Raw genomic sequence first — 72,089 nt, 5'->3', positions numbered from 1 at the left:
TGTAAAAATTAAGCACCTTTTTATATTAAATTATTTTCACTGGAGTTCCTCTTTAAGTCTTGATGCCAGCTAATGCAGGAGATTGTGGGCAGGCGGTGCGCGCATCTCCTGCTCGGGGGGAGGAATTCCGTCCCGCCTTCAGTCTCTGAGCGGCGGGAGACTGTTAGTTTCAGTTAGTACAGCGCTGTGATCAGACCTTACCAACAGAGAGCTCTGTTGGTGGGGAGAAAAGAAGAGGGAGGGGTGAATCACTCGGGTGCTGTGTTGTGCGGCCCTGTAGCTTGGCCTCAAAGCTGCAGTGGACAATTTAGAGAAAATTGGCCTGGTCTTTAGAGGGTTTAACACTGCGGTCCACAAGAGGTTAAGTTACCGCCTCTGTAGTTATTTTTACACGCAGTTAATTAACAGCCTGTATTTAACTTCAGAATTCTGTAGTTATTTTAAGGATTGAAGAGATAACTTAAGGACAAAAAAGAGTTAACTTTAGGTTTGCCTGAGGTAAAATGTTTCTTGAATACTACATGCCTCGTCACCATGGTGATAACTGTATAAACGTTGTTAAAGACAGGAGATAGGCATAGTGAATTGTCTGTTGTGATGCAATGAACACAGTTTAAAAGGGCCCCTAATTATAAATGAGACAATGGCCTCAATTCACGGAGCATTATCAAACGTTTATCAAACACTTTATCAAACGTTTGATAATTTACCTCATGGGTAAAATCTCATTTTGAATTCAAAACATTCGATAAATATATAACACCTTAGTGAATTTAAAATGAGATTTTACCCATGAGGTAAATTATTTATTATTATAAACGTTTGATAATGCTCCGTGAATTGAGGCCAGTGTGAGTTAACTATTACACAATCGATCAGCTGTCTTCAATTATACATTGTGAAACAGCCCAGAGGAACGTTCTACTAGAGGGCAGAATGCAATGTTGTTTAGACCTCACACTGAAGCCATATTGTTCTATATTTTACCACTTACAAGCGGTTAATCATGTCAACTTAATCCATTAAATACCACAATCATTAAATCTTTGCTGCAAGGTGAGAGATTACAGCCTCAGGGTCGTCTATGTAAACTACACTCACTTTTCTTGTAAAATCAAATCATTATGCCAAGGGGATTGAAATATAGCTACCTGCTAATTTAATCATCAGGAGGGAGAATAGATCAAGGAAAAAGGAATGTATAACCATAGTACTATCACAGCTGCAGTGTTCGTGAATTCCTGAATAAACACATGTTGACATGTGATTTTATTGGTGGAGCTTAATTCCCTAAGGCCATGGTCACACTTAGCAGAGTGGCATGCTTTTCGCCCATAGCACATAGTGGAAAACACATGTGATTCTGCTAAGTGTGACCCTGGCCTAAGGATGGTGCAAAGTGCATCTCAGTACAGATTAAATCACAATCCTGCTTTAAAGTGTCTACTTGTATAAGAAGCAACAGCAGCTCCAGCTTTAAAACGGAGAAGGATTGGGGGGGGGGGGGGGGAATGATGGCTGGCTGGCATTTGGGTGATCAAAATCAATGTTTGCTAACTAGCTTCAGTAGTGATAGTAACTAAATGTAAACATCACAAACAGAACTCAGAGGCTTTTGAACAGAGCAGATTGTCCAAATGATAGTGCTATTATTGAAGAAAAGTTACCTACAGATGTACTTGGCTAGTCTGCTGGCATGCTTGAATCCTTACTTGCTAGTAATCATTCCAGCCCCCATCCCGTGTTTCAAGCAAGGGGGATAATTCCTTATCTTAATTGCTGTGCATTGCTGGAGACAAATACAGAAAGTTTTGAATCGGGAATTTTATCCTAATTCAAAACTTCCTGTCTGCAAAATACAAGCTCTAGTTTATTGACTAATTTAAAAGAAAAATGGTAAACTTTCAGCTAAGCCTTCTTTAAATTATATTCCTGTTGACTGACAATGTCAGAACATACAATCAGAAGGAGGCGGAGAGATTTTTTTTTTGCAAATATAAGTGACAGCCACATACATTCATTACAAGGGAACTTGCAAGGATTGTGAGGTATTTATGGTAAACAGAAAAGACCCTTGATTTACTTAACGTCAACATAGACTCATGCTGACATGGGGGGACTTAGGGGAGCACGGGGGGGGGGGGGGGGGGGGCCAGTGCAGTTTCCCATCATAAGCCTAACTAAACCCAAACTAATGAAAGCCAAATACTTGTGGCTAATAATCCCTGTGCCATACATCGAATCTGTAGATTGAACACCAGTTGTTGCCAATGGTTTGAATATCAGAAACTGATATTCTACTATTGGCTTCTGTTACATGTATCTCACACTAACCCTTACCTATATCTAACACTAACCTGTATAGCTGCACCCATACCATAGCCAATCTGGTGTTTGGCTTTCATATGATAGCCGAACTCCAGCGCCTGTTAATTGTGTGATTGCCAATTGCCAATCCCCTGGCAACGATTCTCCACCCCTGCTGCACATGACTGCCAATATCCGAAGTTCAGCTATGTAATAGCCGAACTCTGAGTGCCAATTACCCACTCTCGTCACATCAAAAAAAACTAATTTGCTTACACAGTCAGCATTGCCGCAAATTACATGATGGCACCTAATTTAATGATCAATCTATGCACCCAAATTAACTGCATCGCTTACTGTCAACTGTGTCTGTGCCTATTTCACATGTCAGCTATCTGAAGTCCATCTCTATGCTGCTGGACAAGAGAGACTGAGGCATAAGAACTTCAATACTTCAAACCTACAGTATACACAGCTAATGAAAGCAGCACCTATGGTAAACACTGACACTGCACCCTCCAAAAATGTTACGTTATAGCCCCAATTAAACTGGTTGTATCTAAAATGAAATGAAGCAAGGCCTGTGCAACTATGTACACACACTCAAAAAACCTCGGTTGTAATAAGCGATCGTCGATACAGCCGCTAAAAAACTTCTACTGATTGCACACAATAATCAACAATGGCTACCTACATGATCATTAAAGAGAGCCAGCAATGACATGGTCGTACAGGTGCATTGAAGTAAGCGCATCTGAACAAGTCATCATTCTAACGATTGTTCGGGAAGAAATCAAAGGCCCTATATATAAAAAAAAAAACAAAAACAAAAAAGGATTGGTTTAGCCCAGAAGAGCAATTTTTCACAGAAGCCTCAGAACCAAATTCCTGGTCTTGACAGGTGCAGTTTGTGGAAAGATCATTAAGCATCCAACAACCTCTATGACCACTAGCAATCAAGCATGATTATCGCCTAAAAATATCCGATAATTTGGATCGGACAGCATGACTGGGAATTGTTCTTTATTGGTATCTTTTGAAGTTGTTCAGTGCAAACTTTGCAACAATATTTGTACAATTTATCATTAGTTTCAAACAGTTTTTTTTTTCTTCATCTAAAGCGAAGTTCACACTGAAATCATTCCGATCTGCATGCAGCACATCACAACGGAGCGGTGCATTGCGGTATGGCATATCGGCCTATAATGTGGCTTGCCCCACTGCAATGCACCCACCTATGTGACCAGGGTCGGACTGGGACACTGGGGGCCCACCAAATAAATTTCAACCTAGGGGCCCACACATCCCATGATTGCGGTGAAAAAAAGGGCGTGACCATGCACCGGAAGGTGGGCGTGGTCATGATGTATTATGGACAGAGCCAAATGTACATGATCTTAGCAGCATTGTAATTCAGAGACACTGCTGCCCAGCAAAACTTTGCATAGAGTCCCCTCCTTCAATATAAAGTAATGTCCTACTTTGCAGAGGTTGCGACCGCAGAGGTTGCGACCGCATCGGGGCCCTTGGGCCAAAGGGGCTCCAAAGGGCCCTCCCTCAACTACAGTATCACCTCTCTATTGGTCCTTTGCTCATAATAATCACTCTATAGATACTTTGAACAGTGGTAATCATTAACAAGCTATTTCCCATCCCCTTCTTGCACCTGTGACACTGTAGTTGCCATTGGCAGGTTTTGGTGTGTCATATTAATTGTTATGTATAGAGTGCTTGGGGGGCCCCATTGTAAAATTTGCATCGAGGCCTACAGCTCTTAGCTACGCCACTGCTCTCAGCATGAGTGATTACAGCACTGAGAAGAGAATTTTTGTGCTGCAGGCAGCAATTGGAGCTCTGTCAGACAAGGAGGGGGGGGGCCCACCAGAGACCTGGAGGGGGGGGCCCACCGAGGGAAAAAACTACTACTGTGGCCCAGTCCGACCCTGTATGTGACGCTCACAAAGGGGCGGGTGCATTGCGGTATAACCACATGTGGCATCATAACATAATGCATGCAGTGTGTTACTGTAAAATGCGTGTGTGAACAGTGACAGATGCATACGTTTCAAGAGCACCTGATCATAATGCTTGTTTAGAGACTATGGCTAAAAGTATTACAGGCAGATGATTAGCAGGACAGCCAGGCAATGTGCATTGTTTAAAAGGAAATCAATATGTCAGTCTCCATATTCCTCTCACTCAATTGGTTAGTAAGATACCAATAGTGCCAGTTTGCATTCAAATTTAATTCAAATTGTATGCAGCTGGGAACTGGGCTAATCACATGAACATCCTCCAGTTTTGATTGGCCCAGATCCTAGTTTGATGATGCAGTATGAATTAAATTCGCATTGAAGCTGAAATGTTATAAAATTAAATGACTTATTTCTGCAGACAGCAGCGTCTCCCTTTCGGAGCAGATCAGTTGGCATGTCCTATTTTGCAGCCAGACAAGAATAACAGGAAGCTGAGCCAATGCTCTGACACAGCGTTTACTAGGGAAATGACTTCTCTATAGATAAGGGGGGAAAACCGCCGGTCACGCTTCTTGACAAAGATTTGATCTCTGCCTGTTAATGACAGTTGCTGCTATTACAGCGATATGTATCAAATTCTGCTGTTTGTTGGGGCAAGCTTGAGAAACATGCGGAACAAGAGTAAGGGCTCGTTCACACTAGGGGCGTTTTCGTCCTTTTTTCAAGCGCACGCGATTTTAAAATCGCCCACAAAACGCTTGCGGGAAGAAGGTCTATGATAAGGTTCATATCAGCGCGGTTCGTGCGCTGTGTGTTCAGCAATACCAATTTTTACTATAATGGAAGCTATAGGAAGAGCGCTCACAAAACCGCTTTATGCGGCTATTGCATTTGCGGTTATTAGAATAAATACATTTTTTGCGGGTCAGAGTTCACTTCCTGACTTGCGTCAGGGAGTAAATTACAAAACCGCTCTGGAAAAGCTCTTTGAAAAGTTTTTTTTACCAGAAACAGTTTCTGGTAAGAATTTTCGACTTTAGATGTGAATGAGGTCTTATTGCAGAGTTCCCTGACAGGGTGATCACTACCAAGGCCAGATTTGTACTCTTTACCACCCAAGGCCACTGTCACTAGCCACCCCCCCCCCCTTTACTATAGGTAGCGAGATGACCCCTCCCCAACTTCCCTCTAGTACAGGTAGCCTTATGACAACCCCCCGTATAGGTAGCCAGATGACCCCTCCCCTTTCCCTCCAGTATAGGTAGCCAGATGACCACTCCCCTTTCCCTCCAGTATTGGTAGCCAGATGACTCCCTTAATACCTCCTTCTTACCCCCCCCCCCCTTCCCCTTTCAGTATAGGTAGCCAGCTTGCCTTCACACTGCAGCAGCCATCAGTGTCACTTATTTCTCCATTCATCTCCAGTGCAGAAGCTTCCTCCTCCTTTCCGTCTCCAATGCTGACCAAGTCCATAGCCACTGGTCACAATGCAAACGTGCACAGAGAGCAAGATGGCTGCTGTACAGGTGGCTAGCAGCAGAGTACCGTGGTCAGGTGCTCACCTGATCTCCCAAGCTTGAAAATCCTGCACCAGTTTAGCCTGCTGCTTTGGTGCCCTTGCTCCTGTGGTGCCCTAGGCCATGGCCTAAATCTGACCCTGATCACAACAGCCTTCTGGATGCAGGGCTGAATGTGGGGGAAGGAGGACATAGCTCTACTGCCCACAATTTAATGCAGTCAAATAGCAGCATTTTGTAGCCCAACACGTCAGAATTTGACACACGGTGTGGTCAGGGCCGTAGCTAGAAATCACTTTGGATAAGGCCCCCCCTCTGCACAGGTAAACCGAGAATCAATGCTATTCAACTGGCTAGTGTACACTTGAATGTGTTTACCACATGCAGAGAAAAAAAAGACATTAGCTTCTGTGATAAAACATGCATGTTTTTACACATACAGAAAACCGAAAGACGAGTGTGCTCCCAGCCTCAGCTTATTACACTCACTCTGTCCATCTCTGATGGAGAAGGACTGGCTCTGCAGATTTCTCCAGCATCCCTACAGTACAGAGCACTTGGGGAGGGGTAGAGAGGTTGGGGACTGGGCGCTGTACAGAAGAGCTTGCTGCACACTGAATAGGGACTGTCTACAAATCTTTGGCTACAAAACTTTGTTTGATTTGTAAATCGGTGGCTGAGTAGATGCAGTCATAGGAATATTGGTGTGTACACACTTGAAGATTAAGATCTTAGACCAGTTTTACCACCTTCCATGTAGTATGAGAGTTTACTCTACACAGTCTATTCTATTGAGCTGAACTCCCCATCAGACAGAAATCTTTAAAAGATGCTGCACACAAAGATGCTGTACACATTCAAAAGATCAGTATCTGCAAAGATCTGTTCCTGCAAAAGATCCGTTCCTGCAAAATGCATTCATAGTCTATGATATCTTCAGATCCTCATACACACCTTGTTTAACAGACATCCATCTGCAGATCAGATCCACGAGGATGGATCTTCAGATGATTGTTAGCAGGGCCGGATTTGTACTTTCCAGTGCTCTAGGCCTGCCGTCACCAACCGCCCCCACACCACCACCAAAAAACATTTTGTCCAACATTCTGACTAGCGATCACTGGTTTGAATGGGCTCATTTTAGTTGTGCTGCTGTTTTCCCTCTGTCCTGTGCAAGAGTTCAGCTCCACTTTAAAGCATTTGAATGACATTTATTTATATTTGCTAAAAAAAAATGTATGTATCGCTTTTAAATGCTGACTGTACATATATGGTGGTGTGCTCTAAAATATTGACAGTATACAGGAACAAAGTCTGAAGAAGGCTTATAAGCAGAAAACTTACTCTTTCTTTTAAACCAATAAATGGCATCATCCTGATTCAAAACTCTCTGCTTTCGCTGATGGCTAAGATGGTAAAATGCTCTACTGCTACAGGAGAAGAAGAAGGATGCCAAATCATACACACTAGCATAGAGGTAGTAACAGCTCAGGTGTCCATTAAAGTGACAGTTTAGCAATGAAAGGGAAGCAAACAGCATTTTTATTCTTGCAGTTCTCATAGACGGTAGGAGCTGAAGGACAGAAAATGAGTCAGGAAAGAGTTAACTGAAGCAGACAAGAGATCACTGCTGTTTAGGAAGAAAAAAACAGAAGAGAAACAGTCAAATTAGGATCAGATAAGGGTGTAATTAACAGCTGCTGGGGTCAGTGTCAAAGCTGTAAAAGAGGTGAAGAAACTAGCAGAGCTCACTGATGTCTGCATTAAAACTCACTGGAACTTAGTTCTATCTGCTTTGCAATATAAATCCCTGGTATTTCTCACATCGACTCGTATGTCCATCATACAGAGGAATGGATCATCAGGTGACGACAGATGAGATGCTGATTGTCATAACACATCAGGAAGTGAGGGATGCAGGGATTGGGGAACTCTGGAATTCAGCTATTAGTGCAGAGCAGGGTGCTGGCTGGCTGCGCTGCGGGACCAGAATAGATGATTTACTTTGACATATGACCTCTTCTCTCTCCAAGTCATGCCGTACTTCTGATCTTATCTGATTTAACGCCCTAGGCCATGGCCTTTGTGGCCTTCCCAGAAATCCGGCCCTGATTGTCAGATATGCAGATGAATGTCTGTTAAACAAGGTGTGTTTTTTCTCTCCTTGCCCTTAGTTATCAGTCTCTCAGGACAGGGCCCCCTGTGGCTTCTCCCCCTGCAGTTGCATCCCTTGCTGGGTCTATTGTTACGCCTGGTGTGGTGAACTAACAATAAGAAACCGCTTTGGCTAAGTTCACAATGAGACGTTAAAGTCGCACACACTTAAGCCCGAAGGGTTGACATTTTTTTACATCCGAGCAACTTTCACCCCCCATTCATTTGCCAATAACTTTATCACTACTCATCACAATTAATTGATCTATATCTTGTTTTTTCCGCCACCAATTAGGCTTTCTGTGGGTGGTACATTTTGCTAAGAGCCACTTTACTGTAAATGCATTTTAACAGGAAGAATAAGAAAAAAATGGAAAAAATTCATTATTTCTCAGTTTTCAGCCATTATAGTTTTAAAATAATACATGCCTCCATAATTAAAACTCACGTATTGTATTTGCCCATATGCCCCGGGTATTTCACCGTTAAAATTATGTCCCTATCACAATGTATGGCGACAATATTTTATTTGGAAATAAAGGTGCATTTTTTCCGTTTTGCATCCATCACTGTTTAGAAGCCCATAATTTATTAAATCATATTGATATACTCCTTTGACATGCATATTTAAAAAGTTCAGACCCTTAGGTAACTATTTATGTTTTTTTTTTTTTTTTTGTTATTGTAATTTTTTTTATTTTTTTTATTTAAACTTGTATGTGGGTATTTTTTGGTGTGGGAGGTAAACAGGTTTTTTTTTTAATATATTTATATGTTTAATTTGAAATTTTTTTTTTACAGGTGTAATTTGCTATTTGGCCACAAGATGGCCAGAATCAAAAAGTCCTGGGAGCGATCGATCTCGCTCCCAGGCAGAAGAAAGGAGCCCAGAGCTCAGAAAAGCCGCAGCATCTGAAGAGACGCTGTCGGCTTTTCTCCGGGGGGGTCCGATCAGCGAAAGGGATTTATAATCCCTTTCACTGATCGGTAATCTAGCGGCCAGCAGCGGGGGCGCGCACGGGGGGGCCCGCGGGAGCGCGCGCGACCCGCGGGAGTGCGCGCAGCCCAACTGGACGAGAAATCTCGTCCAGTTGGGCTTAAGTGGTTAAAACAACATTTAACGCAGAATAATGCACTGCAATGAAAAAAATCAATGCCCCGTTCACAGTGCACACACTGCGTTGGTGTCTAACGCTGCACGTTAAGTGAAAGTACTGCATGCAGTGCGTTATACACGTTATTAGCTGTGTTAGACTGTTTGCACATGCTCAGTAATGACTTGAAAGCCTACTTTTCATTGCCTGTATTCTCTACTATATTTGATGTATGCGATGGTAACGCAGCGTTGTGACTTTTTTGGCACGTTGCATTGCGACTTTAACGTCGCATCAAACCGCAACGTCCCACTGTTAATCTAGCCTCAATGTCAGAGAGCCGAGCCTTTGAGAGGGAGGGAGAGGGTAGGAAGCAGGGAGGAGTCGCAGGGGACAGGAGACAAACAGCAGAGTGTGAGGTCACCTGGGGTCAGCAAGATATCACGCTTCGTCACTTCTAGTGGTACTAGACTAGCTCAACAAGGCTCATTAGTATGGAAATACTTCTATGTGTGTGCAGCTGACAGTTCAAAAGCCATCTGTATCCTGCGTCAATAGCGAATTAGTTGTGGGAAGACTAGCAACCATAAAGGAACAATTTATAATATATTAAATTATTTCAAATTTCAAAAATTTGCTTGGTGCATGCCAGTAATAGAAAAAGAATTGTAATGTACTAAAAATTGTTCAAAATTTTAAATTTGCCAGTTACAGCAGGCCTCATACCCGCCTTGGCCACAGGAACAGCTAACCTGCACCACCTGGCATGCACCATTTTCCTGGTGCATGCCAGAAAAAAAATTGTAATGTAATAAATTATTTAAAATAATGTAAAATGTGCATGTTATTGCAGGCTTTGTGCCCCCCTTGGCCACGGAGAGAGCTATCCTGCACAACCTTCAGCAATCGGTATGTCTTTTGTTCCTACTTACATTGGAATTTGCAAAATTTGCCTGGCACATGACAGTTTTATTTTTAAAAGTTAGTAAAAAAAATTTAAAACTTTCTACGATGCCCGATATTTCAGGCCTCTCATACAGTGGATGTGAAATGTTAGGCTGTCACGTGCCACCTTTTTCTATGGCTTATGTTATAGCGCCTGCAAGTAACTAACATACCATTTAAACAGATAGATTTAAATTAACCGCTTAAGGACCACAGGCTTAAACCCCCTAGTGACTGTTATAATTTAAGTAGGCCTCAGTTACTTGGCCTGAGTTTTATGTAAAAGGCTTGTCCGCAGTGTATGCCTTTAAAATAAATAGAGGTTTTGTGATGCAGGCAGAGGCATCTCAGGGTCTGCGTGTAGCAGAGGATACACGCAGATACTGAGAACATGTTCCTAAAAGAAGGCCATCGGACTACTCTGACCTCAACCACAGGAACAGAAAACATTGGCCATGTTTACTAAACATCCACGGTCCTGCATATAGGCCAAATGCCTCATTGATTATTAATCAAGTAGGTGTGTATGATGACACCACGAGTGGGTCCACCAATAATCTGGTCTAGGGGGTGGTGAAGATGATGTCATATTTAACTCTTTCCTAGTCCGTATTAAAGGCTGAGGGAGCTACGAGAGGTCACTTCTGCTTCTGCTTCTTCCTTCTGCACTAGCTAGCAAGGCTGACTGGGACGACTTCTAAGCATGTTCTTCCTTTCTGTAATCTGATATAATGTATGCTGTACATAGGTAGTTTAGTGTAACGTAGTTAGGAAGAAGGTACCTGATAGACTCCAGCAGGGAGTCTAATCACGAGCTTGTAATGCAACATGAAGATTGGCATGGCTAGGATATGATGTATGTATCTATCTGTATTCCTGTTTCCTGAATAAATAACGTAAACATTGAAGAAGCCTGAGAAAGTCTATATCCTGTTTGCGGTGTGGAGAGTCAAGTGATCTCACAGTCTGTGAGACGATGGTGTCGAAGTAAGGTGATTAGAATAGTTTATAACAGTGGTGCCGAAATCCTTCCCTGCCTAGCAATACAGGCAGACGGGGCCGGGGCCGAAGAAAGTGGTTTCAAGATATTCCACAGCAAAACAAGCGGAATAGACGGACACGGACTGTAAAGCTTATCAAGCTGATACTGATAAGCTGGGGTGAGTGTGTGGGAGCCGAGCACACACGGGCTGCAATTCGAGGGAACCAGCGGCGACACTCGTGGATGTTAAACTTTGACTGTAAGTGCACATCAGTCATAGCCTAAACCGGATCGCAGGTGACTGGAACGCTCCGAGGCCGGCTGGCAGCTGCCGCTGGATATCGATCCGCTGAGCCAGTGTGGGTACACAGAGATGACGCTCAGGAGTTCCAGAGATCCACTCAGTGTCGTGAAAAAGTTGCCATAAGCTGGTCGAATTCGCAGGCTTACGAAGTCCTCTGCTCAGGCAAGTATGTTTTACGTTGTTATGTTGCATTATCTTTATTGTATGAGAGGAGGATAATGTGTTCTGTGTTTTGTGTTAATTGCAGCGTGGAGGCTGCGGGTTTCGCATCTTGTAAATACAGAATGTGTTTTCAGAGTTTATGCGCTTTGATTGTTTCTTAGGATTCGATGTTCCTGTGTGGCAGATGTTTTGTTTTCTCTCTCTCTAGGTTTTGTTTTGGTTTTCTCTCCCTGTCCAGAGACTGGGCAGGATGATAGATAAAGGGGGGGGGGGGGGTCCCCCGCGGCAGAGGGAAACCAACAGTGTTAGTGGTGGACAGGGGAGAGAGGTAGCCGAGTAGACAGGAGAGGGAAGGAGAGAACAGTTGTAAAACTTAGAAGTAAGTTTTTTCTCGGTGAGCTGTTTTTTTTCTTTTTTTTCGGGGAGCTGGGTGGACAGCCCTTGTCTCTGGGTAGCTGTGTAAGTTCGCATAGTGACAGCTGAGATAATGGGTGAGGTTTTTGTTTGTCTTTCCTCCGTGCGTTTCCAGTCAGAGTTGCTAACATGCTTGTACATATCCGCATCTGTTATGTTGTTCAGCCAGCTCGTCTGTTGTTCGTCTCAGCAGTACTAGCCGTTAATGTGGTTTAGAGTTATGCGGCGTGCTGTAGTAGTTCTGAGTTATGGCTGAGATAAGCTGCAGGTGATTTGTGGAGAGAGGGAGTTTTCCACGTCCCAAGGATTTCTCCTTAGGTTTTTACGGACATCCAGGAATGTATGATTTTTTTTTACTCTGCATTGTGGATAGATGCTTTGTAATTATAAAATGTTTGTTCTGTTTGTATTTTGTTTTATCTCCTAAGATATAGGAACGAGAGGCTGCTATGGGAGCAGCCATCTTAGCTGGCAGTCCAGGACTCAAAATGGCGGCAGTGGAGAGAGCCCGCCCCCGAGAGTCATGGCCCCCACACGTCATGGCAGGGGGGGAGGAGGGGCTGGGGGATCCACGTCACGTCAGGCTGTGCTCGCGGCTCCGGGCAGAGCAGCTGAAAGGGAGGGGGGTAGAAATACAGAGACATGCTACTGTGTGTCTCGGGTCTCAAAGTATTTCCCCAGAGGTTTTCCCTGAGTCCGTGGAAAGGAATGCCAGGATACGTGCAACAAGCTACTACTGTATGATTAGCAGGAGCACGGATAGGAAAAGTGTCCCAGCTAGGTGCAGGGACACACGTAGCAGTGCAGGTCAGGGAAGTGTCTGTACTGAGTTGCTTACGGGATTATTCCTGTAAGTGGGGCACCTTAATGGGTGGTGCAGCATGAGTTCCCAATAGAGTATAGGGGGGGACAGGGCATCAGGGGGGTGCCGGAGTTGGAAAAAAGGGAGTTGACCAATTCGGGTTTCCGTCGCCGCTTCTGCAGAGCGGTAACGTTTTTTTCCGTTTTTTGTCGTGGACAGGGCCAGAGCTTGACTGAGTGGTCTATGCTGGGCTGGGGCTGTTTTTTTTGTGCGTTTTTTTTCGTCCACTGATTGGTCAAATATGTTTTTTCCAGCTCCTATCAATTGTAACACAAAGAACAAAAACTGACCGCAGTTCTTGGGGCAATTATACAGATGATAGAATTGCCATGTACAGAGTGACAGTGTATCAGTACGCTGTTTGCCATGTGACTACCTACCATGTGGGTATTCAGGGATCTGCATACAGGCATGCGACGCTGGTATGCTTAGCCCTGCACCCTGTGTAGTTTAAGTGCAAAGTGCTCCTTCCTACAGGGAGGCAGCCGTTTTTTTTGGTAGTCTAGGTAGTGGCACGGCAAACATTGATCAGAGGGTACAACACACAGAACTTCTAGCAGAGCTGGTATCGCGAGGAAGTTCTAGATAAGTAGATGCGATAATGAGTAAGAGCATTGCAGGCTCACCTGCAAAGCAGCATCAGGTGTGGCATCCGTAATCTGTGCATGCGACGGCCGCGCATGGACAGATGAGGGGGGATGTGGAGTGAGCTGCAATGGGGTGAGAGCTTCCAAAGGTGAAGCGAGCTTCCAAAGGTGAAGTCCGCGGGAGCATATTTTAAACAGGTAAGTACTGAGGATAGTACTGAGGTAGGGGGGTGAAGTTTAACTCCAATCTACCAATAAGAGTAAACAGAGTTCATGAGAACCATAAAACAACGAGATCAATTACGGTATATATTGATCATTTTAAAGGGTAAAGAGTACAAGCCGCAGGGCGAATCCCAAATCATTAATAAGAATTGATTTGTTTGTATTTCGATTTCAGGTGTTTGGCAATATGGAATGGAGACAGCTGCAGTGCTGGCAGCAAGGATGGAGATATCAGTCGGATAAGCGAAAGGTTCCAGATGCCAATCTAAGCTTGGAGGAACACGAGATTCCTGAAATCGGAAAGAGACTAAAACACGAGATTCCTGAAATCGGAAAGAGACTAAAACGAGATTCCTGAAATTGGAAAGAGACTAAAACACGAGATTTCGGAGATCGGAAAGAGACTAACAAAACTGTCTGAGCAAAGCATAATGCAAAGTGCTAATGTTTTTCTTTCCCAAGGTGGTGCTTTTATAATGAAGAGTACCATGCTGATGGTGATCCTAGGTTGCCATTCCGTCCTAGGAGAACGAAGAGAGGACATTCTCATGTATAATAAGGGGTTAATGAGAATGCAACGCCCAAGCATGTTAATGTTGGGTGACAAAGGTACTGATCCTTTTACACCTCCCTCTGATTGGCACAGATGGACCAAGCAGGGATGGAGGGAAAGAGCACTTGTGCCAGGAGAAAACAAATTTCATGGCACAATGGGGGTGAAAGGTCTGAAGGGTCAGGTGTGCGGGCAGTGGGGATTGAATGGCAGTGTAAATCTGCTATTTAATACCACACTCCCAGAATCGACGCACCGATCCAAAGGTTTGTTAAAAGGTACATTGCAGTACAATGGGTACGTGCAAAAGGTGGAGTGTGTGATTCAGGGGTACCTTGTCTTGGTTATGCAGAGTGAGATGGTTCCAGATTAGAGAGGAACGAGTAGGAGGCGTCAATTCTCCTGCCGGAGAGACGCGGGGGACAACATCACACTCTGGAGCTACCAACAGAGAGTGCCTCTGAAACAACTTTACACACGTAAAGGCTGGAAAGCCAAGGGTGGGTGGTTCTCGAAACAAGAAGTAAAAATCGAGATCAAGCCACATTTCCAGGTGACAAAGAGGTTGGGGAGAGCGGTCCCGGGGGAGGGAAAGCCCACACAGGGAACCCCATTCACACCGCACGGGTCACAACAGGGGACGATATTACACAGTCCATATGCAACAGCTTATCCTCATGATAGTTGGGTAAGTGAAGAGGTACTCTTAATCGAACGATTGCAGAGAGTACAATCTTCCCGACCTCAGGTACATAGTGTGCCTCAGGACATAAGGGGGGAAGAGGTCCAATCAGGACAGCTGGGGACATATTTTGTCAGCGAGAGATTGGACAAGGGGAGGTATATTAATTTTTCTGGAGAAGGATCTTTTGCATGGCAGCTTCGAGATGTTTGGGTGAACAAATGGAAACGGTGCAACATTCCTTTAGGCACCGCCACTTCCTTAGTTCCCACCTCAACCCGGGTCTTACACCAGGACCTGAGAGGTCAACCTTTTTTGGTGCTAGACGGGGAGGTGAAGCAAGTAGAGTTGTCCTCATGCGGGCAATTCTTGCAGAAGTACCTGCGTTGGCCGGGGCAAGTCAAATTTAGTGAAGAAGCCTGCAGGCTCAATAACGCAGAATGAGAGGCTACCATTCAAAAGATCCACCCTGAAGCCCAACCGATAGTTCCGGTGGCGGAAGGAAAGGTTTGGTTTTTTAACATAAGTTCTAATGATACATTCAAGGTATATTCTCATAATTGTTCCGATAAGGGGGAGGTTCCAAGGGGAACATATTGTGGGAGCGGAGATCCCATATGGATCCAGTCATCCAGGTTGGATGACGTTGTTTCTCAAATTGTTAAGAGAACTCTAAAGTGCAAAGTTTCACGGGTAGTTCCCGTCCTGAAAGAGAACATGACATGGGACAAAGGGGAACAGGTTTTGATCCAAGACGACCACATTTTGTTACAAAGGTTAAACAAACAGTACACTAAGTTAGAGGTAAGATTTCACCATGATACAGGTGATCTTCACGAGGTAGAATACAAAAATGAGCAGGTGAGTTCCAGTCTGACCTGGTGGACAAAGGTTCCGGTGATGTTCCAGGGACACTCGGACTGGGCCTCTGCGATTCCAAAGTTCTTTCTACACCCACTGGTCGTCTGGATGGGGATGACAACTTTAGGCATCATTATCCAGGTGAGGTTGCGTGTTAAAATTACGTAAAACAAATTAACCTGGTCCAGAGATTGGTGCCTCATAAACAATCTCCTGAACCGATATTTTCAAATTAAGGGATATACAGGGTTACGGGTATAGGTTTAGTAGTACCTGTGATGGAGCTGATTGTATAAAGGCGTTCTTTTAGAAGGCACCTGCTCCCTTGAGTAACAACCAAACGAGTTTCACTTTTCTGTGGTCATGCAAGTTTGTGAGTGATACGGAAGTGACGCAAATGCTGAGCATGTGGTATAGAGGGACTTAGAAGTAGGGCCTCCCCAGAGAGCCTGGTTACAGGAAGACCAAGAGGTCTTGCTCTCTCTCTTCCAGGGGTAATCGCCGAGAGCAGAGAAGTTGTGTGAGCACGAACATCGAGAAGTGAAACATAAAAGAAAAGAAACCAGGTACTGGGAGGTTCAGACGCTGGGATCTGCGGGTCAAGCCGTTTTAGGGGGGATTGTTATAATTTAAGTAGGCCTCAGTTACTTGGCCTGAGTTTTATGTAAAAGGCTTGTCCGCGGTGTATGCCTTTAAAATAAATAGAGGTTTTGTGATGCAGGCAGAGGCATCTCAGGGTCTGCGTGTAGCAGAGGATACACGCAGATACTGAGAACATGTTCCTAAAAGAAGGCCATCGGACTACTCTGACCTCAACCACAGGAACAGAAAACATTGGCCATGTTTACTAAACATCCACGGTCCTGCATATAGGCCAAATGCCTCATTGATTATTAATCAAGTAGGTGTGTATGATGACACCACGAGTGGGTCCACCAATAATCTGGTCTAGGGGGTGGCGAAGATGATGTCATATTTAACTCTTTCCTAGTCAGTATTAAAGGCTGAGGGAGCTACGAGAGGTCACTTCTGCTTCTGCTTCTTCCTTCTGCACTAGCTAGCAAGGCTGACTGGGACGACTTCTAAGCATGTTCTTCCTTTCTGTAATCTGATATAATGTATGCTGTACATAGGTAGTTTAGTGTAACGTAGTTAGGAAGAAGGTACCTGATAGACTCCAGCAGGGAGTCTAATCACGAGCTTGTAATGCAACATGAAGATTGGCATGGCTAGGATATGATGTATGTATCTATCTGTATTCCTGTTTCCTGAATAAATAACGTAAACATTGAAGAAGCCTGAGAAAGTCTATATCCTGTTTGCGGTGTGGAGAGTCAAGTGATCTCACAGTCTGAGACGATGGTGTCGAAGCAAGGTGATTAGAACAGTTTATAACAGTGACCAGGCAATTTTTTTTTTTTTTTTTAATTTATTTTTACTAAATAGGCCACTACAGCTTTAAGGGCTCGCTGCAGGGCTGCGGGCGTACGTTTATCACTCCCCCCAATGTTTTGGGTTTTTTTTACAAATATTTGTTTGTTTAATTTTATAATAAATTTCCCTTTTAATTATTTTTGTAAATGACCCTCCCTCCCTCCGCCAGCCAATCAGCACGATCGCCTAGCCTATGACAGCGGATCGCTTCTCTGCCTCCCAGAGGGACAACCATGTCACACAGCTGTCCCCAGTACAGCACTGCCATAGATCGCAGTGCTGTACAAAGTAGATAGACAGTGGTTTTGCCATCTGACAGTCTCCTAGCAGCAATCGCCGCTGGGAGACAGATGACGGAGCGGAGAGCAAAGATGCGCGCGCGATCTGCTGTAAAACCCCGCCCCAGGACTTCAAGCTAATTGCCGTGGAGTGGTCCTGGGGGCTGCCGCCGCGTTCTCGCCAATCGGCATGGGGCGGTTGGCTAAAATTTAAAGATTTTACATACATTCAATTACATTACATTTTTCAGGCATCTCACACAGTGGCTGCACATAACAGTTTTTAGGCAGGCAAACAGCAGCCATTCTAAATACCTTAATTTAAAAAAAATTCAGAAACTATATGTGATTGTTGGTATTTACGCATAAAATAAAGCCTCTGGTTTTCACCTACAGAAAGATACAAACCTTGTTACTCATAAAAAAACAGAACCAACAATTAACACAGAACTCCTGGAATCAACATCCTATACAATAAAATGCAAGTGTCCCTGCGTCATCAACTTAATGGTTGTGTGTCCCTGGCTTTTTTGTACTGAGCATGTGCGCTGCCAAGGCAGTTAGTACACAGGGCCGGATCTGACAGTTTGCTGTGTGTGGTTCACAGAGGTTCTCAGTGCATAGTGGGAAATAACCGCTTTTTCCAACTGCCAAGCAAGCAGCTCCCTGTGTGCATATACTTCAGACAGTGGTAGGGAACGAGCAAGGGGAACGAGCAAGCGGGACGCGTATGTGCGCGCATTGCGGGGGTAGCGGCTGTGACCTAGCGCCCGTTTAACAGGCGGGCCCTTTTACTAGTTTTAACTATAAAGGAGTGTGTGTTTACACATTTCGGTAAACACGGAAATCTGTGTTCCATTATTATAGCATGTACCCCCTTATTAATGACTGCACTGGGTGAGTAGTCCCTGTTCAAGGTAACATCTCAAGTAACCCCTGATGTATCTACTGTATATTTTCTATGTGTACTCCATAATGTTGTATAAATACTTTAAAAACTATTCCTCAGATGTTGCTAACTGTAATTATCTATTAAGGTTTATTTATAATTGATTTAACATTTTAAAATCTGAAGGATTACTGTAATGTATTGTCTCTGACAAGATCAAACACCATTTGACCCCCTTAGGTACCCTTTGGGGGGGGGGGGGATTAAGGTACGTGTACCATGCATTGAGAACCTAGGCAATAATCAGCGCTGGGTCATGAGAACGCCAGTGGGGCTGCCGACAATTACTGTAAGTTCTAATACACATTGATGAGTCGTGTATCACAAGTACTGCACAGTGTATGAGTTCCACCAGGAGATGCGTAATTAAGCTGATTTTCAGACTGCGTCGTGCTCAGTGAGGAGAGCCACGCTGCATAATTTGTGTCAAACCTCCAGCCTCATAACTAGCTTTATATGGCAGAAGGGCTTGATTAGTTGGCGCTTACAGTAGGAAGTATTTCTAATTTCCAGTGCATTAGTGTTTTTTCCTAACCCCAGTAATGAGGGCCAGCACAGGCAACGCACGTTATCTGTATTTGCTTTTTTGCCGCAATTTAAAATTGGACAGCTCTTCTGCTCTTCTTTTTTTCCATGACGCACACGTTTCTGATTGAGGCCTCATTCACAGTGAGATGTGTTATGCGACGTTAAGGTCACAACCCCGCATTGCAACGCAAAAAAATGGTGGTAACACATTAATACTGCGTTACCATGGCATACGGTAGATACAGTAAAGCATGCAGACAATGAAAAGTATGCTTTCCTGTACCTGGTAACGTGTGCATTTAGAGGTAACGCACTCCAGCAGTGCATTACCATAATGCTACACGTTACAATGTGACGCTAACGTCGCACTGTGAACGTCCCATAGGCTCATCATTGCAGTGCGGAAAGCTGCGTTAAAAAAAAAGTTCATAAACGCTGCTCCGCAACGTCACAGCCTGAAAATTATTTTGACGTAATCTGGAAAATCACATGAGGAAACACCAAAAACATTTTGGGAAATTGCATCGGCATCAGCTCCCTGCCTAAACAGTCTATATCCATATCATCAAAGTTGCTTCAGGAGTTATGATCATAGTAATGTTAAAGCAACAAATTCAGGTTTGATACCGACCTTAGTAAAGAGAAGGCTCTGGATGCCATAGATGTCAAAGAGAATCTGTAATAAAAAAAGAAGTGCCCCTATGTGGTACTCACCTCGGGAGTGGGAAGCCTCTGGATCCTAATAAAGCTTCCCCTGTCCTGTGTAGGCTCAATCCAGCGCTGGCTCCCACCGAAAATTCACTGATGATGCATGCATTTGCAGTACCGCTTGCAGCACGCGGCGATATTTACCATTAGAATCCAGCACAGTTCATCTTACCCCTTGGGCTCCGGCAGAAATAGCCGAACCTAATAGGGTCCGTCCTGCTTTAAGGTAAATATTGCCGACTGCTGCTCTCCGGTGGTCCCAACACTGGATCTGTCTGCGTAGGAGGAAAAGGGGAGCCTCATTAGGATCTAGAGGCGTCCTCCTCCTGAGGTGACTGCTTCAGCTGACAATCATTTTCCTTCTTAATGTGTGTACAGTGAACAGTCTGTTGGATCTTTAACAACCACTGACACCCAAGCATGCCTTTTCATTCCTCTGACCACAGGAAGCTTATCTGTGGTTTGCCTATTGTTGTCCCTCTGCCCCCCACCACAGCAACAGAACACATAGCTAGCTGTACAGCATCGGTCATCGATTTGTCGCCAGAGGGTTTGTTTTCTGATACCCCGATGGACAAAAATAATCACAGCTGTAGAAGCTTAGAAAGAGCTTGTTGGTGTATCTCGAAAAGCTTAAAGAAATTAGGACATTGAATTCGGTTTTGTATATTTCACAGAAGCAAAAAATAAATTAATAAATCATGAAATGCATCAAAAAAGGATATGCTGATCTGAAAGAACAAGATGTTGGCCTTTCAAGCCAGCAATTGTAAAAAATTAGGTTATGTTCACCGTGGTGCACTGCGGCGTAAAGGCCGCATTTTAACATGGCTTTACGCACTGCAATGTGGCATTCACAATGCGACGGGTGCAGTGAGGCATCCCAACATGCTGCATGCAGTGGTGCACATTAACAGCAAAGCATACTTTCATTGACTTTATGCAGCTCAACGGTCGAAAACCGTGTGGCATGAGTTTCCTGTTCCGTAACGTTCCTGCTTTATAGGTAATGCAACACCCAGCTGTAAATCTAGCCTAACAGAGGCTTATAAAGTAATGAATAAAGAACCTGCAATAGAAATTGAAGCCCGTTCTACAATGGCAAAGTGTCCTGGACCTTTTGGAGCCAAAGTTTCACCGCAAGATATCTACAAGGCATGACCGGGTTTCTGGAAAGCCAACAATGGCCTGGGTCTTGGGCGGCTGCTGTCCCAGGGTGTGGGCTGACTTTCAAAGAGAGGCTGCTTCAAATAGATGATTGTTGTTTGGTTCTAAAGTCATTGCTATTAATATCTGTTGGGATTCATGCATATGTGAATTGCAGCTATAAGTCAAATTTTTTTACTAAGCAGGTTTCATATTATGCCTTCTTTATTTGCTTGTACAGTGATGCACTGGGAGACATCTCAAGCTCACTCCAACCTGAATTATCGCAAATTCTTTGTTTTAAGAAAGCAAACTTTTGTTTTTATTCGCTTGTAATATTTTTGAAAAATTGAATAAACATGATGATAGATATATAGATAGAGAGGCTGCTTCATATGAAAGAGGAAAAATAGTAAATCTGGCCTTGCTACTGTGGCTACATGGTACATGGAGGAGCATGAATACATTTATGAAACCCTATCATCTACATCTGGTGTCAACAAGATATCAAAAAACATTAGGAGGAAAGATAGATGTTAAGGGCCCTGTTCTCACTAGGGCGATTAGCGGGTGATTCCAGCTAATCGCCGAACTGCTAGCGCTTTTTAAAGCGCCAGCACAATAATAACTGAATGGCAGTGATCGTTCTGTGATTAACGGCAATCACGAAATGTGTTATCTGCAGCATTTTGCTGCGATTCTCATTTGATCACGATACAGTGCTTAAACAACCACTGATCGCGATAGTCAGGAATCACAGAAGTGTACAATGATTTTACAGTGCTAATCGCAGTAAAATCCCCCGCCTAAAACAGTTCTGCGCATTTAAGTGTTAATAGGCCCTTGTCTGTGTCTAAATTCCCCTGGAAATAAATGATCTTCTGACCTAAAGGCCAGTACTGATTGCTCTCAGGGAAGAATCTAGCATTTGCAAGCGTGTCCAGAGAAATCCACTGAGGTTGCTCAAAGAGAACCTAAAGTGAGGCTTGCATATTTATTTCATTTTAAGCAATAACTGTTGCCCGGCAGTCCTGCTGATCTCTTTGGCATCAGTAGTATTTGAATCACACACCTGAAACAAGCATGCAGCTAATCCAGTCAGAAACATCTGATCTGCATGCTTGTTCACAGTCTATAGCTAACAACAGAGGCAGAAGATCAGCAGGAGAGTCAGGTAATCTGCATTGTTTAAAAACAAATATGGCAACCTCTATATCCCTCGATTTGGGTTCCCTTTAATGAGTCCTTTGCTCCCCCTCCTTATCCCTGCCTGCATAAGCTGCTTCTTTGTACTTTGTACCTAGCCCCGTCGACCCTTCTCCCTTCTGCATAGACACTGTACAATTTGCTTGGCTGTTGCCTAGCAAAGCGTCTGTACAACCCTAGAGACAGGCAGTGTAACCCACATAATTAAGTTGAACCTGGCAGGCGCAACAATTTTGCCCAAGTTGTGCATTCGTACACACCTTTAGGCCTGGTGCACACCAAAACCCGCTAGCAGATCCGCAAAATGCTAGCAGATTTTGAAACGCTTTCTCTTATTTTTCTGTAGCGTTTCAGCTAGCATTTTGCTATTTTGTGAAGCGTTTTGGTGTAGTAGATTTCATGTATTGTTACAGTAAAGCTGTTACTGAACAGCTACTGTAACAAAAACCGCCTGGCAAACCACTCTGAAGTGCCGTTTTTCATAGCGGTTTGCGTTTTTCCTATACTTAACATTGAGGCAGAAACGCATCCGCAATCCAAAATCTGCAGCAGCGCGGGAGTATGCGTTTCTGCAAAACGCCACCCGCTCTGGTGTGCACCAGCCCATTGAAATACATTACCCTAGCGGATCCGCACCCGCAAGCGGATCGCAAACTGCAGCCGAACCGCTCTGGTGTGCACTAGGCCTTATACAGGAATTTACCTTCTCTTCTGAAATAAAAGATCTGCGAGTTTTTGCTAGATTACTTTAATAGATGTTGGTTGCACTGACTGGCAGTTAGGGCTCTTTTCCGCTATGTTGTGGTTTGTGATCCGATCACAAATGGATCACAAAATGCAGGATACAGTTATACTAATGGAAACTGCAGCGACTGTTTCCCTTTGTATGAGCCATTTGTGGCGCAATTTTCTACCAAGTGCAATAGTTGTCCTGCAGCATTTCCAGTGTGATTGAGCTCATATACTTTGCATAATAGCTCAACCACAGTAGTGGTAATTAGGAAGAAACAGGATTACAGCACGATTGCGTTTCCTAGTGACAAAGATCCCTAATGCAGCTCTAAGGCCTCTTTCAGATGAACGGCTGAACTGCATGCCTTTCGAGCAGTTCAGCATCCCGTGTGCCGCTCATAAGTGGCATTCAGGTGCAATTTAAATGCAGCCAAACGGCAGCTGTGTAACACCATACATGCTGGTGCTTGACACACGCTGCGTAATTCCATGGCAGAGTGTCTGAGCATGGCCACACTCAGATGTGACTATATAGGGGGGCACCTGTCCACCGTTGGCACCAAGCGATAAAAAGCGCCCGACTGGTGCACAACATGGCAAAATGTCGTAAAGCAGGGTAGTGTAGCAGTTCAACCATATAATGAAGCATCGCTGCCACAGTAAACACGCGCGTTTCTAGGTTAAAGCACAGCATTACTGCATCAGCATACCTATAAAATCGCCGCCGGGAGACTTGGGCTCAGGATATAGCCGCTATATCCTGCACAAGTCCCGGCGGCATTAATTACTATTCCCCCTCCAGGTCCACGTGGATGGTGGGGAACTATGTAATTCGGCTTCCAGCTATTGCTGGCGGCCGAATTACAGTGTTTTAAAAGTAACTTCAGCTCTGTCTTCTGACGGCGCAGAAGTTACTCACTGTGCACCACTATAGCCGTAATTCCTATTACAGTCTCTGGTGGCGCAGACTGCACCCAAATCTCCTGCGCTGTTATTACAGCACTCGACTGCATCGTACCCCGCCACACTCGATGTGAAAACCCCATAGGAACATCATTGCATTGTGATGCAATGAGATTATCCATTGCAACGCAACAGACTTGGTGTAAAAGAGACCTAAATGTTTCATATGAACCTATAAAATCTTTGAGTGGCTGCTGACTACTCAATTATTGCAGATATACACGCTTGCCAACTTTGTTTTACATGTAGTATTCAGCTTGTTGTTATTCTTACCAGCAGCACCTGGACCTAATTTTAGAGCCACCACTGGTCTCAGACAAGGACAACTATAGAACAGGAAAGAACCAAATACAAGCATTAAGTACCTATTACTATAAACCTGGCTTTAGCTATAAAATCATAGCATTACTGTTTCATTTGATATATGGGAATGGGACTTAAAACTGTAACTTCCTATAATCAGAGACTATGAAAAAAATGGCAACATTTAACTACCTAAGCGCAAATTAAGCAACAAGATACAACATCTTTTTATACCAGAAATTAAACCTAAATTTGCGGGGGTTTCTGCGCATGCTCAGCTTGGCCACGCCCCCCCCATTGCAGTCCAGTTGCCCGGAGCATTCTGCTCCTGCACGGTACGCTTCCTACTGGCTCGAATGGCTGAATTACCAGGCCTTACAGGTGGCACAGTAGGACGGCGAGGGACTGATGAGCCATAAAGGGGCTGGCGGAAGCCCCAGGTATGTATAATTTTTTTCCCTTTATCTCAGGTACACTTAAAAGCAAACCTGAACTGAAAAAAAAAATAAGTAAAAATAAACCATGCACACGTCATACTTATCTCCCACGTAGTCTGCTTATCAATAGCTCTCTCCTCTCCAGTTGGTCCACTGTGATCAATGGAATTCTCCTTTTAAAAATGGCAATGAACCCGTAACAGCTTCTGGGGCAGCATTCCATTAACCAGCAATATTGCTTGAGCCATACGGAAACATGGACATTTCCTTACACATCAGTTGTGCACCCCCAGAGTCTATCTCAAAACCTTTGGATATAGAGCCTTCTGTCATGCTACCCCCACACTTTGGAACTCCCTGCCACACCCAATCAGGATATCTCCATTCCTGGAAGCATTTAAGCCCAAAACTAAAAAGCCACCAGTTTAGTTTGGCATTTACGAAAACCTTATTATTTCTTCTGTAACACAGGCCATCGTGCAACCATGTATTGATCTGAGACATATCCATGACCTTTGAGTCCTCTGGGAGAAAAGCCTTTACAAATGTTATTGTATCGTCATGAAGTTTCTCCAACCCAAAAGTGAGGAGTGTGATGCTGCTCGTATGCCAAATATGGAATGCGGAAAGCTGGTTTAGATGAGTCACATGCTGGTATTAAAATAGCAAAATGAAGAAGATACTACCCTGATGGCAGAAAATAAGGAAGAAATAATGAGCCTAGTTGTGGATGTCAAACAAGAAAGTGCCAGAGCTGGTCTACTGTTCAACATGAAGAAAATGTATTTAGGTCATCTGCTCCAAAGAACCATCTGCAAATAGATGAGGAAAAAGTAGAAGTATTACCAGACTACATTTTCCTGGGATCATAGGTCTCTGCAGATGGTGACTGCAGCTGTGAGATCAAAGCTACTCTTAAGTGAAAAACAAATTGCCCAGTTACTTACCAGGGGCTTCTTCCAACCTTCTGGAGTCCTCCTGCTCCCTCGCCATGACTCCGCACTCTGCCATTTCTCCGCTATCACCCTACATAAGCTGAACGACTCACAAGTCACCTGTCCACTGCGCATGTGAGGCGTTGGCCATGTGCCTCCTATCGTGCTCCCACCTTCTGTGCATGTGTGGTAGCAATTTGCTTAATGCGCAAGTGCAGACTGCAGCCGACTGCAGGAACATGTTGGAGGAGGCGCGTGGCATTAGCCCATGCAGGACGCAAACACCAGAGGAATCCGTGAGAAGCCAGAAAGACTTCAGGTGGCTGGAAGAAGCCCCAGGTAATTAAGTGGGAAATTTCTTTTTCACTTAAAGAGAGACTGAAGCCAATAAAAATAGGGCTTTTTATTTACCATTCCTCTTCTGCCATATCAGCTAAGATGAATCACCGCATTCCCGCGGCAAAAATCCCCCGTCCCCGCCCGAAATCCCCACGTTACTTCCTGGAGGAGGCAGAGCTTTTTGCCGTAGCTCTGCCTCCAGTACCGTCCATCAGCGCTGATCGCCGCCTCAACTCACCTCTCTCAGTGAAAGAAGGCTGAGAGGGGCGGGGAGAGGCGGAGATCAGCGCTCATTGACTGTACTGGAGGCAGAGCTACAGTCCAAAGCTCTGCCAACCCGAGAAGCAAAATCCACGAATTTAAAAGTCGTGGATTTTTGTCCCAGGAGTTCTGGGGTTTACAGACCTTGTTTTGCTGCAGAAATGCGGCGATTCATCTTAGCTGATATGGCAGAAGAGCAATGGTAAATAAAGCTCTATTTTTATTAGCTTCAGAGTCTTTTAAGTTTCCTTTAAAGAGGAACTCCAGTGAAAATAATGTAATAAAAAAAGTGCTTCATTTTTACAATAATTATGTATAAATGATCTGGTCAGTGTTTGCCCATTGTAAAATATTTTAAATCCTTGATTTACATTCTAACATTTATCACATGGTGACATTTTTACTGTTGGCAGGTGATATAGCTGCTGCATGCTTTTTTACAGTTGGAAACAGGTATTTCCCACAATGCAAAAAGGTTCACAGACAGGAAACTGCCAGGAGTACCACGATACTCAGTTTCTTGTGGGAGGGGTTTCACCACAATATCTGGCATACAGCGCCCCCTGATGGTCTGTTTGTGAAAATGAATAGATTTCTCATGTAAAAGGGAGTATCAGCTACTGAGTGGGATAAAGTTCAATTCTTACATAGTTACATAGTTATTTGGGTTGAAAAAAAAAGACATACGTCTATCAATTCCTGGTCGGAGAATCTCTTTAAGAGATGCTTGTTGCTTTGGAGGAAAGCTATGGCAGGTTTTAACAAGATACTAAAGGATAGAGATGTCACTTTACCAAAACCGATCAGGATATTTAAAGCTATGGTCTTCCCAGTAGTAACATATGGCTGTGAAAGTTGGACAAGGTCATGCGTAGAAGTAATCCTTGGAAAAATGTAGGGTAAAAGAAGAAAAGGATGACAGAGGCTAAAATGGATAGACAACATATGCGAAGCTATGAAGATGCCTATGCAACAGGTGAAAGAAGAAGAAGTGATTGACAGAGATATCTGGCATGCAGATGTACATATGATCACGAAGAGTGTGGAGGAGGAAGAGGAGATGCTGCTGCTACAACAAAGGGATTAAAAGAAAAAAAAAAAAGTGTAAGAAATATATATATATTAAATGCTTAAAGGGACTCCGAGCAGTGCAGAAACTATGGAAAGATGCACAACATTTTAAAGCTCTCTTTCTCCTCTTTCCAATGATATATAAACCGCCACCCTACGCCTTTTAGTTTTCGCTATTTTCGCGATTGAAATTGCAGCGGCCGCGATTTCGATCGCGAAAATAGAGAAAACTAAAAGGCGTAGGGCAACGATTTAGGTGTCGTCAGAAAGAGGAGAAAGAGAGCTTTAAAATGATATCCATCAAGCCATAGTTATATTGTATTACACAGGGCGACTTTTTGTCAAAGTCAGCAGCTGCATTCAGCAGAATGGAGCTGCTGACACTGGGGAAAGTGTCGTCCTGTGTAATACAATATAACTATGGCTTGATGGATATCATTTTAAAGCTCTCTTTCTCCTCTTTCTGACGACACCTAAATCGTTGCCCTACACCTTTTAGTTTTCTCTATTTTCGCAATCGAAATCGCGATAGCGGCAATTTCAATCGCGAAAATAGCGAAAACTAAAAGACGTAGGGTGGTGGTTTATATATCATTGGAAAGAGGAGAAAGAGAGCTTTAAAATGATATGCATCTTTCCATAGTTTCTGCACTGCTCGGAGTCCCTTTAAATAAAGGAGGCAAATATGTGAAAAAGATAATTAGAAGATACGTATCGAAAATAAAAAAAGATTCCTTATTTAAAAAAAAAAAAAAAAAAAAAAAAAAAAGACTTACTTTCCAGGCGAACCTCATATATTCATATGAAACTGCTTTAAAAAGGAAATACAAACAAATCCAATGCAATAAACTAGTTTAATTAGCATTATGTAAACATTTCTCAAAACCAAACAACATATATCTTTGGCACACTCAAAAGGAAAAACAAACAAAAAAACCCAAACAAGAGTTGATCTGTCACTCGCATGTGAAAGGTGGCCAACTTGTGGCATAAACACATTTATGTTAACAGAACCGATTTGTTAATGCTTTGCATCACAGTGATGGCACCAAAGCCTTTTTATTTGCTGAAATGGGGGGAGACCCCACAGAGCTGCTATAACTATGTACTGGTGACAGGTCCATAAATCAAACACTTCAAGCCCAACTCCATGATTTTTTTTTTCTTCTTTACACACACCCCTGGCCTCCTGCAATGCATTCTGGGAGGGGGTGTGGCACAGGCACACTTCACCTCTGATGTGATGTGGAGGGCGTTGTAGTTACAGCTAATTACAACCCTTTCCTATAATGGAAGGCGTGGCTATGGGGTAATTGGGATGGGGCCTGGATACAGCCATATTGAATATACTGTGGCTGGTTGTGGTAGGAGGCAAAGATGACAGCCTGCCGCACAAGCTTCCTCTCACTTGGACCTAATAGAAGAAGAGTCAAGATGAGCGTTCCAATTCATCCGGAACAGTGTTCCAATATGGATCAGAACAAGAATATGAAGCGCATTGATCAGGGTGGGTGGGATAGAGGGGGTTAACTCATCCTTGACGCCACCTCCATCCACTGCCTTCGACGATGCGTTCCAGCTACTTCCTCCTTCTGGCAGTGAAGGAGGAAGTACTGAGAGCTGGAACAAACTGTGAGGAAATGGGGCGCACAGAGGTGGTGTCAAGGCAGTTATTCCCCCCTCCCCAAACGTTGCTATCCACTGTGCTTCACACCATTGTTCTGTTCAGATTCTTTTGGAACAGTGTTCTGATATGGAACTTGCATTACTGAGGAGTGTGGGTACAGGGAGAAGCAAAATGCTCTGCTTGAAGAGGGAGGGGTGCCTATTTGTGTTAGAGAAGCAGTGGGGGAAAGGAAATAATAAAAAATAATAATTCAGGAGCAGACACTAAAGAAAACATGAGCATTCAAATGAAAACTCGCTCTTTCGATGTAAGAGAAGTAGTCCGTCATCTGCTGTAGCCGCCATACTGGAACTACTCTCTAGAGGAAGGCACAGTTTTCATTTTAAAACAAAACAAGATCATATTAAAGATTAATCTAGATCAAACAGTAAGGCGTTGTCAAATCGAAAGGCACACTGTGTTTTGTGGTCATAGATGATGTCAGCACGGCCATCTCTATCTACTTCCTTCAAGATCGGGGCGGGATCAGAGTTTTGTAAGTCGGGGCTCTGTTCCTGCTGGACCACCTCAGGAATATCATCTCCATCCAATGGTCCAGGTGGGATTACAGTGAAACAGAGTCCCTGGTCTTCTGCACTGGTGTCTTCAGGCTGCACAGACTGGCTCTCTGAATCATCCTGGAGGCCTGGATCCGGCACACTATCCTCCCCTCTTCCTTCTATGTCAGACTGGCTGGTGTCATCTGACTGGTAACTTATCTGCTTCTTCACCTTGCTCAGATCTGCGTATCTCTCCCTCTGGGCCCGATAGCGTTCCTCTTCCAGCTCCGGTTTCTGCAGGGCAAACAATAAGACATAAAACATTAAACACAAAGTCAGTAAACATTGCTGCAGCCTGAATGCTGTGAGGAATTGCTTTACACCTGGCTGCACAGATCAAGTGGAAGCCATTTATGGCAGATAAAGACGCCGGGCGGCCTCCTGGGAGATCATCTGTAGTTATGTGATCTGCTTCATGTGTTACTGTTAATTTGTTGTGTTACACTTCAACAAAAAGGGTTCTTAACCTGTCTTGCATCTAAAACATGTACCGTACTTATTTTGTAAATACTCTGTGATAACGGTGCTACTCATAAAGAATTACAGTCATAGGATGGATGACAAAATAAAATGAGGGTTCCAATTGGTGGAAAATGCAAAACTTCATCCAGGGCTCTCTGGCCATTTTAGCGCCCCGGTCACGGCACCTTTTGTCTCCTTATCTAGTGAACAGAAAGGTCATAACCTACATAAAAAAAAATAGTTGTGTAGGCACCAGTAAGAAATTGATATAGATATAATATACATACATAAGAGATGGCTCACCCTAAGCCTGCTGAAAGTCTGTGGTGGTAATGCTATTCCCCCGAGTTGTCACAACTTGGGGGGAATCGTAATTCGGGGTCCGGCAATCTCTAGAGCCCAAATTAGTCAGTAAAGTAATTTTGAGGAGGAGGAGGATAAATACAATTGCTTATATCATCAGTTTATTTTTACCTCAGGTTCACTTTAAGGCCTCTTTCACAGTGCGACGTTAAAGTCGCCCGTTAGAAAATATTCCAACGCAGACTAACGCACAGCAATACAAAGTCTGCGCGACATTCACAGTGCACACGTTGGGTGTAACGTGTAGCAATATTTAGGACGTGCTGCATGCTGTGCGTTTAGCAATACATTTGCTGTGTTATCTGTGTTGCACATGCTTAGTAATTTTTTTTTTTTTTTTTTAAATGTATGCATGCGTCATTTTTGTTCCATCATTGTGCGACGAAAAGGCGCACCAAACGCAGGGCTAAAGAATGTACTATAACGTCCAAGTTAGTCTACAATGCATGGCATTAGAGGCACGTTATGCGACCTTAACGTCGCATCAAACGCAACGTCCCACTGTGAAAGAGGCCTAAAGGGTGTTTTAACATCCAAAAACAAAAAAATTGCCCCCCAAAAAATATTGCCACAAATATATTAACAACCTCTGCCTCCCTTTCTCTAAAAGAAGCCCCAATATGTCCCTAATTTTTTTCTCTTTTTACCTGGTCTAAGTGCCTTTGCCTAACTGCAGGAACCGTGCAGTGCCAGTAACAAGCTTATCTCAGCATGCAAATAACAGAAAGCTTCCTATTTTCATTTTGGATAAAGGATGGTGCACATGACACTATTGTTTGATAATTTCTAACATGTCCAATCTGCTTCCAATCGATATATAGGATTAATTTTGAGTTCAGTACTGCACAAACTATCACTTTAGCAAGAGCTTTTCAAATCACAAGTACTGAGAAAAGTGCTGCTTGTCTGTTCCAGGACACCTGAAGCGAGAGTGATATGGAGGCTGCCATATTTATTTCCTTTTAAACAATGCAAATTGCCTGGCTGTCCTACTGATCCTCTGCCTCTAATACTTGTAGCCATAGACCCTGAACAAGAATACAGATCAGATGTTTGACTGTATTTGCTGCATACTTGTTTCAGTTGTGTAGTACAAAACATTACTAATGCCAGAAAGATCAGCTGGATGCCAGGCAACTGGTGTTTAAATGAAATAAATATGGCAGCCTCCACATTAATCTTTACTTCATGGGTGCTTTAAAACCAACACAAGGTAATTTATATGCAAGACTTTGCCGGTGTTATGTCTGATTGTGCTGTCCGGAAACTCCCTTCCACACAGGGCTGTGGAGTCGGAGTTGGAGTCGAGGAGTCGGAGTAATTTTGGGCACCCGGAGTCGGAGTCATGGTTTCATAAACTGAGGAGTCGGAGTTGGGTGATTTTTGTACAAAATCCACAGCCCTGTTAAATATTAGACTAAGGAATTGGAGCCTATGTCATTTTGGTTACCCGTAGTCGGAGTCGTGGTTTCATAAACTGAGGAGTCGGAGTTGGAAGATTTTTGTACCGACTCCACAGCCCTTCCACACTGACTTTCATGCATGCTCAGTGGGAAGTTAATTATGTTGCCGGTGGTTAAAGATTAAATATTTCTGCTTCCACACCGCCTACACTCCCCAAATTTTCCTGGTGGAGAAAGAGGGTCTCCCCCCCCCCCCCCGATCTACCTATGTGTGAAATTGCAGCCCCCAAGCCCTGCTGGTTCCCGAAATAGATTACAGAAACTTAACTCGGGAACCAGCAGGGGGCTGCAATTCAGCATAGACTTAGTGTGGGGGCTCCCCTCCATACCCTGAAAATTTGGAGAGTGTAGGAGGAGGTGTGGAAGCGGAGATATTGAGTGTTTTACTGCTGGCAGCATAATTAAATAGGAAATGTAGCAGCACAGGCTCCTACTGCACATACGGGGTCAGCAGAAATTAACAGGCAGCGCAATCAGACATCACCGGTAGTAGAATATAGCTATTCTATTCTATCCTCATACAAACTTTCCTCTTATCTGTGCCCAACACTAACTTCCCCCTACCTACAACCAACCCCCCCTTCCCCACATACATCTAAAGCCCTGTACACATGCCTGACTAAAGTCAGCTGGGGTGGGTGCTAAGGACCCCCTCAGGCATTAGTCAGGCGTGTATACAGCGACCTCCAACCACCGCTCCACAAGCAATCCGCCCGGCAGATCAACTTGGTTGAGCGGTGGCCAACTCTTTGTGCATGCCGCATCCCTGCGTGATGTCACACACGTGCTGCTTCATCATCCCCCTGCCCCCACACAGTAACAGTTCGCGTTGTCAGCTAGAATCCAATGCACAACTGAACTACAGCAGCCAAACGTCTGTCCGAACTGCTGGAGCCAAACAGCGCTCAGCTATGCTACAGCTATGTGCCCAATCGCCACATTTGTCCACATGACCGGACTGTCCGCTGTCAGCAATACATTACCCGCCGCTAGCCAGAGTTTGGCTATATAATACTCCAACCAAATTGCCCTTTGTGTACCTGAGATGGTACCGAAGGAAAAATGCATACATACCTGGGGATTCCTCCAGCTCCCCTTCTGCCTGATCGGTTCCTCGCTGCCATCTTCCTCCTGGATCCTCCGCTACGGCTCCCAGTATTTTGGCCAGTCAACGTAGTCTGGCCGTGCGCGCTGCCCCATCGCCCGGGAGTATTCTGCACCTGCGGCAGGGTGCACACACACTACACCCCGACTGGCCAAATTACTGGGAGCTGTAGCAGAGGATCCAAGAGGAAGAGGATGGCGAGGGACCGACCAGGCAGGAGGGGGCTGGAGGGAGCCCAAGGTATGTATACATTTTTCCTTTGGTGCCATGTCACTAAGTAAATAGCGACTAGTTACATTAGAGCCTATGGAATGGTGTCCAATTTACCTGATCCATGCTGCCAACCATGAGTCTAAATCCACAAAACAGGAAGTGAGGAAATCTGAATCAGAGTTTGGGTTCAATTTAGGGAATTACAAGATCAAACAAAGAAGGGGCAATCATAACTGCTAAGGAGGAACAATGGCCCACATTCTCATGAAACTGTATGCCGTTATGACTCAACTATATCTGACGGGAGAATTGTGCTTGTTCTACGGCAAACAAGAAAAAAAAATAAAGTAATTTCTGTTGTGGATAACAAAACCCATTGTTCGCAATTCTACACATCCATTCTATAAATAAGTAATGCAAAAGTCTATTCATGCTTACTTGGCCCTGACACTAGGACATGCCACCACCTAGTGGTAATCATATACAATGCACTTTTGCCACTCTAGATTTGACTCAAACTGAAGTAAACCTGAAATGAAAAAGTAAAATTTAAGATGAATACAGTCTTTAGAACTAACCATAAACAGAGGTGGAAAATCCAGGTCTGCGAGTTAAACAGCAGCCATGCCAGCGTGACATTAAATCTGGTTTATTCAACCCCCACACAGAGAAATTACCTATTAGAGTGGACCTGAACTCTTGCACAGGACAGAAGGAAAACAAGAGAAATGCACCCCATATATATTTAGAGAGTTTAGCCTATCTAATCCCCCTCATCTGTGTATAATTCCAAGTTGTAATTTGATCTCTCCCGTGTCACATGACTGCCACGGCAGATAAGCTCATTTGAAAGCACAGGATGTTATTGACAATATGTCTGCTTCCATGAATCAGGAAGTAGAAACAGTGCAGATTTATTTTAGGATTTGTATGAGATGTAACAAAGAAATGTTTTATCTTTAAAGGTTATTATACTGTTGTTCTTTCACCTAGAGCGGTAAGAGAAAAACCTCTTTTTATGATTTTTTTATAGAAAAATACTATTTATTCTGGGCGCCTCCATCCCCACTAATTTCCAATCTGATCTGCATGCTTGTTCAGGGTCTATGGCTAAAAGAGTATTGAAGGCAGAGGATTAGCAGGACAGCCAGGGAATGTGCATTGTTCAACCACTTGAGGACTAGAGGTTTATACCCACCTAGTGTCCAGGTGATTTTTTTTTTTTTTTTTTTTTTTTTTTTTTTTTACACAATTCTGCACTTTACAACTTTAATGGTTTATTGCTTGGTCATACAACTTAGCACCCAAATGAATTGTACCTCCTTTTCTTCCCACAAATAGACCTTTCTTTTGGTGGTATTTAATTGCTGCTGCTGGTTTTATTTTTATTAAATAAAAAAGCCCTACATACAGATGAGTAAATTGGCTTCCTCCTTAAATGGGCGCTATGGCTAACAATTGTAAAATGTAATATATGTGCAAACCTATACAGAAGTTTTTTCCAGAGCGAAGTGAGCCAAAAATTACTTTTCTCCTATGTTGCTGTCACTTACAGTAGGTTGTAGAAATCTGACAGAAGTGACAGGGTTTGGACTAGTCCATCTCTTCATGGGGGGGGGGGGTTCTCAGGGATTCATTTATTTTCAAAAGCACTTCGTGAATGGCAGTTGCTCTATCCAACTGCCAAAAAAACTGAAGCAAGCAGGGAAGCTAGCCAGCATCATTGTTTAAATCCTTTTTAGGGAATATCTTTATAAAGAATGAAAGCCTTGCTGAGAATCCCCTATGAAGAGATGGACTAGTCCAAAACCTGTCAATTCTGTCAGATTTCTACTACCTATTGTAAGCAACATAGGAGAAAAAGTAATTTATGGCTCATTTTACTCTGGACAAAACACACTTCTTCCTTGTCTAGGTTTGCACATTTTTTTAATTTTTCGCCATAGTTCCCCTTTAATCGGCCCTAGACTAACACTAACAATACACACACATTACATATGGCTATGCCAGGGATTAGCTTGTGAGCCCATCAGAGGGACAGTTAGTGACCAGACAATATACTCTGTACAGTGCTGCGTAAGATGTCAGCGTTCTATAAATATTTGGTAAATTATTTACCTAAATAAACAGCTTGCCAACTCCGATCACTGGCTGGCAGGCTGATCGCTGGGGTCCGACGGGACGGGAGAGATCGCTGGTTCCCTGCAAATCTTGCCTTCGGCGAGATGACACCATATATGGCGGTGTGGAGGAACAACAGAGCTGCTCACCCACCGCCATATGGCGTTAGGTGGTCGGGAAGAAGGTAATAGGAAATAAATATGCCATCCTCCCACGTCTCTCACCTTGGGTTCCCTTTAAGCCCCATATGCAATTAACTTTTTCTCCTGAGTTTTCTCCTAGGAGTTACATCTTCTACTTAGAATAACTTTTCAGCACTTCCAAATTGAAAAAAAAAAATTACCAAAAAGTAGGTGAACAAGTACTATCAAAATTATGTTGAGTGTTTTCTTGCTTGCTGGTGGTTTAAAAGGCATTTTAATCGACAAGTTTGAAATTATCCCCCAGGAGAAAAAGTTAATTGCATATCGGCCAAAAAAGTCAAACTCCACAGCTCTGGCTGGAAACAGATCTGATCGGAACCATCATGCATGTGTTTTTGGAAAATCAAATCAGTACAATTACAGTACAATCTGGTTATAGTAAACCTCTGGATTTAGTAAACTCGGTCCTCAGGTCTCAGCAAATGCATCTGTATAAAATACAATGTATGACCAATTGATACAGTAAACTTCTGATATAGTAAACTACTTTTCCTGGTCCCTTGGAGTTTACTGTTAAGGGATTCTACTGTATACAAAAAGTTGCCTGCAGATCCCCTCATGTGTACCATACCTTAAAGATAGGATAAACAGCAACTGCAGCAGCCACAGGAAGCTCATATAGGCAGAAAGAATGTACCAGCGCAGCACAGAAGGTGGGAAACTGTCCCAAGCAAGGAATGGATGTACATCACAAACAAGCAGGTAATCACTTACATTCAATCGGATGTGGGTCCTCTCCGCGTTCATATCCAGCACATCAATCAGAGGCTGGTCTTCTAGTGTAGACCATGGGATGGTGGAGGGGCGTAAACCACTTTCCAGGAATTCTGCTACATTCTCTTCATCAATAAACCTTCTTTCCTGCAGAAAACAGAAAAGCACAATGAAAACCCCACAAAGCACAACACCAGAGATTTTCCTGGCTTGCAACGTGTACTGTTGCAATAGAGCATATATGTCAAACTCCGGCCCGCGGGCCGAATCTGGCCCTCCGAGCCATTAAATTTGGCCCTCAAGTGGTTTTCCCACTGTGCATTATATTTGGCCCACTCTAGACCACCAGGGAAGCTATATTGAAGGTGAAGCCCTAGAACACCATATGGGGGAGGTAGGGGGGAAAGCACTAAACACTAGGACACTCTATAGGGGAGCGTGGGGGCCTCTAGACACCAGGGAACTGTATAGAAGAAGGTAGGGGCTTCAGACACCAGGGAACTTTATAAGGGGGAAAAGGTGGCCAGTAGACCTTGAGGTTGGCCCGCGATTAGGTCCCAGTGTTCCATTTCGGCCCACTTTGTATTAGAGTTTGACACCCTTGCGATAGAGCATAAGGAGGAACGGCAGTGCAGTGTACGATGGTGCATCTTCCTGAAGGCGGGGTAAGGAGGGGAACAATGTGCTCAGCCAAGATGATCCAGCACTCATGATCTTTCAGCTATGCTTCAGGGAGGCTGTACATACAGCAGGGGTGACTTGTTCGGGCCCAGTTAAAACTAGCATGTGAAAGCACATATCCCAATATGCCTGTACATTGATATGCTGCCACTGTGACCTCTTAACTCTGTCCTACAAATAAGACAATCAATGTTGTCTAGTCCATACAAGTTATAATGTAATGGTGTGCAAACATTATACAACCACTTACTCCTCGACTCCGACTCCTTAGTCTAATACTTGCCAGGGCTGTGTATTTTGTACAAAAATCATCCGACTCCTCAGTTTATGAAATCACCAACTCCGACTCTGGTTACCCAAAATTGCTCTGACTCCGACTCCTCGACTCGGACTCCACAGCCATGGGTGGGAGCACCGTGGGCAGGAGTGATAGGAGCTCTGTACTCCTGTCTGCTGTACAAAGCTAGCAGCTATAGCAAGAGGGATATTAGGCTGTGTACAAACCACACAATGCTCACATCAGATGGACAGGAAAATTCTTGTTGTTTATTTCCTGCATGTCCCATCTGCTTCGGATTGAGAAAGGGATCAATTTTGTGATCAGTACTAATCTCAGAATCAATCTCTTTCTCAATCGGAAGCAGATCGGGCATGCAGGAAAATCAAACAAAGGGAAATTTCCCATCAATTTGACAGGAAAATTGCATGCTGTATACCAGGCATTATGGCTAGTATACACCATACAATTTCCCTTCAGATAAATGGGTCAAATAGATAATTTCCAACAGGTCCAATCTGATTTCCGATTTTTTATTCTGAACAATTTTGTATAAAAGTGATCGAAAAATCGAATGGAAATCAGATCGGACCTGTTGAAAATTATCTACTCGACCAATCTATCTGAAGGGAAATTGTATGGTGTGTATCAGGCTTTAGAATGGATCTCTGCTGGCAGACAATGACATTTGAGGGGTAGTTCAGCACAAAAACTGCCCTTCATTGTAAAAAATGATGTATCCAACTTAGATTGAACATATAAATTATAGGCCTGTAAAATGGAGTATAAAATGAAGAGTGTCCATGTCATTTGCAATTCGCTGCAATTGCTTGCTTGGGTCATACATATCTCCATATACCGTCATTTGTACATCCATTGATTTCAGCAGTGGTGGGGTGTTTTGACACCCTGGAGAAAAAGGCACTGGAGACAAAAGAGGCTCTCTTTGCTAACCAGCTGTCTATGCTCAGGCACTGTTACTGGCCTGAGGAAGCGGGCTTGGACCCGTGAAACGCGTTGCCTGAGCTAATAAAATTATAGTGTCTTAAACTAGATTGTCATCATTGAGGTACGTCACCTCACCCTTTTTCGATTTTATTGTGGCTTTTAACTTCAAACCTGGGCGCCTCTTTATCCCAATTATAAATCCATTGATTGCTTAAAAAAAAAAAAAAAAAAAAAAAAAATGTACAATAAAGAATAGAGTACCTGGTGCTTTGGCAAATTTATGTACAAACTACTGTTATATGGCAATACGTATGAAAGTTATTGGATGGGCCTTCTATATTTATAGTAGATTTAAAGCCATTTTTGTCTTTTTTCTAAATATAAGCTTACCTTATGACTCAATTAAAACAACATGGCATTGGTGCTGCATAGGGGTACAGTGGATCTCTGTCCCCATTTCTACAATACAATTGGTTTCCAGGATAATGAGCATTTTTCAGGGCAGGGCTAAGTTTTTAGATCGCCTACAAATCCCCAAAAAAATCATTTGCCAATAAAGTGAATGGTGGTGAACCCACTCTGAGATTTAATAGCAGGACATGTAGAATTTTGGGTGCATTTATGCTCAAATGCAAAGGATATAGGCGGTGCAAAATCGCTTCTAAAAGACAAATACTTATAATGCGTTTTTCTCCTGGCAGACTCAAGCGCCAGAGCTGCAGCCACTAGGACGCGCTCCATAGGCAGTTGAAGTGTTAAGGAGACTTGCCCAAGGTCTCCTACTGAATAGGTGCTGGCTTACTGAACAGGCAGAGCAGAGATTCGAACCCTGGTCTCCTGTGTCAGAGGCAGAGCCCTTAACCATTACACTACCCCGCCACTTTAGGGCTCAGACACACTATAAGCGCTTTTCTGAGTGCTTTTTGGCCTCTAGAGCTTTCTGAAAGCTTTTTTAAAAACACTTCCATTGACTTGCATAAAAATCGCGGTAAAATCATGGAATTTTATCATGAGCGCGATTTTACTGCAGGTCAATGGGAGTGTTTTTAAAAAGGTCTCGGAAAGCTCTGGAGGCCAAAAAGCGCTCAGAAAAGCGCTTATAGTGTGTCTGAACCCTTAAAATCACTTTTCAAGGTGATTTTGCAGCGAGTTGAACGCGTATAAATATACTCAACCGCCCCCTTGCAAATAAAGATAACAGACGCTTCTCTGATTGGAGCTACAAAAGCATCTAAGATCTGTTCTCCTAGGGGGCAGGGCTATGGGCAGAAGCCAGACATCGGGACACTAAATAGTATATTTAAACTTTATTTAAACAGGAAAAAAGGTAATAAAAAAAATGCCAGGAATTGCAACTGTTCTAGAAATCGCTGGACACAGCGCTTGCACGATTTAAAGCCAATGGGAACCGTAAAAAAAAAAAAAAAAAAAAAAAAAAAAAAAAAAAAAGGGGGGGGGGGGAGGGAAGGCTCTGAGTACATTTGAAATCAGCGCCGGTAGACTTGGGCTCAGGATACAGTGGTATATGGCTGATCCTGCTTCTTGCACAAGTCCGGGCCATTTTAATTACTATTCCCCCTCCAGGCCGCCATGGATAGTGGGGGAATGAAATAATTCAGCTTCCAGCGATTGCTGCGATCTTCTGACGGAGCCGACGTTACTCACTGAGCGCCGCTATAGACTGATTGCCATTATAGTCTATGGCGGCGCCCAAATCTAGCAGCGCTGAAAAGCACTGCTCCGGAAGGCTCTGGATCCTAGAGCCTTTCCTCTCCTGGACCCCATAGCAGAATTCAAACAATTTGGTCAAATAATGCTTTGTCCACGGCTGAAGGGAGGTTTCAGAAGTCTTCGAGAGTGCTCTTGAAGATTGTTGTTCAATACTGCCAGTGCAGTATGCAGCGGCCTGTCTTCGGGAGGACTCAACTCCAGCAAGACCCCTGCAGTGGGAGATTCGAACGAGGAGCTGCCGCTGCAATGAGGGCACTAGGAGAGGAGAGGCTCTATAAGAGCCAGAGGCCTCCCTCTCCTTAACCACCTTAGCGGTATGGACGAGCTCAGCTCGTCCATTACCGCCAGAGGGTGCCGCTCAGGCCCTGCTGGGCCGATTTTGATCAAATAAAGAGCAGCACACGCAGCCGGCACTTTGCCAGCCGCGTGTGCTGCCCGATCGCCACCGCTCTGCGGCGATCCGCCGCGAGCAGCGGTGAAAGAGGGTCCCCCCAGCCGCCTGAGCCCTGCGCAGCCGGAAAAAATAGTTCCGGCCAGCGCTAAGGGCTGGATCGGAGGCGGCTGACGTCAGGACGTATGACGTCACTCCGCTCGTCGCCATGGCGACAGGAGAAGCCAAATACGGAAGGCTGCTTATTGCGGCCTTCCGTGTTACTTTTGGCCGCCGGAGGCGATCAGAAGAACGCCTCCGGAGCGCCATCTATTTAAAAAAAAACCTCATGCAGCAGCCCTGGCGATCTTAATAGAACGCCAGGGTGGTTAAGTATCTGGTTTTTTTTTAACAATTCTCATTTACTTTAAAGGTCAACTAAAGCCAGAGTTATGGAGGCTGCCAGATTTACTCCTTTTAAGCAATACCAGTTGCCTGGCTCTCCTGCTGATCCTCTGCCTCTAATGCTTTTAGCCACAGTCCGTGAACAAGCATGCAGAAGATGAGGTGTTTCTGACATTATTAGGTCTGGCAAGATTAGCTGCATGCTTGTTTCTGGTGCAGTTCAGACACTACTGCAGCCAAATAGACCGGTAGGGATGTCAGGCAACTGGTATTGTTTAAAAGGATATAAATATGGCAACCTCCATATACCTCTCACTACTGTTGTCCTTTAACCACTTCAGGATTCTGCGTACGCTTAAGTACGCCCCTGAATCCTGAAGTGGATTCCATGGAAACGGCCGTTCTATGTCAGCTCACGGAGGGTGTCTCCGTGAACACCCTGCGAGCCGATCGGCGGCTCGCAGGGTAAATGTAAACACACGGGGAAGATCTTCCCCGGTGTTTACATGTATATGGCGCTGCTGCGCAGCAGCGCCGTAGAGGACATCGGCGATCCCCGGCCTCTGATTGGCCGGGGATCGCCGGCATCTGATAGGCTAAAGCCTATCCCATCAGGCGCAGGACGGAAATCCGTCCTGCGCCGCTCACAAAGGAAGGGAGAGGGAGGGAAGGGGAAGGAGGCCAGAAAGCGCTGCGGAGGGGGGCTTTGAAGAGCCCCCTCCCGCAAGCGCAAGCAGCCGGCGGCGATCAGACCCCCCCGGCAGGACATCCCCCTAGTGGGGAAAAAAGAGTGGCAGTCTGATCGCCCTGGCTGCCAGCTGATCGGTGCTGCGGGCTGGAGAGCCCACGCAGCACCGATCAGCAAAAAACCCTGTGGTACAGAAGTGGTTAATAGCTACACAGTGATTCCTAGTAGGTCCCTGCCCTTATTAAGTTCTCATAAAAAGTTTTCATTCTTTTCATTCAGTCCAATAATTTTTTTAACAGAAAATTGCATATTTGGACTGCTTGATTAATAAAATTAGTGCCTCAGAAGGTAATAAATAAAAAAAACTGCTATTTGTTTGAACACCCATAATCGTGGAGACACAGGAAGAACAAACCGTTGTAACACATACTCTAAAGGTACCATACACAGAGGATGTATGGGCAGATCTCTCTCTGATCGAAGAGAGACCTGTTGCCTGCCCACATACCACAGGCCGATTCCCGATGGATTTCACCATTAATTCTCTCGGGAATCGGCATAGTGACACCGCATCTACCGCACCCACGCTGTCCCCATAATGTAAAATGCTCCCGCCCAGTGTAGCATACTTTACCTGTTTGCCGCTGGCTCCGAGCTCTGTCCGCATACACACGCCCCAGGTGGTTGCCGGCGTATGTGTGACATCACACGTGCATCCATGCTACACTGGCAACCCCATGGGGTGCATGTATGCAGACTGAGTCCGGAGCCAGCAACTAACAGGTGAAGTACGCTGCACTGGGCTGGAGCATTTCACATTAGAGGGAAAGCACCAGGGGTTCCGCTGCACCTCCCAATATTGCATGCCACTATCGCCGCACATCTGATCGAGCAAGCTGTTCCTACATCTTGCAGCATGTTCAATCGATACTTCCAACCTATTTCGGCCTGAATTTGGTCACATGGTCAATCGGGCATGCTCTTGGCAGCACTGATTTTCATCTAATCCGATGATTAATAATAAAATCACAAGGTCGATCGGCTGCAAAATCGCCTAATGTATGGCCACCTTAAAGGGAATCTAAACTAAAAAGGATATGGTTTTTTCCTTTTAAAATAATATCAGTTGCCTAACTCTCTTGCTGATCCTGTGTCTCTAATACTAGGTACAAGTTACGTTTTCTCGTTCGATAGATGCGTTTGATTGATAATTTCTGTCATGTCCGATATTACTCTCGATCGTTTTACCGCTCGATTTTTCATAGAAGTGAATGGAAATTGATAAGAAAAGATAAGAGAATCAAGCGGAAAAACTAATTGAAAATCAGACGAACAGGAAATCGACTGAAAAAACAAAACAAAAGAAATAAAAAACGCATCATGTGTACCCAGCATCATACTTTTAGCCACAGCCCCTCAGCAAGCATGCAGATCAGGTGCTCTGACTGAAGTCAGACTGGATTAGCTGCATGCTTGTTTCAGGTGTGCGATTCAGCCACTACTGCAGCCAAAGAGATCAGCAGGACTGCCAAGCAACTGGTATTGTTTAAAAGGAAACAGCCATATCCTTCTCAGTTTAGGTTCCCTTTAAGTACATCAGTAACAAACAATATTGAAGTTAGAAACACACAAGTACTTTACCTGTAAAGAATTGCTATTCACACCAAAGTAGAGATTCTTCCAAAGTCCAAAGCATTCTGAGGTTTTTGTAAGCTCTATGACGGTGTTGTCCTCTGAAACATTCACAGCAATGTAATCTGTATTGAGGCTATATTGCGGTAAAAACTGTACAAATAGAACATAGGCCACATTTGTGTGTTTCACACAAAACCTAATTTCACATTGATAACTGCTGACCTCTGATGTGATGCTATTCTCATCAATATCTTTGACATGAATAACTAAAGTCAGTGAGGTAGCATTCTGTGAGCAGGTAAATATAGGGCACTCAGGGGAAACATGTGGTAAACAGTTCTGGGCACTTTCTGCTGTGACTGACTCCTGTCCTGAAGGAAGGATCTCCTGTGTCCCTGAAGCCTCTTGTGGGTTACAGATGGTTGAGTTGGATTCAGATTCTGACACTTTTGATACCGGATCCTGCATTAACATAGGGATATTTTGCTGAACCACCGGTAGAGTGATTACTAGCTGCTTTTTACTCTTATTAAACTGGGCAGTCCCTCTTTCCTCCTCCACCAAATAGGGAAGTTTCAGATCTAGTTTATAGGCTGGTTTCTGGGACTCCAGGCTCAAAGCTTTCCCTTCAATTTTTAGATCTGCTTCAGATGCTGAGTTCAGGAGTGGCAAATCTACAGTGATGACTAACTCCTTGGGCACTGGGCTGGGCGTGGAGTCCCGGGCATCTCTATAATCCTGGATATCCACATAAGAACGATGTCTTATGGTGTAATGGGGAATGGTGGGTTTCCAGCATGGCTTACATTCACCAGAAATGGATCCCACTTTAATTTCACTAGACACTGGACGGACCTTTTTGGGCTTTGTCTGGTTATGGCAACTCTCCTTTTGGTCCCCTGGCACTTTATAGGGATAGGGAAAAGTCAGTGGATCATTGGGGTCCTGCGGCTTTGGCTTAGCACCAGGATGTGGTTTTCGGATGACGCTGGCTTGTGGTACCCCCTTGTATTTCTCGCTGATGGTGGTAACGTTGGCAGTGTCTAGGACCACCTTGAAGCTCTTGGCCACAGTGTCCAGGGCAGTGAGGTCCACCATGGTCTTGAAGCGGTCACTCTTGGTGGCCAAGTGCAGGGTGTCTGGGTGGAAGATCACGTCGTAGATGACCTCCTTGTTGCCTTCAGGGCTTAGCTGCTCTCTGGCCGGGGTTAGGGAACACGGGAGGCTCCAGTGCTGGCCAGGCCTGCCCTCAGAGTCCTTTCCCGGCACCCACTGCGGCTGGCGGACCAGGGCATTGCTGCAGACGTTCAGATAGCAGGTCTGCTGGCCGCCCAGACTGGTCTGCAGCACGTGGTCTGGTTGCGGGTGGATGAACTGCACGTCCATGCCTCGTTCCCGCTCCATCTCGCTGATCTCCCGCTCGTACCGCCGCCGGTTCTCGGGGTCGCTGATCTCCTCCGCGTACTGAGCGAACAACTCCCGGAAGCGAGCGTCCTGGAAAGCGGTTCTGAATCGCTCCAGCTCCTCCGAGGTCACGTTCAGCTCTTCCATCCTGGCCGCCATTCTCCTCTAGCACTGATCTCCAAGGGAACCGGCGATTAATGATGAGGTCAGAGCGTACCGTGGAGTCAATTTTGATTGGCTAGTGGGAAAGCTGCGGTGTGGAAGCCGTCCAGTTGTCCAATAGGGTGATGGCGTCAGGTGGTTGCTATGGTGACCGTGTGGTTGTTGACATAGCATGTGCGGCTGGAGGGGGAAGGGTTGAGTGAGACGCAGTACAAGACGATGTATGCTTACATTGCATGCTGGGAGGGCAGTGGGGGTCATTCTGGGTCAGCTGTGCCACACTTACAGCTGCCTGCCTGTCCATACCTCCGGTCTAGGCTCTGCTGGAGCCCATATGCTGAACAGCTGCGGAGTTCTCAGCTGTCCCCCATTGCCAGGGAAATGAGATTTGTCCTGGGAAATAGTCCTGTTTTTAGAACACAACGGATTACGTTGCCTGTACTAAAAATGTCAGTTCTAAATATAGTTCATATTATACTAACCTAAGGCTGGCCATGCACATATCAATCTTCAGGGTTGCACTTCGAATCTACTTGGTGGTCCTTTGCCCCTATTGCTGGGTACACATGGTGTGTTCCCGCACTCGATGCACTGCTCGATTCACGTCGTTTCGTTTATTTCCGACATGTCCGATTCGCGTTTCGATGGATTGTTAGGTCGATTTGCCATACCTTACATGGCAATCGACCTAAAAATCATCGAAATGCGCTCGAAAATAGTAGAATCGCCGGGAATCAAGCGGCGCATCGAGTGCGGGAACAGTGTACCCAGCATAACATGGCCTTTTCGATCAACTTTTGATCAGTTTTGGATAGTTTGGTCAGTCAGTCAATAAGCTGATCAGGCATGTTTTAAAATCTATGAGTAGATAAGTGAATGATGGCCATAAAAGCCTTGCATACAAGTATGAGGCATGCTGCTTGGCAGGGGCTATATTATAGGTCCGAAGTGGAGCTTGTATGAAACTTCAGACCAACAGCTAATTCCTGCTTTTCTTCTCACTAATTTGGAAAGGTGCGTACACACCTTTGACGGATGTTGCCTGGTCACCTTGGGCAACATCTCTTCGCCAGGCTGGACTCACGCATGTCAGCTGTGGAACTGACGATGCGCTTTGTTGCTACGCGGGGGGGATGGGGTGATGGAGGTACGACGATTGGCTCACACGTTACAGGCTGGTGAGCAGCATACAGTAAATAAGGGGATCGGTGTTCCTGGGGGTGAGTAGATCCGACAGGCAGATCAGTCAGGGGCTGCCCAACACATGCCTGATTATTGGATGAGGCAGTCATTATCGGCCGCCTCATCCGATTTAAGTCAGGCGTGTGTACAGTCCTTAAACCCAGAAGAAACCACTGTTCACTGGATAAACTCTAAAACTGCATACCAGGACCCAAAGCCCATGGCCTTCGCCATTGAGCTTTGGGTACAACACTTGCTTTGGCTTTAGCCTCTGCTCACGCTACTTTTCTTAACCTATTTGGTTGGTGACGTGGATGGTGTTTCCCACTGGGTCCCCTATTTCTTACAAATTAGTGGTCACAACCAAATTAGGGAGTTTGCTGCGAGCAGGAAGTGACTGTCTATGAGTTTTCCTACTGGGTCACCTCAACTAGATTTGCTCCCTGAGGTTGTAGAAAAGCACTGGCAGCCTGCACGCTAGCGCTGTGTTCTACTCCTATGCGGGGGGGGGGGGGGGGGGCAGAGCATTGCTAGATTGACGTCACATGGGCATGATAAATGGGGAGATTGATGCAGTCGGCCAAAGCGACGCGCAAAGAGGATCGCTGGCTGACAGGTTGGGGGATGCTGTACATATGCTGGATTCCCATCAGAGATGGTCGTAATCGGCTGAGTTTCATCTAGAGGGAGTACAGAGCTTTATGCAATTAAGGTAGCCATACATCTAGTGATTCTGATTCAAACGACTTTATTGGGTGAACAATTTCATTCAGTGTGGTAGATCCAAAGTTGATCAAGTAGTGGCCCACACACTACATGCATTATCCTACGCGATTCATCTTCACAAATCGATCTGACGTTGTGCATCCATACACTGAATGAAAATATTGATTCAGTGTCAATCAAATAATATGTAAACAGTAGCTGATTCTTGTGTGATCAACCAATATCTTGGATCATGTTTGATCGACTAAGTTGGTCAATTCAGCATGATATTGGCGACTTTTCATCAATCGGGCATAGTGGAAGACACTTGATTCTCTCTCGATTTGATGAAATGATCAAATTGAATGCTCAATTCTTCAGCCAAATCACTATCTGTATGACCAGCTTTATATTGCGCTAGGTGGGAAGAGGGATTAGGTGCAGAGTATGGGTGATGGCATATTATTTGACACAGCATATCTGTGTGCTGTTGTTTGCAAACTAGTTCAACTGATACAAAGTAAAACTGATACAAAGTAAAACAGATGCAGGCACTCTGGTCTCTGTGATAATCGGGTAATTTGCAATTGTAAGAGAGGATGTTTCTTTGGGTTGGGTACTGTAAACATCTATTGTATTTGCAGTGTGCTCTGGATGAGTAATGTGGCAAAGATATGCAAAGTTCATTCAAGGTGGAGATCAATCCAACACTGTTGCCTCAATACAAAATAGATTTATTTTCCAGCTCTTCATACAGCATGACAAACACTAGTATGGCCAAAAGATAACTTTAAAGATGTACCCAAACACAATGGTGAGGCTGTGGGCAGTCAGTTTCAAAAAGAACAATTATAACCAAGTGGATTTCCTCAAACTGGCTGATAACCTAAATAAAGACCTAGCAGACCTCTTCTTGTTTACCATAAATACCCAAGCGGGGAATACAACTTTGCCACGGAGCCTTTAGAAGACAAGCAGAGCGCAAAACCATCATTAGATGAGTTACCTGTTCCCACTCTGACCCACAGCCTTACCATTGTGTTTGGGTACACCTTGAAAGCTATTATTTGACCATACAAGTGTTGTCTTGCTGTATGAAAAGCTGGAAAATAAAGCTATTTTGTATTGAAGCAGCAAAGTTGGATTGATCTCCACTTTGAATCAACTTTGCACATCTTTGCCACACTACTCATTCAGAGCACACTGCAAATACAATAGACATTTATAGTACCCAACCCAAACAAATATGCTCTCTGACAATTGCAAATTCCCCGAGTATCACAGAAACTGGAGTGCCTGCATCTGTTTTTATACCATTATGTTGTTTTTGCTGTACATTGCTAGTGGTTTGATCAGCTCTTGTTTTTGAAACCTAATCAAAACCAAGCGGTCAATATGCAAGAATCGATCACTTCTATACAGCTTATTTAGTTATTGGGGAGTAAAAGAGATCCCAGCACTCAGCAATAGCTGTGTGCTCAGGCCTGGAGAAGTAATTCACAAAAAATAGCAGCATAACTATATGGCCCATAAGCAGCACCACACAGAATTACAGTGGGTTGCAAAAGTATTCGGCCCCCTTGAAGTTTTCCACATTTTGTCATATTACATCATACATGATTCCAAACATTTTTTACAAATAAATAACTGCAAAGTGGTGTGTGCATAATTATTCAGCCCCCTTTGATCTGAGTGCAGTCAGTTGCCTATAGACATAGACTAAAGCTCAACACACACCATACAATCTTGGTTGTACAATCTTACCACTTTCATGTAGTATAAGAGTTTATCCAATCAATCATTCCAGGTATTTTCAATCTGTTGGTCCTTATACTACATAGATTTGGTAAATCTGTACAACCAAGATTGTATGGTGTGTGTTGAGCTTAACACTGCACATCACTCTGAACACACCATCCCCACTGTCAAATATGGTGGTGGCAGCATCATGCTCGGGGGGTGCATCTCTTCAGCAGGGACAGGGAAGCTGGTCAGAGTTGATGGGAAGATGGATGGAGCCAAATACAGGGCAAACTTGGAAGAAAACCTCTTGGAGTCTGCAAAAGACTTGAGACTGGGGCGGAGGTTCACCTTCCAGCAGGACAACGACCCTAAACATAAAGCCAGGGCAACAATGGAATGGTTTAAAACAAAACATATCTATGTGTTAGAATGGCCCAGTCAAAGTCCAGATCTAAATCCAATCGAGAATCTGTGGCAAGATCTGAAAACTGCTGTTCACAAGCGCTGTCCATCTAATCTGACTGAGCTGGAGCTGTTTTGCATGGGCAAGGAATGGGCAAGGATTTCAGTCTCTAGATGTGCAAAGCTGGTAGAGACATACCCTAAAAGACTGGCAGCTGCAATTGCAGCAAAAGGTGGTTCTACAAAGTATTGACTTTGGGGGCTGAATAATTACGCACACCCCACTTTGCAGTTATTTATTTGTAAAAAATGTTTGGAATGATGTATGATTTTCAATCCATTTCTCACATGTCCACCACTTTGTATTGGTCTTTCACGTGGAATTCCAATAAAATTGATGCATATTTGTGGCAGTAATGACAAAACTTCAAGGGGGCCGAATACTTTTGCAACCCACTGTATATGAATGAATATCACAATATTTATTAGTATATATTAAAAAAGACACTATTAATGTTAAAAAACATTTAAAATGATTCCACTCCACTGGATGATAAATAACCACCTATATCATATATAATCTGCATTAATATATAAATGATTTAATAGCAATTGAAATATATCACCCACAGGTGCTCACATAGAGCTAACCTCAGATGTAGAACCCAGGTTCTATAGTATTATGCCATAAAGTGCAACAGGGAAAGGGAAGGGGAACACACTGGGGTCATAAATGACCAAAAAACAAGAGAAGCATAAGTGCAACTAAATAAAATGACAATCATAAGAATGATATTGTGTATATAAGCAAATAACCTAGTGACAAAGTGCTGAGTGAAGAGGCGACTATGATCCTAGGCCTGTTAGTAATGAAAGTGCGCTATACTATACCCAGACCATATGGAGAGGCATCCAAATGGAAAGAAGAAGGGAGCCCTGCTGGGGCTATACAGGATCTTCTCAAAAAATTAGCATATTGTGATAAAGTTCATTATTTTCTGTAATGTACTGATAAACATTAGACTTTCATATATTTTAGATTCAAATACACACAACTGAAGTAGTTCAAGCCTTTTATTGTTTTAATATTGATGATTTTGGCATACAGCTCATGAAAACCCAAAATTCCTATCCCAAAAAATTAGCATATTTCATCCGACCAATAAAAGAAAAGTGTTTTTAAAACAAAAAAAGTCAGCCTTCAAATAATTATGTTCAGTTATGCACTCAATACTTGGTGGGGAATCCTTTTGCTGAAATGACTGCTTCAATGCGGCATGGCATGGAGGCAACCAGCCTGTAGCACTGCTCAGGTGTTATGGAGGCCCAGGATGCTTTGATAGCGGCCTTAAGCTCATCCAGAGTGTTGTGTCTTGTGTCTCTCAACTTTCTCTTCACAATATCCCACAGATTCTCTATGGGGTTCAGGTCAGGAGAGTTGGCAGGCCAATTGAGCACAGTAATACCATGGTCAGTAAACCATTTACCAGTGGTTTTGGCACTGTGAGCAGGTACCAGGTCGTGCTGAAAAATGAAATCTTCATCTCCATAAAGCTTTTCAGCAGATGGAAGCATGAACCCACTTTTGAACCAGAAACAGCGGCAGAAGCGCCTGACCTGGGCTACAGAGAAGCAGCACTGGACTGTTGCTCAGTGGTCCAAAGTACTTTTTTTGGATGAAAGCAACTTTTGCATGTCATTCGGAAATCAAGGTGCCAGAGTCTGGAGGAAGACTGGGGAGAGAGAAATGCCAAAATGCCTGAAGTCCAGTGTCAAGTACCCACAGTCAGTGATGGTCTGGGGTGCCATGTCAGCTACTGGTGTTGGCCCACTGTGTTTTATCAAGGGCAGGGTCAATGCAGCTAGCTATCAGGAGATTTTGGAGCACTTCATGATTCCATCTGCTGAAAGGCTTTATGGAGATGAAGATTTCATTTTTCAGCACGACCTGGCACCTGCTCACAGTGCCAAAACCACTGGTAAATGGGTTACTGACCATGGTATTACTGTGCTCAATTGGCCTGCCAACTCTCCTGACCTGAACCCCATAGAGAATCTGTGGGATATTGTGAAGAGAAAGTTGAGAGACGCAAGAACCAACACTCTGGATGAGCTTAAAGAGACACTGAAGCGAGTAAAAAACTCGCTTCTTCTCTTATATTCAGCAGGGGCATGTGTGCCCCTGCTAAACCGCCGCTATCCCGCCGCACAACGGGGGTCCCTTACCCCCCAATTCCCCCCCTGCAAAATCTACGACCAACTTGGTCGTAGATTTTGCTGCTCCTAGAGGCAGGGCTAAAAACTTGTCAACAGAAACAATGTCCTCACATGGGCACCAGCTGGTGTTAAACTGCCACATTTAATAGCCAGGTTTGCAATACAAAGGAAAATGTTGTACAGTAGAATGTATCCAATCGCAATACATCACCATTCCATCGGATAATACCACCCACAGAGACCTGTCCGGTCGACAATTGTTTCGCTAAAGTAGCTTCCTCGTGGACCGCTGCTCTCCGCGGCGGGGATAAGGCTCAAACGCCGCAGACAGAGTGAGCGCTTGAAGTACGCCATATTGCGCACGCCCACTATGTCCTCTCAAGCCAATGGCAAGCCCAAGTCCTCCAGCGTAGGCGCGCGTCATCACTGAGCGCAGCCTCCCGCTGGTGGCAACCTTGGTCACGTCACCACGCTCCGCGGCGCTATTCAAGCGTCGCAGTCATGGCAACCTGCTAGTTTCCTAGTTACGCTGCGTCCACCCGGAAGCCAGTCTAAGACCGCCCCCGTCGGACGCAGCAATGTGTACCATGCAGTGGGCTCAACACGGGCAAAGAAGGATGAATATCCAGACCGCACAGAGCAGGATGGCCAGGGGGAACCTTGAGGCAGGGAACACACTTGACTTTCAGTTTTCCGCGCGCGTTTTTCTGCATACTTTTTCTGCACACTAAGTGTGTTTCTATGCAGGAAAACGCGCGCGTTTTTTCACATCAGCTGATGTAATTGATACAGTAAACTGCCAAAATGTGCAGAATCAGGATGCAGAATGTCAGTTTTTTTTCTGCGCGCGAACAACACAGTAAGTGTGCACTAGCACATTGATTAACATGAGTTCTCAGTTTTTCTGTGCAGAAAACGCGCACGAAAACAGTCAAGTGTGTTCCCTGCCTGAATGTAGAGACATCAATGCGTCACCTAAAGGGAAAGATCTCATAGCCAAGGTAAAGGAATTTTCGCATATATTAGGGTTAATTGTACTTTTAAAGGACTAGAGAGAGATACACCAGAGAGTGACACCCCAAAACCAGATACAGGGCAAGGAGAATACAAGCTACAAACATCCTAATATTAGACCATACTAATATTTTTGCAGAAAAACACTAAGTTCATTTCTGTCATTGAACCCTAATGGGCCCATTGTGTCAGTCCTCAAGATCCAGGTCGATTCCTTTTGAGAAAGCAGTTTCTCTCTATCTCCCCCCCTTCTCGGGGTTACTACAGAGAACAGTCCCTAGAGGCAGGGCTAACGGCTGCAGCCCTGCCTCACAGCGCGTCTATCAGCGGCGCATCGGCGCCTCTCCCCCGCCCCTCTCAGTAAAGGAAGACTGAGAGGGGCGGGGGAGAGGCGGAGATACGCACTGACAGACGCGCGTGAGGCAGGGCTGCAGCGGTTAGCTCTGCCTCAATGCGGAAGAGATCCCCGGCAAAGACGGAGGGGATTTTGGGGGTAAGGGACCCCCGTTGTGCGGCGCGATAGCGGCGGTTTAGCAGGGGCACACATGCCCCTGCTGAATATAAGAGAAGAAGCGAGTTTTATACTCGCTTCAGATTCTCTTTAAGGCCGCTATCGAAGCATCCTGGGCCTCCATAACACCTGAGCAGTGCCACAGGCTGATTGCCTCCATGCCACGCCGCATTGAAGCAGTCATTTCAGCAAAAGGATTCCCGACCAAGTATTGAGTGCATAACTGAACATAATTATTTGAAGGCTGACTTTTTTTGTTTTAAAAACACTTTTCTTTTATTGGTCGGATGAAATATGCTAATTTTTTGAGATAGGAATTTTGGTTTTTTTTCATGAGCTGTATGCCAAAATCATCAATATTAAAACAATAAAAGGCTTGAACTACTTCAGTTGTGTGTATTTGAATCTAAAATATGTGAAAGTCTAATGTTTATCAGTACATTACAGAAAATAATGAACTTTATCACAATATGCTAAGATCCTGTATGGTCTGGGTATAGTATAGCGCATAGAGTAAAAGCATCGCCAGCATTCAAAAGTGACTGAAACATGAGCCAGAACCACTCCTTTACTGGGGATGTCTTGCTAATTGCCTATAATTTCCACCTGTTGTCTATTCCATTTGCACAACAGCATGTGAAATTGATTAGGTTCAATTACACTGCCGCGCTCTCCACTCCTGTAATCATAAAAAAAGACTCCGCATAGGGTAATATTGTTCAGTTCTGTTATTCACACTATTCCACCACCTACAGATCACTTGTGCTTTGTGCTCCCCGGGTGCTGAATCACATCTATCTCCCTCACCCCTTGTTAATATATGCTCACCAGATTCTCTCCACCTCAGTTGTCAGGTGGATCTTGCGCATAACTGAAAGACTTGTTCCAGATTTTCTCCACCTCAGCTATTAGGTGGGTTTTTACAGGTATCATACACACTTGTTCCTACAGAGAAAAAAATCTCTACATAGGGTAATATAGTTCAAGCAGCAGTACGGTTAAATCACTGACAAACGTGTCTCTGTATTTACACCTGTGACAAGTGCCAATCCACCACACTCCATGCCACACTGCTCACCAGATGTATCCCACCTCTTTATTAGGTGGAGACAGCGCTTTCTGTTATTCCAAACAACAACACGATCCTCAGTAGTATACAAGAAAAAGCCTCTTATCAGGACTTTGGTTTATTTTCTTCGCTAAAATCACTCATAAAACATAAAAAGAGAAAAAAACGCATATAGCGTAACACTGTTGACAATGCCTCTGTGCGCAATACAAAATCTCACTTACGCACTCAGAAGTACTCTGCGCATATCAGTTACAGTTGGCTGCCAATGCCCATCCGCCTTGCTTCCGGGTGTGTGTCAGCCTCACTCACGTTCTCCCGTTACCGCCGCCTCCTCCTTCAGTCGCAGGGGTCACTTGCGTGCGCCTCTTACTCGACCGGCCGGTCTGTGCGCTGTCCTCTCGACGTCAGACGCTTAGCTCCGCCCTACGCGCGTTTCGTCCTCACGCCAGACTCATCAGGGAGCCCCTGATGAGTCTGGCGTGAGGACGAAACGCGCGTAGGGCGGAGCTAAGCGTCTGACGTCGAGAGGACAGCGCACAGACCGGCCGGTCGAGTAAGAGGCGCACGCAAGTGACCCCTGCGACTGAAGGAGGAGGCGGCGGTAACGGGAGAACGTGAGTGAGGCTGACACACACCCGGAAGCAAGGCGGATGGGCATTGGCAGCCAACTGTAACTGATATGCGCAGAGTACTTCTGAGTGCGTAAGTGAGATTTTGTATTGCGCACAGAGGCATTGTCAACAGTGTTACGCTATATGCGTTTTTTTCTCTTTTTATGTTTTATGAGTGATTTTAGCGAAGAAAATAAACCAAAGTCCTGATAAGAGGCTTTTTCTTGTATACTACTGAGGATCGTGTTGTTGTTTGGAATAACAGAAAGCGCTGTCTCCACCTAATAAAGAGGTGGGATACATCTGGTGAGCAGTGTGGCATGGAGTGTGGTGGATTGGCACTTGTCACAGGTGTAAATACAGAGACACGTTTGTCAGTGATTTAACCGTACTGCTGCTTGAACTATATTACCCTATGTAGAGATTTTTTTCTCTGTAGGAACAAGTGTGTATGATACCTGTAAAAACCCACCTAATAGCTGAGGTGGAGAAAATCTGGAACAAGTCTTTCAGTTATGCGCAAGATCCACCTGACAACTGAGGTGGAGAGAATCTGGTGAGCATATATTAACAAGGGGTGAGGGAGATAGATGTGATTCAGCACCCGGGGAGCACAAAGCACAAGTGATCTGTAGGTGGTGGAATAGTGTGAATAACAGAACTGAACAATATTACCCTATGCGGAGTCTTTTTTTATGATTACAGGAGTGGAGAGCGCGGCAGTGTAATTGAACCTTGTTATCCAAGAATTGGACTTTTTCTGCAGCGAACCCATTTTACTGTTGATTGTATCAAGTGGTAATTAATGTATGAACTTTGGCGCAGTGTTTTTTGAACAGATGTGAAATTGATTGTCAATTAGTTTTGCTACCTTAGGCCGCTTTTACTCGGACTGTTGATAGGCAGTGAAATGCCTCTCAAACTCTCACAACTGCTAGCTGCTTCCTAATAACTGCTCACTGCTGCCTGATAACTACTCACTGCTGCCTGGTAACTGCTTGATGAGCACTCAATAGTACGTGGAAAAGAGCACTACGGCCTCTTTTCCACAAACTGTTGATAGGCAGTGAAATGCCTCTCAAACTCTCACAACTGCTCACTGCTGCCTGGTAACTGCTTGTTGCTGCCTGGTAACTGCTTCACTGCTGCCTGGTAACTGCTTGCTGAGCACACAGCTCAACAGTTCGTGGAAAGGAGGCCTAAGGCCTCTATTCATAAAGCATTCCCGCATGTGGTAATGCTCAAAACAGCTGACATTACCGACCATTTAGCAAAGTGTCCATCATAAAAGCTGTTTCCGCATGAAAAGCTACAATTCCTGAGCAGTTCGGAAAATTACCGCCTTGTGCGGTGATTATCACAACACATGTCACTAATATCAATTCATAAAGATTAGAGCAGGCGGAATCAGCACAAAGAATACCGGCTGTTTAGATAACACGATTAGCCAGCGGTAATAGCCAAGATAACAGCTAAGTGAATGAGACAGACCTCCCAGGCAGCAGCAGTGAGAGCAGAGCAAACAAGGCATCCCAGAATACCAAGGCTGTGTTTTTTAACCCCTTGGGTACCTGTTTTCAGATATATGTCACATCAGAAAGCCTGCATGCGTAACATTTCTTGAAGTTCTTCTAAGCTGCAGCAATTAAATAGATTGTTTAGAAAGACTATTAGACAGATTCAGAGAAGATTCAGGGCAAGGAGAGGCAGTTTTAAAAAGCATGCACATGTCGGGGCGTGGCTAGCGGCTGCTCGAGATGGACGTCTGTTAGCAGAGCTCCGCACACCCTGGCTGCATCGGCTTACTTCACGCAGCACTTTTCGCCCCAAAAGGTCTCACCCGAGGTCCCCGCAGCCTGCTGAATCCCCCAAACCTAGATGGGAGGCAAGAAAGCCCGGCGTGAGGGAGATCTCACTGTATCCTCCCGGCAAGAGCCGCGCTCACGGAGGTCCAAGATGGCGCCCGGGTCCAGCCAGCAAAGAGAACAGGAGCATGTGGAGAGCGAATCCGACGGAGAAAGCAGGTCCACCAGTCTCAGCAGACCTCTATCCATTGGCAGACAGTCTGGGTCGGGAAGCAGAGCCCCAAGCAACCTTTCAGCCCGTGATCAAGCGCTTATGGACATGTTTAAAGTGATCCTGCAGAGGGAGCTTGAGGAAACCTCCGGCAAGCTGGCTGCTCGCCTCTCAGAAGAGATCAAGGAAATGGGGTCCAGGATAAACGAACTTGAGCGTCGCATCGACATTGTAGATGTCGTATTGGATGAACATAACAAGGATCAGGAGGCGACCCAAGCAGACCTCCAAGATGTACAGCTGCGTATGGAGGATTTCGAAAACAGAGCTCGCAGAGGTAATTTACGGGTCAGGGGTCTGCCTGAGAGTATAACAGATCTGACTTCCACAGTAACTGCTCTCTTTCAAGAGCTTGTCCCTAGTCTGCCGATTGATAGACTCGAGTTCGATAGAATTCACAGAGCCCTTGGCCCAGTCAAGCCTAACGGTCTCCCCCGGGACATTGTCATTAAGTTTACCTTCTATAGATCTAAAGAAACTATTCTAAAAGCTGAAAGAGATAAAGAAGACCTTGAATTTCAGGGGCACCATTATCAAATCTTTGCTGACTTGGCGCCTGCTACAATCCAGAGGCGTAGAGAGATGAAGTCTTTCACTAAAATCCTTCAAGCTCACGACATAAAGTACAGTTGGGGTTTCCCCTTTAAGCTGGTGTTCTCTTACAACAACCGAGTCCATGTGATTCTAAACCCAGAAGAAGCCCGGAGAAAGCTGGAGAGGCTCAAGCTTACGCTTCCTGCCTCCTCTCCCCCCCGCAGCCAAGGCCCACCTCACTCCCAGCCTCCATGGGAAAAAGCAAAACAGCAGGGGTCTTCAAAGAAGCGCGAAAAGGAGATTCCGATGCCGGCAACGCAGTCCGATCCTGGCTGATCCAGTTTGCCCGGAATTGATTGGCTCTTCATCTTGATCTCACCAACCGGACTTGGTGAACTTACCTTATCGGTGGTATGTCGTATCCTTGGAACCTGGCTCTCAGACTAGAAGCTATCTCTGAGTTTTCTATAGTTAGCTACACGTAGTGTATGAAAACGCACTCTTGCTCCAGCAGTCAGCTGGACCCCTAGGCTAAATGTTTTATCTATTTGATTCTATGTTCCCTCTACAGTCAAATACTGCTGATTGCTGAAGTATATCCAAGATCTTGAATAGAGAATCATATAGTTATATATTTTCACTAGTCTTTTAGCAATCATGATCGGGCCATGGCGCATCACACTTTTGCCACCTGGGAAACCCAGGTATAGACTCTGGTGTTGGGCGCAGGAGTAGGCGTATATTTAGTATCCAGTATTTAGTATTCAGCTCTTCGCTTTATAGTATATCTGTTAGATTTTGGGGTTAATTAGGTGCTGGTAATTGTTATAACCTTTTGTTTGGTCGGCCATGCAGCCGGGGTGGGATTATCCCCCCCGCACAAGCGATTTTTTCACTCGCTTGTTTTTTGGCACTGAGCCTGGATGGCCCAAGCCAGTCTCAGGTTGCTCTAAATTTTTGTATCGCCGTTTACTCCTGTTTTCAGGAGATCCGGCGAGCTAACTTTGGGCCCTTTTCTATCCTCTCTTTCTCTTTCTGCTTCCCCCTTCCCCCCTCCCCCCCTGGTCCGCCCTAGCCTACCAAGAATACTCATCCCCTGATAACTTATGGTGCCTCGCGTTCTCACTGTCGTGGCACACAAGGACCTTCTCCTCTGCTAGTAATAATGGCTGACCCTACTTTAAAAATCATAACGCATAATGTCCAAGGCTTCAATTCTCCCCAAAAAAGGAGCAAAGCCTTTCATTATTATAAGTCCGCTCACACAGACATTGTATGTCTGCAGGAGACTAGGTTCTCTAGAACTAGTCACCCTTCTTGTTTTAGTAAACATTTCCCGATGGCTTTCCATGCTTGCGCAAGGGAGAAGGTCCGTGGCGTGTCTATTGCTTTCAGAAGAGGCCTCCCTTTCAAATGTGAGCACACTCTAGCTGATCCCACCGGGAGATATCTGATATTACGGGGTACCCTCTATGATTCCAAAATTACCTTGGCTTCCTATTATGCTCCTAATCAATTCCAGGACCGTTTCCTCTCTCATTTCTTACAGGTGGTAGCGCAGCATGGGGAAGGTATGATAATCCTATGTGGAGACACAAACGAGGTGCTAGATGTGGGAATGGAAAGGGCTTACAAACCTGGTTCTGCAAGAGCTCTCCAACCCATTTCTTCCGCTCAGTCGTTGGCTGTCTCCTGTCTATTCAGGGACGGGGGATTGCTAGATGTCTGGCGTGATTTTAATCCACAAACGCGCAATTATACTTTCTATTCAAACCCACATGGGAGCTTTTGCAGAATCGATCACTTCTTTATGCAGGCACCCTATTTAGATAATGTCACAGCCGCTAAAATCCTCGCAGTAACATGGTCAGACCACGACCCAGTGCAGATCCAATTGTCCTCCTTGGTACCTAGGGGCAGGAGTTTCACCTGGAGAATTAATGACTCTTTGCTTTCCAGGCAAGACAGTTTTGAGAGGATTCACTCCTTTCTCACCAAGTATTTGGAAACCAACGAAGGGTCGGTTGCCTCTGCGGTTTCTCTCTGGGAGGCTTTGAAGGTGACGGTGAGGGGACGGATAATTGGCTTTGCCTCCTACCTCAAAACGCAGAGGGCTCAAAATATAGTTAACCTGACAAAACAGTACGAAGAAGCAGATCAGGCCTGGAAAGCCTCCCCATCGGCCGCTCTGAAGCTGACCAGGGATGGATTGCGGTTGCAACTAGATTCTACCTTAAGCGAAGAGGTAGAAAAGCAACTTCGATGGCGTAGAAATGTTTACTACCGTTGGGCTGATAAACCCCATACTTTCCTAGCTCGCAAATTGAAAAATCAAAAATACAAGCCTCCCACTCTACGAGTGAAAGACTCTCAGTCACCACCCACCACGAATCCCTGTAAGATAGTCCAGTACTTTCAGAACTTCTTGCAGAAGTTGTATAGGGCGGAGGGAGAGATCGATAAGGCACAGCTTGAAGTCTATTTTGAATCAATTCACCTCCCTCCTCTCGATGCGACCAATGCTGAACTCATTAATGCAGAAATTACCTCGGACGAAGTTCTTGCAGCAATAAAATCGCTTAAAAGCGCTAAATCCCCGGGGCCAGATGGCTTTTCTCCTCTCTTTTATAAAAAATTTGCCCAAACGATAGCACCCCTCTTAGCTCAAATGTATAATGAATACAACAAAAATAAATTCCCAGGTCGAGATACGCTCCAAGCTAATATAGCTATGCTCCCCAAAACTGAAACAGAACCAACGGATGTTAGCAGTTTTCGCCCCATTTCCCTTCTCAATGTGGACATAAAAATCCTGAGTAAAATTCTAGCCTCACGAATCAATAGGTTTCTCCCCCAGATAATCCACAAGGACCAAGTGGGCTTTGTCCCTGGGCGTCAGGCATCTGATGCTGTGTATAGGGCTATCCAGGTTTTTGAAAGCTTACGCCATAGAAAGATACCTGGGCCCATATGCAATTGATTTTTTCACCTGAGTTATCTCCTAGGAGATACTTTTCATCTTCTCTTTAAACTACATTTTGAGCATTTTACAATTGAAAAAGTACCTAAAGGTTGGCGAAAAAGTACTATCAAATTCATTTTGAGTATTTTCTTGCTTGCTGGTGGCTTAAAAGGCATTTTATTACAAGTTGTGAAAATATCACCTAAGAGAAAACTCAGGTGAAAAAGTGAATTGCATATGGCCCCCGGTGTCTGTCTAAGCCTGGATATCTACAAAGCGTTCGATACACTTTCATGGGATTACTTATACTTTGTTATGCAGTGTAGGGGTTTTGGACCATCCTTTTTAGCTTGGCTTCAAGCCTTGTACTCCTCCCCATCAGCTAAAGTGCATTATGCTGGTTATTTATCTCCTAGCTTCGCAATAGAGAGAGGTACTCGTCAGGGGTGCCCCCTTTCTCCAATTTTATTTATAATAGCGATGGAACCATTAGCGCAGACGATTAGAAATTCTGAAGAAATTCCTGGTTTCCAAATAGCCGGTACTCAGCATAAATTAAACCTTTTTGCTGATGATATGTTGCTGTTCTTGTCTAATCCGAAAACTTCTATCCCTGCATTAATGGAGGCAATGGAACAATTTGCACAGGTCTCGGGTCTGACCATTAACCCCAGCAAATCAAACCTCATGATTCTCACGATGGAACAGGCAGACTGGCAAGAATTGATCAGAGAAGTACCCTTTAAAATAGTAGAGAAGCAAATTCCTTATCTAGGCATAAAATTAACTGCGCATTATAGCTCGCTTTTTCAAGCCAACTATTATGCACTGTCTAGGCTTATTACTCAATACATCTCAAATTGGTCTGCTATGCAGTTATCCTGGCTAGGCCGGGTACACTCTGTTAAAATGGTCTTGTTGCCAAAAATTCTTTATCATTTTAGGCTACTCCCCGTCTGGATTCCCCCGCACTTGTTACGACTCTTTCAGTACAAAATAAACAAATTTATCTGGGGAAATTCTAGGCCCAGAGTTGCCAAGGCCTCATTGTACCTCCCAAAACATTCTGGAGGCTTGGGACTTCCGGAAATACGTGCATATTATCAAGCAGCACAGATTGCACCAATGGTTGGCTTGTATAGAGGGTCAGATATGCCACAATGGTCCTTATTTGATATAGCCTCTGCTGCGCCCTTATCAGTACAATGCCCTATTTGGCTGCCTCCCAAGCTCCGGCCCCCATCACTCAGTTGTATGCTGTCTCATTGCCTTCGGGTCTGGGACTCTTTAAAATACTCACGAAAGCTATTATCCCCATTTCTGCCGCTCTTACCAATCACTGACAACCCCCTTTTCCCTCCAGCATGCGATGACCCTGCAGCATTCCGCTAGTGGACCTCTAAAAATCTGCTGATAGTATATCACATGATCAAAGATTCAAAAGTGGCTAGTTGGGATTATCTTAGGGACAAACACCAAATTCCCGGATCAGAGTATTTTAGATATCTACAGCTGCGACATAGGATAAACTCCCTGTTGAGGAATGTCCCAGATGCCAGCGTATCTCTATCACCTTTCGAGAATGCTTGCCTCCAGGACACAAGGGGTGCTGGGCTGGTGAGCAGGCTCTACTCGTCTCTAACCAGTTCTGTCCCCTCCTTTTCGCATGGGTATGTTAAGAGGTGGGAAATTGACTTAAAAGGTTCTCGCACTGTGGAAGAGTGGCAGCATGCTTGGCATAGTCTCTTTCACCTATCCATTAACTTGGGCCTTGTTGAAGCATCTTTGAAGGTGATGATGAGATGGTACTGGGTTCCCTCTAGATTAGCTCGCATGGGAGGAGACGGTAATTGCTTAAGGGGATGCCAAGCCAAGGGTGACCTACTCCACACTTTTTGGTCCTGCTCTCTATTATCTCGCTTCTGGTCAAAAACATATCGCTTGACACAGGCTGTCTTCCATACTCAACTGCGTAAAGACCCGTGGTCTGCCTTACTACACTTCAAAACTGGCAGCCTCAGTAAGGCTCAGGAAATTCTCCTCCAATTTATATTCGTGGCGGCTAAGCTAACTATTGCTAAAGCCTGGAAAAAACAGATTGTGTCATTTGAGGAGGTCAAAAACAGAGTTACAGGGTTTATGATCCAGGAGCAAATGGCGGGAATCCTCATGGACAGGCAGTCCAAGACGGATAAAATATGGGACCCCTGGAAATCATATCTGACCATCACCGGTCACAGATAGTCATATTATTCTGCTGTCACTGCCATGACAACGATCTCAGGGCTATGAATCTTGGCCCGGGTTAGGACCAGTTCCCTCCCTCCCCCCCCCCCCCCCCTTTCTCTCTCCTTGCCTACCTTCTTTCTATTCTCTCTCTCTCTTTCTGTTCTCCACAATCTGCAGCTATCTTCGCCCACTCCCACTGTTGGGGGAGGCCAGAGACCTTCAGGATGAAGCTCTCGAAGCGGGAACGGTGTTCATTCTGGAATACTAGTTCCCCCTATTTACGTATAGTTGGAGCCACTCGACTCCCCCTTTTTTTTTTTTCTGACAACTCATCATGCCTCCAATACTGATTTGTTTTATGCATTTGCACCTGTTTACTTGCTGTCAGTCATGATGTCTTGTTCAAATGAGTGCATTGTCCTGCGATGTAAGCTGTTATCTTTACTGAAAACTTAATAAAATTGTTTGAAATAGAAAAAGCATGCACATGTAAAGGAATGCTGGGGCTGCCTCCTTTACCTTTATAGTAACTGTCTATGCACAGAGAAAATGGCCTCAATTCTGGTAGCTATGTAAGGTAATTTTTTTTTTTTTTGGTAGGTAAAATACCTCATGAGGTATTTTCCTCTTTTTCTTAGTAATTCTGAAATATTTTTCTCCATTTTCAAACCTGAGGTAAATGCATAAAGTGAGGTAAAACATGAGGTATTTCAGTGGTAAGCACGCAGTAAATACAGTAAATGATAGTAGTCTTTAATTGTCTTCCATAAGTTAAGCCCAGTTCACATTAGCGTTTGCCAACGGAACCGGCCGTACGGTTCCGTGGTCCGTTCCGCTGAGCGGATGAAAATATGCTGCAGGACCCAATTTTCCAAACCATTTTGCTAAGCGGAACGGACAAGGAAGGTTTTGCAGCTACATAGTAACAAATAGAAAACTGACAGTTTACAACACACTGGCTGTAAAAACTGACAGTTTAGGCCTTAGGCCTTAGGATATAGTCTTTGGAATTTTTTTTTTTTTATGAGGGGGGGGGGGGGGGGGGGGGGTATTTGATTATGTAGCTAACTATGAAAAGTATATTTATAGGCATCCTTTATTTTAAAAAAAATCCAGTAAATATTTGGAATTTTACTTCTACAGTTCTTTTCTATTACACAGCCTGAATATGACCGACACTAAAACAGCAATAGGAACTCCACTAAAAACTGCAAAATGCATACAAATTGACTTTACCTCCAGGTACAGGCAGGTCTTAAATTCTGTGCTAACATGCCCTCTAATTCCCATGCGAATAGCTATTTTCGGTAAAATTAACGCAAATTACCTCATGAATTCAGGCCCGGCCCTAGACTTTTTGCCGCCTGAGGCAAACTTTGAATAAATCGCCCCCCCCCCCCCTTCCTCCTGCCAGCTCCTTGCAGCCATCCTGTTCCGCGCCAGTCCTCAACGATGATCCGTTCCCCACTGTGCGCTAGTTTGTGTCCCCAACAGGCCACTGCACCTGCGCAGCTCTGGCCACGTGTATCTTTGCTCACGTTTCTGTCTGCAATAGTGTCCTGCAAAGGCGCAGGCTGCTATTGCGGACGGGTGAGCGAACAAGGCTACGTGTGGCAGGGCCGCGCAGGCGCAGTAGTCCATCAACTTACAAGTCGACTGGACCGAAACTAGCTGGCGGCAGGAGAACGGAGAATGGTGGACCGTGGAGGACCAGCACAGGACCGGATGGCTGTCCCCAGGTAAGTGAAACACTTTTTTTTAATTTTCAGGTCCGCTTTAATGGCTCATAATGGCTGACTGTACTGTCTGTAGGCAGAAGGCATGTAATTTGATGGCCAGGCCATGATGGTACAGCCATTATGAGCAATCATATCTGAGGAGACAACGCGTGTGCAGGAGCCGTTTCCTGCAAGCGTTGAATAGGCTGCGGCGTGTCGTCGGGAATCTGCGGTGCGACGCTGAGTAGCGGCGGTAGTAATTCATTAACCCGACGGGAAAACGCCAATTTCCGGCGATACAATGCTCCCGGGTGCTTTGTACCGCAACGCATCAAAACGCAGCGCCAGGTGTGAAAGGTAAAATGAAAGTCTATAGACTTTCATTTTATCTTCGTCAACGCAAAGTCTCCATGCTTAAAGAGACACTGAAGCGAAAAAAAATTATGATATTATGATTTGTATGTGTAGTACAGCTAAGAAATAAACCATTAAGATCAGATACATCAGTCTAATTGTTTCCAGTACAGGAAGAGCTAAGAAACTCCAGTTGTTATCTCTATGCAAAGAATCCATTAATCTCTACGACTAAGTTAGTCGTGAAGAGGGCGGTTATCTGACTTTTATTATCTCAACTGTAAGTGAACTGTTTTCTTTTTATCTGCTAGAGGAGAAGTCATTACTTCACAGACTGATCTGAAAGACTCATTTTGAAAGCTTAGTGTTGTGTAATCTGCACATATTAGAGAATGACGCAATGTTAGAAAAAACACTATATACCTGAAAATAAAAGTATGAGAATATTTTCTTTGCTGCTAATCTTCTAGTAATTATTCATAGTACACAACCAATTCATTATATCATATTTTTTTTTTCGCTTCAGTGTCTCTTTAAAGCTAATGTGAACCGATTTTTTTTTTTAAAAGTCAGATACTCACCTAAGGATAGGGATTCCCTCTCCTCTCCGGGTGCCCTCGGTGCTGCGCTGGCTCCCCCGTTCACATCCGCCGCTGCGGGGACTTCGAGAGTCTTCGGGAGCAGAGTCCTCCCGAAGACAGGCGGCTCCATACTGCGCACACGCAAGTGTGTCATAGAGGGCGCTCGCGCATGCGCAGTGTTGAGTGGCCCATCTTCGGGAGCACCCGGGCTACCGAAGCATTTCCGAAGCCTCCCTTCGGCCCGGGAGACAGCGGTATTTGACCGAAATGGTCGAATACCACTACGGGGGAGCCAGCGCAAAGCGGGCACCAGGAGAGGAGAGGGAATGCTCTATAGCAGTGTTTCTCAACATTTTATTGATATGTACCCCTTTTAAAACCCTGTACACACCAAGTACCCCCTGGCATAGTAAACATTATCACAAGTACCCCTTGACAAATATATATTTAATCGTAGTACATTATAATTGGTTCTAAACAATTTCCAAGCATTTACTATTGCTTTTAATTAGCTAAAATACTGATTTGGTGTTGTTTAAATAAGATTTATCATTTTCTAAAACTCTAAGTTTGTTATTCTTGGTTAAGTATATCAAGCCCGAGTACCCCCTGGAACCATCAGAAGTACCCCCTGGGGTACGCGTACCGCATGTTGAGAACCTATGCTCTATAGGACCTAGAGCCTCCCTCTCCTTACGTATCTGACTTTTTTATTTAAAAATGGGTTCCCATTCACTTTAAAAAGGGCTCTACTGTGAAAGAGTCCTACCAATTATGACTAGAGATGTTGCGAACAGTTCCCGAACCGTTTGCCGGCGAACATCTCAGTCTCCCTGTGCCCTGTACTACTTCCGGGTCGCTATGACCCGGAGTAGTACGCCTGCGCTGGCGCGCGTCCTAGATCGCGCTCCTGTTCCCGGGCACTTTCTGCGCATGTGCGTGATGTCATAAGTGATGTCACGCTCATGCACAGAGAGTGCCTGGCAACAGGAGCGCGATCTAGGACGCGCACCACCGGGCCAGTGCAGGCGTACTACTCCGGGTCATAGCGACCCGGAAGTAGTACAGGGCACAGGGAGATTCGCCCGGCGAACGGTTCAGGCCATCTCTAATTATGACATGACATGCATGATGCATGCTAAAGAACAGTGTCACTTACTGTGGATTTCTGCCTCTCTCTGGTCTGTGTCATTGGCTGAGTGCCACAGCAAGTGCTATGAATAATTACTAGAAGATTAGCAGCAAAGAAAATATTCTCATACTTTTATTTTCAGGTATATAGTGTTTTTTATAACATTGCATCATTCTCTAATATGTGCAGATTACACAACACTAAGCTTTCAAAATGAGTCTTTCAGATCAGTCTGTGAAGTAATGACTTCTCCTTGCCACAGCAAGTTGGTCTCACTCTCAATTCCAGGGGACCACCAGGGGCCAGGGCACTGTGACACATAGACACTGGCGCTGTCTCTGTCTGTCACAGACACACGTGTGCAGACAGCTTCAAGATCCCCAACACTACACACACACGGGGGGCGGGGCGGGGCGGAGCTGTAACTATACAGACAGTGCAGCCAGCCAGGGCTATCTCCCGTGTCCTACTGTTGCCTCCGCCCCCTCCCCGCCTGTCACTTCAAAACACATCGGCTATCTTAATGGACAGCCAGGGGTCGGCGGGGCGGAGCTTCTTCCTACCTGGCTGGGCTGCACCAGGACAACTTGTCCTCCTCTCTGTCCCCCGATCACACAGGCAGGATAATTTCGGCGGATAAGTGCACCCGGGCGGCCGCCCACGTGGTCAGAGCCTCAGATCTCCAGCAGGCTGCAGAGACAATCGCTCCGCCCCCCGCCGCCTATGCACGCAGCAGCTGCTGTCAAGTTGCAGCGCTGCGTGCAGGCATGAATAAGGCGGCCGATGGGCGAGGAGAGCGGCATGTAAGGACTGTCTAACTTTTTAAAGCTGGAAGGGAGCGGAGGACGGGGGACCTAGGTGAGGGAGGGGGGGTCCGACCCCCCCTCCCCGCCACTAGGCCAATACCCCCTTCCTGCCCGCTATCCCCTCCAGCTCGGGCGGCCCCCCACACTCAAGAACGGGCGGGTGCCCCCCCCCCCCCCCCCCAGAAGTGCCGCCTGAGGCAAAAGTTTCACCCCGCCTCATGGGCGGGCCGGCCCTGCATGAATTACCTCATAATTTACCTCATGATGTAAAACATGACTAAAACCTACCAGAATTGCTAATTGTCATTACCTCATGAGATAAATTACCTCACGAGGTCATTTGTTTGATAACCCTACCAGAATTGAGGCCAATGTATCAACTCAGCCAGCAAATGTAACAACTCATCCAGCACCGCCAGTTTAGTGCGGGAATTCCCCGACCTTTCATCGCAAGTGTAAACTTTTTTATGAACTAGCACTCAAAAGTCTAAAATACCGATGCGGTGTTTTCCCTCCAAGATTTTTTTTACCGCAAATGTTTTATGAATAGAGCCCTAAGTAGACTGTTTGATTTCACATATGTGTGATTGACTTGAAGTTACATTGGGCTCTTTTCACATAACTTCTCATAAATGACTTATTTTTCACCTAATTGATAAAAATAACCTTTCAGCACATTTACAAGCAAAATAATCACTCAAAGTACGTTGTTCCCGATTAACTTCATTTCAATATTACTTTTCCCTGGTGCTTCCATGGCAGCATACTATGGGTTGTGGCCCCGCCCCTGAACCCTATTGGACACCATAACTATAAATTTGTTGATAGTATCACCCACCAGTATCCTTTTCTTTTTCCTTTGTCCTCCCCTTTGGACACTATTTCTATTTTCTTTCCTTCTCTTCATTTCTTTTTTTTTCAGTCCCCTTTCTACCCCAGGGTTTATCCCTTTCCCTGGGAAGTCTCTGCATAGGTACTAAATGTACCTCACATAGAGAGCCCGGTCTTCTGGTCCCGGAGATATACATGTGTGCTAAATGCATACGAAGGAGCAATGCCTGCATCAGTATCCTGTGCTAAATGCATACAGGTGAGCAATGCCTGCATCAGTATCCTGTGCTAAATGCATACAGGTGAGCAATGCCTGCATCAGTATCCTGTGCTAAATGCATACGAAGGAGCAATGCCTGCATCAGTATCCTGTGCTAAATGCATACAGGTGAGCAATGGCTGTATTACTTTCATGTGCTAGATGCATACTAATGAACTTTGGCTGCATTAGTTACCTTCATGTGCTACATGCAATTACCTTCACATGCAAAACGCTTACAAATGAACTATGGCTGCAGTACTTGCATGTACTAAATGCATACAAATGATCTATGGCTGCATTACTTTCATGTGCAAATTGCATACAAATGAACTATGGCTGTATTATTTTCATGTGCAAATTGCATACAAATGAACTATGGCTGCATTACTTTCATGTGCAAGATGCATACAAATGAACTATGGCTGCATTACTTTCATGTGCAAGATGCATACAAATGAATTATGGCTGCATTACTTTCATGTGCAAATTGCATACAAATGAACTATGGCTGCATTACTTTCATGTGCAAATTGCATACAAATGAACTATGGCTGCATTACTTTCATGTGCAAGATGCATATAAATGAACTATGGCTGCATTATTTTCATGTGCAAGATGCATACAAATGAACTATGGCTGCATTATTTTCATGTGCAAGATGCATACAAATGAACTATGGCTGCATTATTTTCATGTGCAAGATGCATACAAATGAACTATGGCTGCATTACTTTCATGTGCAAGATGCATACAAATGAACTATGGCTGCATTACTTTCATGTGCAAGATGCATACAAATGAACTATGGCTGCATTATTTTCATGTGCAAGATGCATACAAATGAACTATGGCTGCATTATTTTCATGTGCAAGATGCATACAAATGAACTATGGCTGCATTACTTTCATGTGCAAGATGCATACAAATAAACTATGGCTGCATTACTTGAACTATGGCTGCATTAGTTCCTGTGCTAAATGCATACAGGTGTGCAATGGCTGCATGAGTTACCTGCCTGTCTGTCCTTTTCCTCCCTGCTTTCTATCTGGTTCTATCTCCTTCCATCCTTTCTTCCTCATCTCCTGGCTGGAGTAGTCTCATGGTTTTGTAAATGCCAGTTCTCTGCTTTCTGCAGTGGCAGGACAGTGTGGATTGGTGGGGAGTGTTCACGAGCATGCAGGCGTGTATAGCGCGCGCGCGAGTGTGCACTTCCTTATATAGGCCAGTAGCTTTTTCCTCTTTGCCCATACTTGGGTGATGTTGCAACCATCTTGGTTGTGGGCAGCTTGCTTCTGAGCATGCTCACAGCCTCCTGGAGGTTTAAGGAGTATGTAGCCTAATGTTGCTATTTGAAAATTGCAGGGACACTGCTAATACTCCTGTGAGAAGTCATTTTCTCCCAAGGGATTAATTTACTTTTCTTAAAAGTATCTTACAATAATATCCTTAAAAAAAACAAAAAACTTTCTTACTATTTAACTCTTGCAGCCTATTCCTGCTGGAAATATGGCACGCAGCTCTAAAGACCAGACGGAAGCCCATAGAAAGGGGACTCTCGGGCAATGTTTAACCACTTTACCCCCGCGCGTACGTATTTCTCCGCCCCTTTTTCCATCCTTTAAAAACCAGGGACGGAGAAACACGTACTTTCCGCGTTCCCGACGCTGCCCGCGCTCCCGCTCGTAAACACGCCGCCCGCCGCTAGTAAACACGCCGCCGCCCGCATCGCCCAGAGATCAATGAACGGGAAAATCCATTCCCGTCCGTTGATCTAAGCCCCACAATGATCAGCTGCTCTCCTATGGGCAGCGCGATCATTGTGAGAAAAAACTCACGTGTCCAGCCTCCTTATTCTTCCTCCAAGCTTCCGGAAGGAAGCTTGGAGGTCGCATTAAAACAAAAAGTTACTGTGGCCATCTTGTGGCCAAATAGTAAACTACACCCTACACATTTTTCACATACAAATAAATGACTTTTACACATAAAATTAACTCATTACCTCCCACACTCCCCATTTTTTTTTTTTTTGTAATTAAAAAAAATTAAAAAATTTACAATAAAAAAAAATACATAAATAGTTACCTTAGGGACTGAACTTTTTAAATATTTATGTCAAGAGGGTATAACACTGTTACTTTATAAACTATGGGCTTGTAATTAGGGATGGACGCAAAACTGAAAAAAATGCACCTTTATTTCCAAATAAAATATTGGCGCCAAACATTGTGATAGGGACATAATTTAAATGGTTTTATAACCGGGACAAAAGGGCAAATACGTTTCATGGGTTTTAATTACAGTAGCATGCATTATTTAAAAACTATAATGGCCGAAAACTGAAAAATAATTATTTTTTTCCCCACATTTTTCCTATTTTCCCATTAAAACACATTTAGAAAAAAATAATTCTTGGCATAATGTCCCACCTAAAGAAAGCCTAATTGGTGGGGAAAAAAACAAGATATAGTTCATTTCATTGTGATAAGTAATAATAAAGTTATAGACGAATGAATGGAAGGAGCGCTGAAAGGTGAAAATTGCTCTGGTGCTCAGGGGGTAAAACCCCTCAGTGGTGAAGTGGTTAAAAAAAAAAAAAAAAAGGAGGGTCATTGGGTGTTGCAAATACGAAATTATATTCTATTTCAGCCCCTCTTGACCTAATAACACTGAAGATTGGCGTTCTCAAGAAAGTTCCTGACATCGTTGGCATTCACACTCTTCATGAAGATATTCTGATGACAGGAGTCATTGGGCTTGATTCGCAGGGGGGGTGCTGGCTGTTGGCGCGGTCATTTTTGTGTAGGTTTTCGCGTTTTGTGCACGCTCGCGGGTTTTCACGCGGGGCGGTGGCGTTTTCGCGCGCGGGCGCAAATTTTCACGTGAAATGGATGTCGGTTTCGCGTGGGGGTTTGCGCGCAGCGACATTGTCGTTTCGCGTGGGGATGGCCGTGCTGGCGGTTGGCGCTCTTTTGTGAGTCAGGCCCATTGTCTGAATAAAGGGCATTCTAGAAGATCTCCTTCCTCAAGATTGAATTGTCATTCTAGATCCAGGTCGACTCGGCACACTCCGCCTCCACTGATCTCCAACCACTCGACAGGAAAATCAGCTTACTGGAAGTGTGGAAAAATGACGATGTCGGATAAGACTTGTGTAAATTGTTATACTGAAAATTCTGAAGACAAATCTGAAGACTCCTTTTAGAATGTTACATCTTTATGAAGCAAGCAGTAAGAGGGGAAATGCGTTCCCAAGCGCCAGTTGCAGTTTTGTCAACTTCACAGAATGACAGATCTTTCCAAGTCAAATCTATTTAAGAGGTTGTTTCTGAAGCAGAAAGTAATGGTATTTTCCACTAAAGAACCTTTTACAGTGGAAAGAACCAGAAGATCCTTCCATAGAAGTAGGTAAATATTATCCACATCTTACCGAGGTTGGACTTGCCTTTCCTTTAATGAAAGAAATCATAAGAGTGATTCTTTAAGAAACGGGCAAAGACAAAGTCGATAATAAACAGGAGGAACATCTGGAGATATTCCTCAAGATAGAAGACTCAAGTTACAAAGATTTGTACAGAGAAATCCGTTCCAGCAAAGATTCAGGAATTTGTGTTCCTATAAACCAGATGACAATTAAAAAAAAAAAAAAAAAAATTTGCAAATTTCTCAGTCAGCCCTCTCTAATGCTGGGTACACACGATGAGATTTCCCGTTCGATTCCCGGATCGATTCGATTAAATCAAACATGTTCGATTGGATTTCGATCGATTTTTTCATGATAGGTATGCAAAATCGACGGAAAAAACGATCGAAATCCAATCGAACATGTTTGATTTAATCGAATCGATCCGGGAATCGAACGGGAAATCTCATCGTGTGTACCCAGCATAAGGCAATCAAGATTGCTCCAGCTAATCGACAAACCCAAGGAAAGTCCTTTTGGGTCCCCATCCGTCCACACTTCTGGGGGCGGGGTTTCAAGCAATCTCTGAGGGTTATCGGTGGAGATTTAAATCACTCTGCAAGATATGTTTATGCCTACCCGGAGAGAGAAGTCTGTCATCTTTAATATGCCAATTAATAGTGCAAGATGCGGTACTGGAGGTACCTTGCTCACAGAGAGGCAAAGGGATGTACTCTCCTCTGTTGTTTGGCAAGAAAACAGGAGTTTGGCAACCTGTCATAGATCTGGAATATTTTAAACAAGTACACACTGCTTCCAAAATACAGAATTGAATCTCTTCAATCCATTATCCTGACAGTCCAATAAAACTATTTTCTAGTTCCAATAAACTTAAAAGATATTTATGTATTCCCACACATCCTTAGTATCAACAGTTTGTTTAGTTTGCAATTAAAGACATTCATCTTTCAGCAAGAAAATGTCTTCAAGTCTTGGGAATGTTAGCAGCTACAATAATGATGAAGTGGCCACACTGGCACATGATGCATTTTTCAACTCCCTTTCTTATATTAGTGGGGCAGAGTGTCTCTACAACATAGAACGGTGATTTTACACATCAATGAAGAATTCTCTTATCTGGTGTTGCAATCAGGATTATTTACTCAATGGATTCTGATTCTGTCTCAATTGACTTATGTTTCAGGGATGCTGGTCTATTGGGAGGGGGTGCATGGTGCCAAGACCAGGTGGTTCAGTCCAGATGGCCATGTCACCCCTTAACAAACAATTCAAATCCTTTGGAATTAAGATTCGCCTGTTTAGCCTTTCAAGCTTTTGCACATCTTCTAGTAGGGAAAACCGAGTGCAACAGGACAGTCAATTATACCACAATTTTCTCCCAGATTTATTGTCAAGTAGCAGTGGGAATAGATGCTCTATCCCAGTCTTGGCCGCCTCCCTGCTTTGGTACGCTTTTTCTCCATTACCAATAGTCTTTCGGTTTCTGAAGAAATTTAAGAAGGAGAAATCAAAAGTTCTTTCAATAATTCTATACTGGCCGTACAGACTGTGGTTTCCACTTCTTCTTCTCCAATTATCTCAGACGGAGCCAATGTTTCTCTCGGCCTGTACGAAACTGTTGTCTGAGCCATGGTTATC

General features: G+C 44.5%; 1 protein-coding gene across 1 annotated transcript; it reads right to left on the bottom strand.

Annotated features, from left to right (window-relative positions):
* Positions 1–27,750: 27,750 nt before the first annotated feature.
* DNAAF2 (dynein axonemal assembly factor 2) lies at positions 27,751–44,127 on the bottom strand. Its single transcript, XM_068251961.1, has 3 exons — positions 42,527–44,127; positions 35,786–35,932; positions 27,751–29,375 (listed from the first exon to the last, which is right to left on the bottom strand). Exons 1-3 carry the CDS (start codon positions 44,081–44,083, stop codon positions 28,953–28,955), a joined length of 2,127 nt encoding a protein of 708 aa, XP_068108062.1. The 5' UTR covers positions 44,084–44,127; the 3' UTR covers positions 27,751–28,952.
* Positions 44,128–72,089: the final 27,962 nt, after the last annotated feature.

The sequence above is a fragment of the Hyperolius riggenbachi genome, chromosome 9 (assembly GCF_040937935.1).
Source record: "Hyperolius riggenbachi isolate aHypRig1 chromosome 9, aHypRig1.pri, whole genome shotgun sequence".
In the NCBI taxonomy this organism is placed as follows: domain Eukaryota; kingdom Metazoa; phylum Chordata; class Amphibia; order Anura; family Hyperoliidae; genus Hyperolius; species Hyperolius riggenbachi.
The sequence above is the reverse complement of the archived record's forward strand: the minus strand, read 5'-3'. Positions and strand labels throughout refer to the sequence as shown.

Bases quoted from the DNA above. Each gene is read 5' to 3' on its own strand.
- DNAAF2 (XM_068251961.1), bottom strand. From the start codon at position 44,083: ATGGCGGCCAGGATGGAAGAGCTGAACGTGACCTCGGAGGAGCTGGAG. The intron at 35,933-42,526 runs GTAAAGTACTTG...TGTTTTCTGCAG, and splicing joins TGAATAGCAATTCTTTACAG to GAAAGAAGGTTTATTGATGA. The intron at 29,376-35,785 runs GTAAGTGATTAC...TTTGCCCTGCAG, and splicing joins GGACCCACATCCGATTGAAT to AAACCGGAGCTGGAAGAGGA.